The 72089-nt window shown below is 33.9% G+C and overlaps 4 protein-coding genes across 19 annotated transcripts; 1 reads left to right on the forward strand and 3 right to left on the reverse strand.

The window, feature by feature from the left end:
- Nucleotides 1-27723: 27723 nt before the first annotated feature.
- On the reverse strand, nt 27724-35025 carry LOC108223859 (uncharacterized). 16 transcript variants are annotated; one of them, XR_010292247.1, is made up of 12 exons: nt 34704-35015; nt 34359-34521; nt 33727-34131; nt 33482-33595; nt 33333-33406; nt 32756-32816; nt 32629-32673; nt 31601-31813; nt 30367-31488; nt 30205-30306; nt 28210-28396; nt 27724-28124 (listed from the first exon to the last, which is right to left on the reverse strand). XR_010292247.1 is itself a non-coding variant. In XM_064094274.1 (10 exons), exons 8-10 carry the CDS (start codon nt 31610-31612, stop codon nt 27991-27993), a joined length of 333 nt encoding a protein of 110 aa, XP_063950344.1. In that variant the 5' UTR covers nt 31613-31813; nt 32629-32673; nt 32756-32816; nt 33333-33406; nt 33482-33595; nt 33727-34131; nt 34359-34521; nt 34704-34996; the 3' UTR covers nt 27724-27990. The 16 variants fall into 16 exon arrangements, 1 of the variants encoding a protein (XP_063950344.1); XR_010292243.1 differs by having other exon boundaries at nt 28210-31488; nt 33727-33903; nt 34004-34131; nt 34704-35022; XR_010292240.1 differs by having other exon boundaries at nt 28210-30306; nt 34704-35022.
- A 664-nt stretch (nt 35026-35689) lies between these two features.
- LOC108219866 (tubby-like F-box protein 5) lies at nt 35690-39057 on the reverse strand. The gene is made up of 5 exons (XM_017393417.2): nt 38718-39057; nt 38007-38372; nt 37837-37924; nt 36614-36743; nt 35690-36527 (listed from the first exon to the last, which is right to left on the reverse strand). Exons 2-5 carry the CDS (start codon nt 38346-38348, stop codon nt 35903-35905), a joined length of 1185 nt encoding a protein of 394 aa, XP_017248906.1. The 5' UTR covers nt 38349-38372; nt 38718-39057; the 3' UTR covers nt 35690-35902.
- A 15877-nt stretch (nt 39058-54934) lies between these two features.
- Nucleotides 54935-59491, forward strand: LOC108220493 (putative glucose-6-phosphate 1-epimerase). Its single transcript, XM_017394277.2, has 10 exons — nt 54935-55216; nt 55340-55456; nt 56011-56121; nt 56582-56633; nt 57158-57295; nt 57979-58077; nt 58348-58445; nt 58701-58808; nt 58893-58974; nt 59258-59491. Exons 1-10 carry the CDS (start codon nt 55146-55148, stop codon nt 59321-59323), a joined length of 942 nt encoding a protein of 313 aa, XP_017249766.1. The 5' UTR covers nt 54935-55145; the 3' UTR covers nt 59324-59491.
- A 300-nt stretch (nt 59492-59791) lies between these two features.
- LOC108222675 (syntaxin-112) lies at nt 59792-60906 on the reverse strand. The gene has a single exon (XM_017396562.2). It carries the CDS (start codon nt 60825-60827, stop codon nt 59931-59933), a length of 897 nt encoding a protein of 298 aa, XP_017252051.1. The 5' UTR covers nt 60828-60906; the 3' UTR covers nt 59792-59930.
- Nucleotides 60907-72089: the final 11183 nt, after the last annotated feature.

The following is a 72089-nucleotide window of genomic DNA, read 5'->3' on the forward strand; positions in this document are numbered from 1 at the left end:
TGCAAAGCCTCGGTTAATTCGTTGGGTGCTTCTACTTCAAGAGTTTGATATCGAGATACAAGATAGAAAAGGTGTAGAAAATCAAGTGGCTGACCATTTATCGAGAATGGAGTACATTGATGAATCTTCCTCGATGATTCCTATCAAAGAGACATTTCCAGATGAGCAAATGTTTAAAGTACAACTCTCTGATTTTACACCATGGTATGCTGATTTTGCTAATTATCTAGCTACTGGATTGATGCCTCCAAATTTATCTAGCCAACAAAGGAAGAAATTCTTACATGACATGAAATCTTATTTTTGGGATGAGCCTTATTTGTTCAAACAGGGTGCTGATCAGATGATAAGAAGATGTGTTCCTGACTATGAGGTAGAAGATATTCTTTTCCACTGCCATTCATCTCCTTCTGGTGGACATTTTGGTGGACAACGCACAGCTGCAAAGGTATTGCAATCTGGTTTCTTTTGGCCTTCTTTATTCAAGGATGCGCATGCCTATGTTGTTAGATGTGATCGTTGTCAAAGGGTTGGAAATATATCAAGAAGGAATGAGATGCCTTTGACAAATATTCTTAAGGTAGAGTTGTTTGATGTGTGGGGAATTGATTTCATGGGCCCGTTTCCTCCTTCTTATAAAAATGAATACATCTTAGTGGCTGTTGATTATGTCTCTAAATGGGTGGAAGCTGCTGCCTACCCCACTAATGATGCAAAAGTTGTTGTCAAGTTCTTGGACAAACATATCTTCACTCGCTTTGGAACTCCACGAGCAATCATCAGTGATGAAGGTACGCACTTTGTGAATAAATTGTTAACCAATACATTGGCTAAGTATAATGTGAGACACAAAGTGGCTACAGCCTATCATCCTCAGACTAATGGACAAGCTGAGTTGTCCAATAGAGAAATCAAGGGTATTCTTCAAAAGGTTGTGAATCCGAACCGTAAGGACTGGTCTACAAGATTGGATGAGGCTCTTTGGGCATATCGTACTGCATACAAAACTCCGTTGGGTATGTCTCTGTACCGCTTAGTTTTTGGGAAAGCGTGTCATTTACCGGTTGAGCTTGAACATAAAGCTTATTGGGCTCTGAAAAATTTAAACTTTGACATGCAATTGGCCGGTGAAAAAAGAATGTTACAACTTGATGAGTTAGATGAACTCAGATTCTTCTCTTATGAGAATGCTAAGCTCTACAAGGAGAAGACAAAGAAATGGCATGATAAGGGCATTCAATCTCGAGTGTTTGAAGTGGGGCAACAAGTCTTATTATTTAACTCGAGGCTAAAATTATTTCCCGGCAAGTTAAAATCTAGGTGGTCTGGACCCTTCACAATCTTGAAAGTATATCCCTATGGAGCTGTGGAACTGCGCGATAATCAAGGGGGTGAATTTAAAGTAAATGGTCAAAGGTTAAAGCATTACTGGGGAGGTCAAGTTGCTCGTGACAAGACCTCTATTGATTTGGTGGAGTCTTGAAAAGAAGGTACGTCTAGCCAAAGATGTTAAAGAAAAGCGCTTCTTGGGAGGCAACCCAATGTGTTTGTAAGTTAATATATTATAATATATTTTTGCAATTTTTTTTTTTAGGAACTTAGATTATTTTTTATTTTCTGTTTTTTTTACTCCCGCGAGATGCCTTGATGAATTTTGTGAAGTGTTTCAGGTATTTTTGGAGCTGTAATAATTTATTTGAGACATTTCGCGTCTTATTTAAATTTAAAGTTCATGACTTTGAAAGTCTCAGGAGTATTAAAAAAAAAAAAAACAGTGATTGTACTTGCTGATTTGTATTCCTGAGGGGCGGCTAGACAGTAGAGTTGGAACGGGCGGCGTTAATTTTCTGCCGGCCGTACGGATGCTTCTGCGCAATGCTTATTTCATCAGTAGATTTCGCACGGTAGGCAGTCAGCCTGCTGGCCGTGCAATTCATTCTGCCCACGCTGCTCTAATTCTTCTCTTCAACTCGATTCTTCATCGCCTAGGCTTTGGGCTTTGGGCTGAAAGCCCATCCATATTCCAATAGCCAGCCCATTTGTGCCTTAATCCTATTTCTGTTATAATGTGCGTGTACATCAAGCCAATCTGTGTACATTTGTGCAGGCCCAGCCCGCTGGCCCCACTCCGGTTCAGCCCATGAGAACTCCATAACTCGCATATATGCTGAAAGGCTTTTCATTGCTTGAAATATATGGGTTACTGTTGCGGCCCAGACCATCTGATCTGCCAGATTTCTTGCATGGTTAAAAAGGAAAGAAATTGTGGTTGGAGCTAGGAATTGAACCTTGGACCTCTACAAACTTTGTGAGCCACCATACAGCCACTGTGCCAACTGCTGTTGCTGTTAGCTAAGTGAATCAAATTAATAAAGAGTTATGGAGCCTGAATCAATTCACAGATTACAATTCAGGGGAGTTTTCTTCTCAACTTTTTAATAATATTATTATTAATTATTAATATTATATTATATTATATATTATTATTATTTTTATATTCATTGAGGACAATGAACCACTTAAGTGTGGGGAGAGGTGTTCATCATATAAAAAAAAAAAAAAATTATTAGTATAGTTTATAAAAATTGTTTTGCCTTGTCTCATATTAGTTGCATTAATTGTTGAGCATATAGATGCATGTTTTTTTTAGTAGAACTTATTATTTTTTTTATTTTAATTTTTAGGTGCATTTTCATAATTCCATGAATGTTTGTTATACCATGTTGACATCCGATGATGATTTATTGTGCATAATGTCTTGGTTAGTAATCTTTATTATATGTGATGTTGTGCATGCTTAAAAGTTGTTTGTGCGGATATTTTAATTACACTATATAATGCTCTAGAGACAAGATCTTAGACCAGCTTATTTCTTGAGTTTTAGCTATGAGCCGAGCGTAGAATTTTGACTATTCCCTTTTGAGCTTAGAGTTTATAATTCTTAAGTGAGGGGGAACTTTGGGATATACATGCCTTTCTAGAAAAAAAAAATGACAAAAAAAATAGTAGCAATAAAGTTCACAAAAAAAAAATGGTGGTATAATTGACTAGGTTGAGCTCATTAATACTCGAGTAACTAAGTCTGAGGGGACTTTGTTCCTAGTAACCTAAAGCCTTTATGGTTTGGGATTGCTGACCCAACACTCGCTAAATGGGTATTAGTGCATAAATCTTTAGGGATCTCAACCATTGCACGGTCAAATAAGCCACCTAATTCGCATGTGTGAACAATTTGGTTGGTGAAGTCTTATGGTGGTCGTAACTCACTTACCCTGAGAAGCGTCCTGACCTTAGACCGAGCACATACACACCAAATAATAGGTAGTGAAAAAATATATAGGAGAGGCATGAAAGTTCCTTGGTGACCCTAAGCGAGAGTTGACGCTAATGTAACGGAGTGTTTAAGCATTATTCTGATTAACGACTCATGATTAAGACTCTGTTGAAGTTTGTTGGTCTCTATTTTGTTTCACTAAAGAGCATGTTGAACACACACGATGCACTCCGCACTTGCAATGAAAGAGTAGCATGACTAATATGTGAGATAGATGAAGACCTTGACTGTTGCATTTTCTGAGGATTATATGTTAACAAGGTTGATACTTGCATGATTGGAGTTGTGATATATTCATTTAGTTTGCATTCATGTATTTTGCATATTTGAGACTTGGCACACAAAAAAATGGATTTTGTGGGTATATTCACTATAAACCCTCACGAGACCTTACTCGTCCACTAGAGCTGTCTAGGGGTTTAAAGGGCTTGTTGCATATGCCAAATGCAACCGTGATCACCTACGGAAGTGGTACTAGTTAGTTTAGACATAGTTTTTTGTTTTTTCTTTGCCCGAGGACGTGCAAAATACTAAGTGTGGGGATGTGATAAGCGTGCATTTTATCCTAATATTGTCCCTGTATTTTAGTTATTTTGTATTTAATTGGATTTTTATTTAATAAATATTAATGTTTTATTGTAGGATGCAAGGAATTCTAATTAAATATGGATTGGAGTTTAAGTGGCAACAATTGGTGATTAATTCGAATAAAATTCGGATTTTGAAGCTAGCTGCGCAGCATTCACTGTTTGGGCCATATCTAGATTTCTAGATGTCCAAATCAGGCTATTTAAGAGCCCACGCGAAGCTTAGAACAAGGCCTTTAATTCAGAGGTGGACTTGCATTTTTATCCCAGTCTAATCAGCCCAGAATCAGAGTCAAAAAGTCAACTGCGAATTTCCACTTTTGGGAATTCTATTCTGATTCGGAAATCTCCTTGTATTTTCATTAATTCATTAAAAAATACTTTTAATAGAGATATTAGGGATTAATATTGAGACCTAATTAGAGAGAGACACGGTACGAAATAGAGAGTGGAGGCTCGAGCAAGAAGAGGAAGCAGAAGCGAGACGGAAGAGATTTCAGCCATTGAAGACATTCAGTGGATTTGTTTCTTCATCTCTTTGTTTAGAATCCTCTCCTTAACTCTTGTTATCATGAACATGTTCTCTTTATATTTGGTTGATTTTGAGATTTTGAGTATGAACTAATTGTATAAAGTTGGGATTTTTATGGAACCCTAGCATGAGGATTTTGGTGTTTTGTTAAGAATATTGTATGCAAATTTGTGGTTTACTCATTCAAGTGTTTTTCATGTTAATACTTGCTATTGCCTGATCAACTCTAGTGGGTTATCGAGTTAATCATAATACTGAGAGGGTTATGATTAATTGACACAAAACTTGAATGGTGCATGATTATATCTTTTGATTATAATTTAGTTACGGTATAGACATATATTGTGACCATGCATAGCTTTGTGAATTGATGCTTAATTGGATTCCGAATATTAAATTGGCATAGACATATGTTAGTTTATTTGTAGGAATTATACCATAGTGATTTCGAGAGAAGCCTATGACCATTGAATTCTAGCTAGTAAATTGTGATTTGCTGCAGTATTTCGCAACTCTTTTACCGATATTCTTGTGTTGGGGGGAAGTAATTATCCTGACTTATCTTCTCATATTTGAAACTTGTTAAGCTCTTTAGTATAATTTTAGTTGGTTAAATTTAGTTTTAGTATAAAAACCATCACCAATTTATTGTGTGTTCGATAACCGGATTGTTAGATATTATTTGTGATTGATACGTTTAAATAGTCCTTGAGGAACGATATCTGGTATTTATTACTATATTACTTGTTTGCGATTGTGTACACTTGCACATTAGTATTTTTACGCACCAACTGCACATGTTTTACTGCGCTCATGATTATTACTCTCTTTTCTCCATCCCACTAACATTCATCTACCAGTTAAAATCTGACAGGTGTCCAAGTGAACAAAGAGCCCAAGCGTGTCCAGCTAAACAAAATCTGAAGAGTTTATCATCAGATTTTAGTGCTCATTCTGCACTTATACACTTAATCTTTACACACACTCTCTCAACAAACTCTCACTCTCTTCTCTCTGAAATTCAAATTTTCTCACACACACTTCCTCAAACACCTTCTTTCTTAAACTCTGTTCTAATGGCCACTACAGCATTCATCTTTGCAGGTGTGGAATTTGTTACCAATAACCATGCCGCTATTCTAAACACTGCCGACGCTCCAAGGGATTATCATCCCATGCAGCAATTTCTGGCACAGAGTGCCATTGCTACCGCTCTCACCGCTCCTGCCAGACTCTCAGGAAGCCAGATCATCAATTTCTGGAGGACGGGCAAATATGACAATGGTGGTGAAGATGGATCACCATCGATTGTGTTTTCATATGGAGGGGAGGAATATTTTGTTACTCCAGCCACAGTCAGAACAGCATTCAACCTGCCAGAACTAGACACTGCTTACATCACTAATGGAGATGCAAATCTGAGAACAATGATGACTGATTTGGGCTACAGTGAATCACTTGACAAATTGGGACAACTGAAGCGCCCAGGGCTCAGAAGGGAATGGAGTTTCTTTTTCGACTGCATCACCAGGGCATTTCAAAAGAAGTCTACAAACTGGGATACCATTCCAATGGACATGCTGCAGATTGGGTATTCTCTGATCTACTCTACTAATTTTGATTTTGGTAGATTAGTTCTTAGAAATATTGGTGAAAGAATGCATGAGAATAGACAAGTCATATATTTCTCAAGATTCTGTCAATTATTGTTTAATACAACTGTTGGTGAGGTAGATTTTGGTGTTGATGATGAAATCAAGCCATTCAGGCTTCATAAAAGAGTGTTTAAGGACCTCATCTCCAAGGATGAGAAGTATCCAATTCAGAGACCTCTTCTGATTCCAGCTCAAGTTAGAGCTAGGATGGACATGCCCCCAGTACAACAACCACAACAACCTCAACCTCCAGTCTCTCCTACAATCCCCAAACAACCCAGAACTTCTGCATCCAAGTCCAAGAGGGCTGCAAAGTCTGATGCAGCCCCCTCCACTGCCAAAAGAACAAGAACCTCTGTTGCTACACATGTTCTGAAAGCAAACTCTGATGTGCCGACAAACGCTGATGAGCCAGTAAACTCTGAGGCTCATTTAAACTCTGAGGCTCAAGTAAACTCTGAGTCTCAAGCAAACTCTGATATTCCAGTAAACACTGAAGCTGCTTCTCCTCCAAAGCAGAAAAGAAGGAGGCTTGTTGCAGCATATGAATATGATGATTTGGAACCTACTCCTGCAACAACCTCTGAACCTGTTCAAACTAGTCCTCAACCAAAGCCAGCCAGATTCAAAAGAAGGGCTCACAAGCCTGCAAGGACAAAGGTACCCATCACAGAGATAACAGATTTCACTCTTGAGGAAGAGCAAGCACCATCTACCACACTACCAGAACCTTCTCAAGCTCTGATGGTACTTCCTCTTCAGGCTGTTCCAATCTCTGATGGTGCTACAGCATCTACTACATCCTCTGAAGTAGATGAAGAAATAAAGTGTTGTTAGGTCCAAAGTATCGTAGAAGGGGGGTTGAATACGATACTCACTACAATTTAAAATTCTTTCGAATCTTGCGGATAAATAAATTGCAGTCCTGTAATGGGTTTCGTGTTCCGGATATTTATTGGGTCGGTTTCTGAGGATATGAAAATATTAAACCAACACATAATATTTTCCAAGGTATGTCTGTATATTGATAAATACCTCGAAGGGTGCTATAAATCCAAACCCGAAGGTTGGCTACAATGGCTACTACTACTTACACTCACAAACCCTAGCTTCTAAATATATTATAATACAAAACTAAGCTAGAGTTTATTTGTGTGTAGTAGTGTGCAAGGCACAAAGCCATTCCACCATAAAGGTGGTGAAGAGTGTTACAAATGAGAACAAAATCCATGGGTATTTATAGGCTTTTCATAAACTAACCCTGGTTAACAAATAGTATTGGCGCCAGGATGAAGTTGCGCTAGAAGTTGGCAAAGTAAACTTGCGCCACCTTCATTTATGAACTTGCGCCTACTGTGTCCCTTGTAGCAGTCATGACTTAGAAATTTATCTAAGTCACAATAAACTTGCGCCAAGTACTTTGAAGTTGCGCCTGGAGACCACTGTTCTCTCTCCTTGAACTTGCGCTTGATTAGAGTGTGCCCTAGGGATGGAGTTGGCGCTTGTACATTGTTCTCAGCAAGAAGCGCCACTTAGGGTTTTACTATTCTGCCCATGCAAGTTGCGCTCCATATATCTGTACCCTGTGCTTCCCTGTTCTCTCTCCAAACTTGCGCCATATAGAAGTAGCAGACACCAGACTTAGTTTTTGTTTAAGCAAAAACAAACTTGCGCCTTCTTCTTGTTCCATAGGAGAATATGACTTAGAGATTTTCATGGGAAGGAGGAACTTGCGCCTCACAGTGTGTTCCTTGTGCTCACAGTGAAGAGCAGTACTGCCTTAGTCGATTTTCATAACATACATATACATGCAAAGCCATGCAAACCCTAGAGTGCCCTAGACACATGACATCTCCCAACATGCATGCATATAATATATAATATAATATATTATGTTGTGATTATATTAATAAATAAAAGTATATATAAATATATACACACATATATATTTTATTTATATGAACATATAATAATATATGTACATATATTTAAATATATTCTCATATATTTAAATATATATAATATATAATTATATGTAAATACAAATGTAAATATATATAAATATATATAGATAGATATATATTGTTATTTATAAATATCAATATAAACATAAATATATAAAGAAAAGTATATATAAATATATACATATATATAATATTTATATAAACATATAGTAACATATATATACACATATATTTAAATATATTCTCATATATTTAAATATATATAATATACATATAACTATGTGTAAATATAAATATAAATATATATATAAAGATATATATAACTCTCTCTAAATATACATATATTTATGCACATAATATAATATATATATATACACTTAATTATATAATTGCTTATGTAAAATATAAATACATATATTATATACATATATATATATTTATTTAAATATACATACATATAAATATACATATACATATGTTTAAAAAAAAACATATATACATATATATTATATATATTATATTTAATTAAATATACATATATACATATATATAAATATATTTGTACATATACAAATATATAAGTGCACACATATAAAAGATAGGTCACTTCCTGATATGGCTTTGTGTGGAAGCTTGACATATGGCATTTGAGCAGAGACTTTGGCATAGCTGATGGAGACTAGACATTTGACTTGGCTTGGCTTTGGAACAAATGACTTGTTATGACTAGATCAATTCTTCGATCGATAAATACTTTGCAAAGCTCCGTACGTGCTGACGCTTAGTGCACTGGTCTGGTTCACAAGCGACTAACACTGAAGTCAAACATTGTACCGTCTTTGTCGGCAAACATTGATCAGTCGGTTCCGGGTTAGTTTATGCTTCAGTTTGTTGATTATAATTAACCAACCAAGATATATAAAAATATCTTGCTTCAGGGGTTGCACTGAAATCTTTAGAGTACTTGGACAACATCTTCATTGCTTCCACAATCTTGAATACTTCAATCTTTATTCTTCACTGAGGCATGAACATATTAATGAACTTCTTCCAGTGAACTTATTCCTTCAAGACTGTAGATGGCTTCTTCAACCTTTGTCTTCGTATCTTCCGATTCCTGTGCAGGCGTAGTGTTATTTACTTGTCCTGTTCTATTGTTGAGTTATCATCCCTATGTAACAGATAGGGTTGTCTTTACATTTAGACTTACAATCTCCCCCTATTTGTTTGTTAATCATAACAAGCAAATCCTCTGGAGGATAACTCAACTAACACTAGAAAAAGTAAAGTCCTGGACTAGTAAATAATGCTACAAAGTTTCTGGATCATATAATACATTTCCAGATTTCATGAATAGAAATAACAGATGTGCATATCACCTTTATTTCTTTGGTTTTTGCTTACCTGCCAGATAATCCTCATAGTCTGTCTTGAAGAGAATTCAAAACATTCCATTATGCAAAGAATAATCAGCAGCTTCATTGAATTCTCCAGTGGTAATGAATAAGTTCTTGTCTACCACTTACTGAAGAATAGATGTATCACTTTATACTTCTCCTCCCGTTACCTTGATCAGGTTCCCCTTGGTGATAAGTAGCTATCTCCCCTTAGATGAAAGATCAATCCTCCTCCTTAGCTGAAGAAGAATCTCCCCCTCAGTAGTACACAGCTAAAGAGTAGTTTAATCCCCCTTAGTTGTAGACAATAGAAGAAAGCTAACTTACTTTTTCTTCCACCTTTCATATATTCCCCCCCTAAATATATTCTCCCCCTTAGTTGTGGAATCCTCCGAGGATATGTGGTATCAAATATGGTCAAGGAACGTGTCCAATACATCCTGTACCAAAAGATAATATCCTCGTAGAGAACTAAACAACGCTAAAGCTGGGGTCGAAGAAAGAGTTCAGAAGAAGGGTTTACTTTGATTGGGTTGGTCCCTATGCTGAAAGAATAGGTTCCAAACGGAAAAGTAATAAATAAAAACTGACATTCCAGTAACAACATCCACTTTGTATTTAGGTATAAATTTGGTAATTAGTGGGTGTCTCACTAAAATGTTCTGCAGGTGTATCACTCAACACTCAATTTTCTCTCGGTTTTTGGGTAAGGGTGTCACTCACGAGTTCTGTAAGTGTATCCCTCCACACAAATACTGAGCTTCCAAAATGCTGAGTACCTGCAAGAAAATCACCTTAGCCACCCTTAAAGGGGGTCACCGGTGGTGCAATGGGAGTTCGTAATTCCCAGTCCCTGTAGACTCATCAGATAAATCCGAATCATGGTCCACAAGTTGCCAACCACTAAGTGGCTTATCCAATTAAGGATCCAGAGTTGTTTGATCTGGGAGGTTAGACAAAGGCATAATTATGGCAAAGGCCTAAGTCCTCCTCAATGTCTGTGAAGACACTTGATTCAAGAGAATCATCAACCATAAGTTCACACCGTGAAATGGAATGAACCGTAGTTGCTTCCGTCAATTCTTTCAACAACTTGTGAGCTTTCAATACCAATTATTATTATATGTACCTCACAAGTGTTTCACTCTTCTCAAAATCCTATGTGTTTGCACTCACTCATGCTCACATATTTCTCATTCTGATGTCTCACTGGTTCTTCTCAGAATCTCACCAAGTGTTTAACTCTCAGTGTTTGGCTCACAGTGTTTCTCTCAGCACTCAAAGTATGGTCTTCTGTACCTGCATGAGAAAATCACCATAGCCCCTTCAAGAGAGGTCACTGGCGGTGCAATGGGGTTTCGTAAATCCCCGATCCTCAACTGACTCATCAATAAATTGACTCATAGTCATAGAGTTGCCGATCTCCTATAAATAGAAAATCCATTCCGATTGGATCCAGATCTGTTCTTATCTGGGGAGGGAGACGAGAATCCTGAAGATTTGGCAATTGAGATCCTCGTTTCCTCCTTACACCTGTAAAGGCATCAACCATCTTATTTACCGTAAAATGGTAAATGAAGAAGTTGCTTCTGGAACAAAACCTTTAACCTTACTGCGCACTCTCTTGTATTGTGTCCATAAGATTTTCTGTTTAGGTTCTTCATCAGAGTGATTACTGATGATGTGCTTGACTCAATACAAGATGCTCTGGCTGACGAGCGAATTTCAATGGACTCATCCTGTTGAGAGAATGATTCCAGAGACTGTTTAATTGCCTTTTCAGCTCTATATTCTTTTGGGAGAATACAGATGAGCAACAGTTACCTCAAGTTTGAAAACACCTTTTCTCCTTGAGAGGTAGAGCTGTGGGTACACTATCCCTCACATCCTTATTTGCTGCAACGAGTACAGTTTCTCCCTCATTGATTTTTTGTTTGAAAAGTTCCTTATTACTCCAGGGGGAAAGTTGGGATGTGTTCTGAATTTGGTTTTGTAGTCTGGGATAAAGATTGTTGGTTTTCAACCTTATGACTATCTAGGAAAGCCAAGAGGCTGATTAAGTTCCGAAGAACAGAAGGAGATATAAATGCATTTTAGAAAATCTATGATTTTGAATGAGAGCAATTGCATTTAATCTTTTGAGGAAAAATGAATCAGTTGTGATTGTAAAAATAATTTTCATAAAGAATGACAATCACAACCGATGAAAGAATCAAAGTTTTCCATTAAAAACTGGTTTGAGTACGAGAGTCTGAATCTATGCATAAAAGGTTTAAATGAACTTGTCTTTGAAAAAGACACAGACTCCTGTTTCTCACTACAATTTTAAAAAGAAAACAAGAAAATTTATGCGCTACAGTGTATAAAGCACTCACCACAATAATTAGTGAAAAGGCCTCATACTAGCACATCGTCAAAACAGACGCTACAAGTGACAAAGATCACCAAGTACACAAATACAAGATAATCAATGTATCGTCCTATGACGCTACATGTATAGATGCAAAATATTCTAAGAAATATTTATGAGATAGAGTAGTGGATACCAATTGTTGAAATCTATTGATAAGAAAATTTCTTTGAAGAAACTCACCACTCCAAAACATAAATATGAGACAGAATAAAGATTATGTTGTCTCCCTTGTACTCAGAATATTAAGCACCTAAAATATATTAGCACCAGTGGTTTTAAGAAATATGCAACAATATTTCACCAGTGCCAATACATCACAATCAATTCACAAATAAAACATCAATAAAGCATCAGAAATAGATACCAATTAAATATTTCAAAAATGAATTAATCATGCATCTATTATTCTATCAAAGTCAATCATGAAACAAATAAGCATATAATTGTCATGGATCACAATTTAACTAAGATAAAATAATAATTACCTACGCAATATCATATAATTATCATATCAGCATATAACAACTAAAATCATGACAATCATACAAAGATATTCGCAAGCCCGAGGGAAAGTTGAAGAAAAATTCACAAGTCCTATACATGTAAGCATTGAGTACAAGTAAACTCACACAACTCCTCGCAGAAAAATATTAACTATTAATATTAGTGATCTACATATAAGCATGCAATAATATCACTAACACTAAAAGTATCACAACTATAAGCAGTTAGACATGAAATAAAATACCAATTAATAAATCATCAAATATCTAACACAAATAGCTATGCTTCAAATATATACACTAATATAAATGGATTTAGCCTAGAGAGAATCTAAGTAACTCCACAAATACTAGTATATCATGACTAAATTCTAACTAGATTCAAACTAGATACCAATTACTGATACAAGTCACAAGTCTAGAAACGAATAAGTCATGCTTCAAATGTTATACCTATAAAAATGAATTCAACCTAGAAAATAATCCTAAGTATGTTCACAAATACAGATATATCACAACTTGATTATGACAAAGTTCTCTACTAGATACCAATTGTTAAATAGGTATAGATCAAGAAAGATAACATAATTAAGTCATGCTTCATGTCATCTCTAATCATTTAAATCATGAACAAATAAGTCACTTAATTGTCATGCAACACAATTTAAATAATTTGAAATAACAAACACTCATGCTAAAACATATAATCACCATCTAAGCATGCAAAACAATAAATATGGCAATCACATATAATAGCAAAAAGCACGAGGTACTGGATTTTAAATAAATTCACAAGTCCTATATATAGACAATTTAATACTCATGAATTCATTTAAGAAATACGATAGACATGCTCATGAAAGAAGTAATACCTTATAGAAAATATAGTATGTGATCTACTTGCAGTTTAAGTAAAGTGATAAGTTGAATACCTCTGAGACTTGACATTTCAGTTGATGTACCTTTCTTGTACTGATTAAGTCCAGTGGTTGTTGGCATAAGTCTTGGCAGGTCTAGAATCTTCCAAAATGCGCATATTCAAAAGATCCTTGACTTCCTTTTATTGCCATCATTCTTTAGGCTAACTAGTAGACCATGAAGAATTGCAACTTTCCAACAAACTTATCATATCACTAATCTTCATTCACTTAACAATTATCTTGCACAAGTGACATTAGTCCACATATAATATAATCATGGTATCACAGCACAGATAGTTGTATTGTGTGTGCCTTGTATCATGAGAGGTAATAATTTGGATACCAAATATGACTCTAGCAAACAGATATTAAAATAATATGCTAGTCAGAAGTCATACCATGTCCGTGACGATCATCAGGTCTTGGATAACAACTCATAGAGAGCTGGTGAAGAAAGAGCATACAAATTCTGTTGGATCTGCAACTGCAAAGTCCTTGAAATGTTGCATGAAGCTTCATCCTCTAGCTCACTATAATATCCTGAACCCGAGTCTCGTCAATGGTGCTTTAGTTCAATAATGAAGATCGTTGAGTCCCTAAGATGTAGAGTCCTGAACTTAAAGATTCTGTTTCCATCATCTTCATAACCTTCTTCTTTGTAATAACTCTAAGCAACCAAATTTGGCTTGTCCCTCGTAACAGAGCCAAAATTATCCAGTTGGAATCTGAATACCCGACAAGTACTAGGTACCAAATTGTCTTTAGGTCAGGGTATCAGAATCCGCACAATCTGCTTTTCAAATTGATTGAGATCATCTTGCTGTGCAATCACTCAATCTGGATCCCTTTAAGAGCTTCTGAATCTTCCTCAAGTTTCACTTCAGATTGAAACTCAAAGAAATAACATCCTTTCACAATAGCTCTCCCAGTCTTCACTTCACCGTTAGGAACATTTAAGAACTAGAACCCGGGAATGATATTGACTCCAAACCCTTTGTCTAAGCAGATACGTTTTTTATATGTCTTGTTCATCTTGTGTGGTGTTGAGTTTGACTAGTGGATCTACCAAATGCTCCCCCTAAGCTGTTGCTGGGATTTCTTTAATAATCCTTATCCTTGCAAAGAGATTCCGCTTGGATCTGAATCATCATTATACCAATAATATCACCTTTAACAGCTTGGAGCAAAGTGTTGTTCAACGTCCCATCCAGACTTACAATCACCTTCTGTTGATCAATCATAATCACCCTGTAGACTATAGACTCCATTGAGTAGCTGAGGAAAATATTCTTTGATTTTCAAATGCAAGACTTTCAAAGAGGCATTTTCCTCCAAACACATACCAAGAGTTAGTGTTTGCTTCTGATTGGCCACTGAAAGAATGGTGTCTTTCTGGATTTATCAATGATCAGGGTTCATCTTGATCAACCTTCATTTGTGACATCTTGTCCTTCGAACACATATGAACAACACAAAAGACTCTAGAGTAGTCAACGATCATCACAAAAAGATATCTGGCTTTGTTGTAGATATAACATTAACTGATCCGTAGAAATCCATATGTATCATCTGAAGCGGCTCAGAAATGTTGATCATATCTTTGCTTCTTTGTGATGCTCCTTCGACTTCCCTATTGACATACCTCATAATCTTCATTCATAATGAATTCCAGATGAGGTAGTCCTCTCACCAATTCTCTTCTTACGAATAGAAAGAGCTCCTTGTTTTGACATACAAGTGCGAGAGCTTCAGATGCTATAGCTAACACTTATCTGATGAAGCTTTACTACCGAGACAGCTCACTCCATCTTCAGTTAAAGTTATATATTAGCTACGAGCAAATTCACATCCTTCCTGATTTGAGATAAAACACTATTCCATTAACTGACATAATGTCCTTTGTTAGAGAACAGTCTGATACTAGGAATTTGTGTGCTTTGACTCTTTCAAGAAAGATATGTTTCCATGATGACATTCCAGGAAAACAGGCATGTCCCGTAAGAGAATCTTTGTTGTCATCTTTCAAAGATTATTGACGGAACTGCTCACACAATCACATTTGCTAACAGGGTACTTTTTGTGAATCATATGATTTCAGCTACTCAGCAAACAGAGTGCACCAAAAATCATATGGATCATATGTAACCTGCAATCACAAATGGAAAGAGTTCTATGGTCCCCAATCATAACTGGGTCCGGATGGATTAGAGATTTTTCTTTAACAATGGTAACAACAGAAGCAACCTTAACATGCTAATTCTTATCTAGACATTGCCCTAATGTGATTCTCAAACATGCTTTTCTAAAATCAATGCAAGTACAAAGACATGCATTCATGACATGAAAATAAGCAGACATGATGTTGAATACACATGGCAAACAATCAAAGATAAGACAAGAGCAAGACAGGCAGTCATGCAATTCAGAGGATTCAGTACTCTCTACTTAAACCAATTAACACAAGTGCAACAGGTATAAAGTAGAATTACATATATTCAATAATCTTCTAAGAGCATAATGATCTGATTCCAATCTGTTGTTATATGGCATTATACTATCTCTATTACCTAAGTCAGTTTTAGATCTAACATGAAGTTCTAAAATTTCTACTGACACAAGGTAGACATTCCATCATAGAACAAATAAATTCCTTAACAAACAATTCAGATTAGATAAGCAAATCTAATTGTACTAGGGAATCTGAAAGTAAGTGTTTTAACAAAGTTATACATGCTAGGATCATAACCCCTAAAACTAAGAGTTGTGTTCCAAAGGAAAGCTTCTAATCTCACTATTGCAAATAATCAAATCCTAAATATTCATACACATGCTAAGAATCTGCTAAAGACACATACACAAGATTATCATCAATCCTAGTTACCAGAATGTGCTCTAGCATACTAGTTCAACATTATCTATTGTGATGCTATCATGCTTGTGCTTGTGTGTTAAACAATTCTACTCGAAGATTTATAACATGCTTTGAATATAAAGAAATAAGTATTGCATAGTTAGAAAGAACTCGTACCTGAGATGTGCAAAGTGAATCATCTTCAGAGAATGCTTGGATAGCCAGATAACCATAATCATCCTTCTCATCAGCAACTGATCCAGCTCACACCTTTCCTAAAATAGCATAAGAACTTGTTGTGATGTTTCTTTCAAAACATCCACTTGAATTTCAGACAAGCCTTATCATCCTTGTTTGTCGAGGCTTCAATATATATAGCAACCATTCTTTGCTTAAAGATACCAAACAATATTGTGTGTACTGACCAACTCAGTTTTGAAAAACAACCTCCTTGAACTGAACCCTGAAGAGTCACCACTTGAAACCAATGGATTCCATCTGAATCTGACATGACTAAACCTCTCAGACAGTGTTATGCTAATCCTTGAAGTTCTGTCCTCACATTCTCCAAAAGTATTAACTTTCGTCGACTTGAGCTTCCTCAAATTCAGCAGTTACAAACTCTTCTGTTCAATCCTAAGATTCTGACATAAATGCATGAAACTGATTTGGTGCGGTAGTAACTTGATAATTATATCCTTAAACCTCCACAGTTCTCTGTCTTTGGTTCAGTTGATTCTGGATGGATTTAGCATTGATACAATTCATTGTGTAATTGTATTTCCCTGAATCACTGAGTTAGATTGAAATCCCTTGAAGATTCGTACGTAAAAACTTCTCTTTTCCTACTACCAGTGGTACCATTCAAAGTTCATGTTCCGAGCCCTGGGAAGATGCACTCAACACATAAAGCAAGTTCCCATCCTGATCTGGTGATCTGATAATCAATTAGGAGTAATTACTCAGATCAAGGCCTGAAGTACCTTCTTCAAAATCCACTGTCAGTAGTACCAAATTAGTCTTCAATAGAATCTTCTTTGAATCACAATCATCTTTGTTGAACATAGAAAAACTGCTTCTAATAATCCTTTGAGTAATCAATTGGATTGGGTCATCAATGTACTTCCATTACCGGTTCTGAGAATCTGGTATTTGAAAGACCGGTGTTTGTCTTGTAATCTGTCAGCTTGATCTGTCTCAACTAAATGTCAATCTGATTTGTCTTAGAGTAGAATAATTAAAAAGGTTACGGGACACTTGATTATTTAAACTAAGTTCAAATTATAAAGAAAATAAATTTAGAAATAAATTTTTAAAAGATGAAAAAAATAAAGTATAAAATAAACTTAGTTAAATCTATAAAGTAAATTTAATTATATTTAAAAAATAAATTCATAATAAACTGAAAAGTTTAGAATAAATTTATTTCAAATTCATTTAGTAAATATATTAAAATTTATTGTATAAATTTAATTTTTGAAAATATTCAAGTGTCTCGTCTCCAATTAAATCATAGCTTCCAGAACAAACTAAATTGAACCCTTGAACTTGAACTTATATCCATAATCACTTAAATCCTCTTAAATTTATATTCTGGATTTTAACTTAAATTTAAATCATAAACTATACAAATTTAAATAATAAATTTATAAAAATTTATGATAAGCTTGGTAAAGTCTAAGAGTAAACTTTACAAGTCTAAAATAAATTTAAACAAATTTAATAATTGAATTTAGTAAAGTTTATAAAGTAAATTTAATTAAGTTTATAAGATAAATTTAATTAATTCATAATAAACTCAATTAATAAGTTTAAAATAAATTAATTCAAATTTATAAAATAAACTTATTAAAATTTAAAGTATAAATTTATAAGTCCCGGTCCAAAGTTCAGTATCCGACGGATATTCCTTGCTTAGGCCTACGGACAAATTCAGCAAAACAAACCAGAAGAACATTTCCCCTAATCAAATATCAAAAGCTAGGTTCTTGATTTTCCGTATGATAAGGATCCTGATTTGTATATCAATCAGCCTGGCTCTGATGCCAATTGTTAGGTCCAAAGTATCGTAGAAGGGGGGTTGAATACGATACTCACTACAATTTAAAATTCTTTCGAATCTTGCGGATAAATAAATTGCAGTCCTGTAATGGGTTTCGTGTTCCGGATATTTATTGGGTCGGTTTCTGAGGATATGAAAATATTAAACCAACACATAATATTTTCCAAGGTATGTCTGTATATTGATAAATACCTCGAAGGGTGCTATAAATCCAAACCCGAAGGTTGGCTACAATGGCTACTACTACTTACACTCACAAACCCTAGCTTCTAAATATATTATAATACAAAACTAAGCTAGAGTTTATTTGTGTGTAGTAGTGTGCAAGGCACAAAGCCATTCCACCATAAAGGTGGTGAAGAGTGTTACAAATGAGAACAAAATCCATGGGTATTTATAGGCTTTTCATAAACTAACCCTGGTTAACAAATAGTATTGGCGCCAGGATGAAGTTGCGCTAGAAGTTGGCAAAGTAAACTTGCGCCACCTTCATTTATGAACTTGCGCCTACTGTGTCCCTTGTAGCAGTCATGACTTAGAAATTTATCTAAGTCACAATAAACTTGCGCCAAGTACTTTGAAGTTGCGCCTGGAGACCACTGTTCTCTCTCCTTGAACTTGCGCTTGATTAGAGTGTGCCCTAGGGATGGAGTTGGCGCTTGTACATTGTTCTCAGCAAGAAGCGCCACTTAGGGTTTTACTATTCTGCCCATGCAAGTTGCGCTCCATATATCTGTACCCTGTGCTTCCCTGTTCTCTCTCCAAACTTGCGCCATATAGAAGTAGCAGACACCAGACTTAGTTTTTGTTTAAGCAAAAACAAACTTGCGCCTTCTTCTTGTTCCATAGGAGAATATGACTTAGAGATTTTCATGGGAAGGAGGAACTTGCGCCTCACAGTGTGTTCCTTGTGCTCACAGTGAAGAGCAGTACTGCCTTAGTCGATTTTCATAACATACATATACATGCAAAGCCATGCAAACCCTAGAGTGCCCTAGACACATGACATCTCCCAACATGCATGCATATAATATATAATATAATATATTATGTTGTGATTATATTAATAAATAAAAGTATATATAAATATATACACACATATATATTTTATTTATATGAACATATAATAATATATGTACATATATTTAAATATATTCTCATATATTTAAATATATATAATATATAATTATATGTAAATACAAATGTAAATATATATAAATATATATAGATAGATATATATTGTTATTTATAAATATCAATATAAACATAAATATATAAAGAAAAGTATATATAAATATATACATATATATAATATTTATATAAACATATAGTAACATATATATACACATATATTTAAATATATTCTCATATATTTAAATATATATAATATACATATAACTATGTGTAAATATAAATATAAATATATATATAAAGATATATATAACTCTCTCTAAATATACATATATTTATGCACATAATATAATATATATATATACACTTAATTATATAATTGCTTATGTAAAATATAAATACATATATTATATACATATATATATATTTATTTAAATATACATACATATAAATATACATATACATATGTTTAAAAAAAAACATATATACATATATATTATATATATTATATTTAATTAAATATACATATATACATATATATAAATATATTTGTACATATACAAATATATAAGTGCACACATATAAAAGATAGGTCACTTCCTGATATGGCTTTGTGTGGAAGCTTGACATATGGCATTTGAGCAGAGACTTTGGCATAGCTGATGGAGACTAGACATTTGACTTGGCTTGGCTTTGGAACAAATGACTTGTTATGACTAGATCAATTCTTCGATCGATAAATACTTTGCAAAGCTCCGTACGTGCTGACGCTTAGTGCACTGGTCTGGTTCACAAGCGACTAACACTGAAGTCAAACATTGTACCGTCTTTGTCGGCAAACATTGATCAGTCGGTTCCGGGTTAGTTTATGCTTCAGTTTGTTGATTATAATTAACCAACCAAGATATATAAAAATATCTTGCTTCAGGGGTTGCACTGAAATCTTTAGAGTACTTGGACAACATCTTCATTGCTTCCACAATCTTGAATACTTCAATCTTTATTCTTCACTGAGGCATGAACATATTAATGAACTTCTTCCAGTGAACTTATTCTTTCAAGACTGTAGATGGCTTCTTCAACCTTTGTCTTCGTATCTTCCGATTCCTGTGCAGGCGTAGTGTTATTTACTTGTCCTGTTCTATTGTTGAGTTATCATCCCTATGTAACAGATAGGGTTGTCTTTACATTTAGACTTACAAGTGTGATGAACCAATTACATCTGAAGCTGGAGCAAAAATGTCTGATCCTCAAACTCCATTATCTGATCATGGCCCCTCCACTCCAATTCCTCATTCTCCAATGAAAATTCCTGAGGATGCCATTGTTCATGATACAGCTCCAGAAAACTACAAGTCTGATGTAGTTGATGAATCTGACAAAGTAGCTTTGGAAGCTCTGCAGTCTCTTGCTAAGGCTGGTGAAGAGCCTAGCAAATCACAGTCTAAATCTCAAGAACAATCTGCTCAAGATACTGTTGAGAAAGCTGCTGATCCTCCATCTGATAATGATGAAGATGATGAAAGTTCAGATGATGACAATGATGAAAATGATAATGAAGTTCCTCAGTCACATCTACAACAGAAGTGGGAGTCTACCAGCCAATATCATGACAGGCTGCAAACTCTGAATACAGACTCTGAGCCACTTCCCAGGGATCTTCAGGTTGATCCACCAAATGAAGTCTGGGATAAACTCTGGCTGAGCCACCAACATTCTCTGGAGCCAGCAAAAGCTGAAGATTTTCTATCTATGGCAGAGAATAAAATTTCAAACTCTGATGTTATGTCAAGCCTCAAAGGCACAATTCTCTATCTGAAGACATTTCATCCTGCTCATGCCCAGACATCTAAATCAATAGATGGTCTAAGAACAGGTGTGGCTAATATCAAGGAGACAAATGACATGGAGAAGAAAAGGACTCTGCTACCTCTGAAAGAAAATGTACAGAAGCTGGTGACTGCCAATGAATCTCTGGACAAGAGGATGACCATGATTGAATCAACTCAAGAAAGGATGTCCAAGCAGCTTGAAGCCATCCAATCTTCACTTTCTCTGATCACATCAATTCTGATTCCTGATGAGGATGATGTCAAAAAGGGGGAGAGAGTAGCTAAAGTCAAATGCAAGTCTACTACTCAAACTCTGAAGCGAAAGAAGAAGGATGATGATGATGATGTGGATGACTTCACAAAGCACAAGAGATTTCAAGCAGGAACTGGTGGAAGAGTTTCAAACTCTGACAGTTCAAAATCTAAGCAAATGTCTGTTCCAGTGCCAACACATAATGTTACATCTGGGTCAAAGCAAAGACCAGTGGCTGGATCAGATAGACCATTAACTGATGAAGAGCTTGCTAGATTGATTTTTGAACAAGAAAATCCAGAAGCCAAATTGGATTTGGAGTTGATTGCTGCAGAGGAAGCTGAGCTGAAGAAGGAACATGTTGAAGCTATAAACTCTGGAAATATTCAAAAGCCTGCAAAATCAACTACCAAGCCAAAAGAAAAGGGGATATTAATCAAGGAAACTACTGTTGCTGATCAGAGTTTACCAGTCAAAAAGGTATACTCTGAAGATGAATATACATCCAAGGGCAAAAGCAAAGTAGATGAGCACCTTGAAAAAGGCTGGGATAAGAAGAAATATACAACCTCTGACAAAGATCAAGTTGTAAAGGAAAAGAAATCAGAAGCTGCAATCTCTGACAAAGCTCATGTTGCAGAACCTCAAAAAGAAAGATTAACCTCTGACATAGCTCAAGTTAATAAGGATGCAAAGAAAGACACAACCTCTGACAAAGCTCAAGCTGTGTTCAAACCAACAACTACTCCATTAGCTGGATTTGCAAAGCCTAGTCTGATGACTGAGATAAGCTTTGAAAAGGGACCAATTCAACCAATCTCTCATCGTAAAGCAGGAAGAGATAAAGGAGGGCTGGGATCCAAATATGAAAAATTTGATCAGAGTATAGGATCAAGACCAGATGACCCCTCATCTCTATGTGCTCCCAAGACTGGAGCTTTACAAGAAAGAATGGACAAATTAGATTCAGTCCAGTTGGTGAAGAATGACAGAGGAGATAATATTCTTATCTACTTCATATCTGATGGAACAGTATTTAGAGTACTTGAAGCAGATCTCTATGCTAAACACTGGGAGGAATTGAGATATGTATCACACATATTTCAAGTGAAAAACAAGTCATGTCAACACATCTCCAACCTGCTTAAAGATCAAATCAGATGAAAAATGGGTATTACAGGAAACAAAAATGCTGGACCTTTTATTCCAAAATACTTCAACAGTCAAGGACAGCTGGTTGAGATGAAGAAAAATTCAGCCAAAATAGAGACAGTAGCTGGAGTCAGTGCTCTGAGTTTCAATGAAGAATCTGACAAAGGCCACATTATGCTGAATAAGGACATGAAGAAGAACAAGATCTATGATCTCAGAGCTGCAATTTATCAAACTGGAGTTTCAAATCCAGAACTAAGAGATGTAAAGAGACAGATGGTAGCAGCTCTTGAAGAAGCAGAAAAAGAACTCCTCAAGGGATACTTAAAGACTGCTCATGGTGTCTATGAAGTTAGGGAGTAAAGTTTCTGTAAGTTTTAAAAGTTTTCTGTTATATAGTTAAACTCTGTTGCATTTGACTTAAATGTTTTGACATCATCAATTATCTGTTAACTTGCACATAATGTATTTATGCACAAGTTGGGGGAGATTGTTAGATATAATTGATGATTACTAATGTTCTTAAAGTTTGTTTTAGAACAGGAATCATCAGAGTTTAATCTGGAAGCTGATCAGAGTTTAGTAAAGTCTGACAGAGTTTGATAAAGTCTGACAGAGTTTGATAAAGTCTGATCAGAGTTTACATAGTCAAGACTCGTCAGAGTTTACACGTGGAAAGAGCTCAGAAGCGGATATACTTCAAGGAAGGATAGAAGCGGAGGAGTGATTTACTGGCTATGGAAACTAAACAGAAAACTGGAGCAATCTTTGATTGATAGAATTCATAGCTGATTTATAGGATATCAATCAGAGATTGATTTTGTAACTGTGTCTATATAAACACAGATTAGGGTTACTCTAGATGAGTTGAGTTATCGAGTACATTGTTAAGAACCCTAGCAGCTCTTAGTGATACAATATAAATCACTGAGAGAGTTTTTGTAACCATCAAAGCTTTGTGAATATAACAGTTTACTACTTTCAATCTCTAATATTGTCATACTGTGTTACAGATTGTGATCACTATATCATATTATATAGTGAGTTAATAGGACCCAACATAGTATTCATACATGTATTAATTTTTTCTCCAAGCCCTTCCTTATCATATATTTAACATCTACCACGTACTGATCGCCAATAACAAAACTCGAGTATTTTGACTCTTACATATGTTGCCTTCTTAATTTATATTTCATATCATTCTGTTTGTTGATAAAAAAATGTATAAGTTAACTAGGTAAAAAAACAAAAAATCATACCTGCGTGCGTAGCACGGCCCGAAATGCTACTGAGCATATTTTTATTTAAATAAAAATTTGATAAATGAATATATTTTCATTTAAAAAATTTTGCATATTGTTTATTATAATTTTTTATTATTTTATTTAAGATACGAGGGATCGCCGTTAGGCGACGTCGAAAAATTTTAATTATATAATCATTACTATTATCATGTCTTTTATGAATATTTTAGAAATAATTACCTATATTTTTTTTATTATTTTAACTATACATATAATGATTTGGTATTAGATCTATTAACTTATAAGTTTTTATTCCAAACATGATATATTATTATTATATTAAATATTTGGTTATATTAATGATACTAATGAAAAATCTATTCCATTATAAAATCAATAAAGAAACTATTTCATTATAGATATTTATCACGTATATATTTTTATTATCAATTTTCAATATAGGCAATAATTGTAGCATATAATGGAATAGTAATGTGACTGAATTATGACTACATATGTATTTCTTTATTGATAAATTCTTTTGAGATTAATTATTTCTTAACCTATTTATCAATTTTTATTAAGGACGAGAGTAAACTCTATTATCAGCATATTCACCTTAATTTTATAATTAAGAAATGGATCTAAGCTTTATGATCTATATAACGAGGTTAAGTTCATAATTATTTGGTTAAATGACCTTTTAGCCCTTAAAGTTTGGGTGGAAGTTACGATGCGGCCTCGAAGTTTAAAAACGCTCCTTTCGACCCTCAAAGTATATTTGTCGTACCTTTTAGTCCTTATGGCGTATACCGGTATATAACGGGGCTGGACAAAGTTGACATTTCACACGTGAGGGTTAAAAGGGGGATTAAACATTAAGGGTTAAAAGAAACATCTAATGTATTTTAATGTATTCTTTAGGGGTTAAAAAGAACGAGATATATACTTTTAAGGGTTAAAAGGTACGTCCAAACTTTACTCCGAATATGAATTGTCAAGTTTATCCCCCGATTTATACCGGTTTTTTTAGAAAGGGCTAAAAGCTACGACAAAAATACTTTGAGGATCGAAAGATACGTTTTTAAATTTCGAGGCCGCATCGGAACTTCCACCCATACTTCGAGGGCTAAAAGGTCATTAAGCCTAATTATTTATGTTTCTAAATACAATGATTTATATAGTCCGCGTTTTTATAATTTCTGTTGCATGCTTTAATCTTTTCAATCGACATTTTGTATATATTATTTTTAACATCTACAACGTACTGATCGCCAACAACATAACTCGAGTATTTTGACTCTTACATACATTGCCTTTCATAACTTATATCTCATATTATACTGTTTGTTAATAAAAAATGTCGGTTAACTAGATTAAAAAAAAAATCATACCCGTGTGCGTAGCATGGGCCAAAATGCTATGAGTATATTTTTATTTAAATAAAAATTTGATAAATGAGCATATTTTCATTTAAATAACTTAACAATAAAACTTTTCACATACAATTTATTATTATTTTTTGTTATTTTATTTAAGATAAGATGTGTTGCCGAGAAATTTTAATTATATAGTCATTACTATTTTAATGTTTTTTATAAATATTTTAGAAAAAATTACCTAATATTTTTTATTATTTTAACTATACAAATAATTATTTAATAGTAGATCCAGAAACTTATAAATTTTTATTCCAAACAAGAATTATTATTATTATATTAAATATTTGGTTATATTAATGATACTAATGAAAAATCTATACTGTTATAAAATAAATACAGAATCTATTTTATTATAGATTTTTATCACGTAGATCTTCTTATTATCAATTTTATCTATATGCAATAATTGTAGCATATAATTTTAGTAATGTAACTAAATTATGACTACATATGTATTCCTTTAGTGATTTATTCCCTTAAGCTTAATTATTTATTAACCTATTTATTATTTTTTATTAAGGACGGGTGGAAATTCCATCATCACCATATTCACCTTAATATTATAATTAAAGAATGGATGGAAGTTTTATAATATGCATAATCAGGTTAAATTTATACTCCCTCCATCCCCGTGGTTGTTTACGTTCATTGTTTGCACGCATGTTGAGGCTCATATAAAGTATAGTTGTAGAACTTTTTCTAAAATTTTCCTTTTTTGAATATAAGTTTAAGTATCAAATTTTTATTCAGAGAAAAAAATTTAAAAAAATTATATTATGGAACTATACTTTAAATGAGTGTGGAAAAACGTGCCGAAAAGTAACGTAAAGAAATGAGGGGGACAGAGGGAGTAATTATTTATGATTCTAAATATAAAGATTTATAGTCTGCGTCGTTATAATTTCTGTTGCGTTGCGTGATTTTTTTTTTTTCAATCGACATTCGTATATATTATCGTTAACATCTACAACGTACTGATCGCCAATAACATAACGTACTGACCGCCAATAACATAACTCGAGTATTTTGACCCTAACATATGTTGTCTTTCTTAATTATATATCATATCATACTGTTTGTTAATAAAAAATGTATAGGTTAAATAGATAAAAAAACAAAAAATTATACCTGTGCTCGTAGCACGGGCTAAAATGCTAATAAACACATAAAATTTTTATAATCTAAAACTCATAATAAATAGTCTGACTACGCCAACTACCCGTCAGATTTGGGGTTAATCACGAGAAAAAGTATAGATTAAGTTAATAAAAAAGCAGAGAATCAATACCCGTGTGCGTAGCACGGGCAAAAAAAGCTAGTTTGATATATAAGATATGAGTTAAGTTGTATGAAGATTATTTTTCTAGATCGCGGGGATCATTTATGAATAGCAAGTAAAATATTGCATAAAATATTATAAAACGTATAGTTTTGCAAATCATATTATTAAAAATTATTATTTCATCTATAATCTTAAATATGATATAAGTTTTGCATGTAAAACATTACAAAATGTTTTATTCTATAAAATATGTTTAGTCTACTGAACATTTATCGATTTACAAAACATACATCATCTACTTATTAAACATAGACTAGGGAATTATGCCCGCGCTTCGCGAGCTCCCATTAAAATTATTTAAAAATAAATAAAATCAAGCATTGCGAATATGTTTTAAAAATATGTGAATTTATAATATTAGTATCAGCAATTTCATAGGAGAGGATGATCATAAAATAATCCCCTTACTATGAAGAATTCACATATATCTGTAGTGATCCGAAAAAAATAAATATATTCATTTATTCGGACTATAGACTTAAATTCTTCTTGCAAAATAAAATGACGGTCGCAAGAGCAATAAATAAAGTTGTGAGATATATTTTTTATAATCATAGTTATATCTAATTCAAAATATTTGCTTATTAAGAAACAAATTATTAGAATTATGTTTTTTTCTTAATATTACAATTTAATCTAATACGTTGACAAATTATACTTAGTGGATGTGATATATACATATTGACTACATACATAACTCACTAAAATATTATTAATTTGGAAACTAACTCTTTACATACATAAGTAGTATTGAACTCAAATTTTAAATTGTAAATTATAAGTTAGGCTCATGTAAATATCTATTTACAATTATCTATTTCAAAATTATGAACTCGTAAAAATGAAAACACATAGCGGCTAACGTTTAAAATTTATTAGACAGATTAATTTTATTGAGTATGTATCATTTCCTTCAAAAAAATAAAAAACAAAAATTTATTTTTTTCCAAATATGTTAGGTCATTTTAATATTAATTTCCCAAACTTAAAAACAATACATATCGGTCTTTAAAAATTTATTAGTTATCCATATTAACATATGAACTCTTATATAAAAAAATATATCTTACAACTGTCTACATCAAAACTATATCCGCTCCAAAAAATAAACACAACAAATCATATCACATAAAGATATATTGGAAATAATTATATCGAGTTCTTGTCAAATTAAGAACACATGAGAAATATGTAACATACTCAGCATCCTGTTGATCTTTGGCCATTTGGTGTTACATGTCATGGTATGACCTATTGCACTGACATATTGCAAGTGAATCCTTAAAGTATTGTAATATTGTTGCATATAACGTTGAGATCCAGTAAATGATGCAGGAAGAATTACAGCTTTGCCAACATCAGTTGGATCATTATCACCCTTCCGCAAGGCAACCATGGTAAAGATCAGCACGTATAGTATTTAGATGCCTAGATACCCAATCCAATCTATACTGCTCCATTGCGGTGAAAGCATCCACCCAAACGTGCAGCAAGGTGAAGGGTAAGACTGATCATAAAAAAATCATTATCTTATAAGAAATCTTTAACATCAACCATAAGTACTTACTTTAGATTTATTTTTTGTTATTTACCTTCCGAGGCACGAATCATAATCTTGTAGGAATAGTACTCTTTATGAGAGACTGTCTCCCTGTGTTTAGGCTCGCAAGCATCAACATCATCATGCTCAGCTCCCTTCTTTGGTTTCTTCGGACTCTGAAGAGGAATATGCAGATGGAATCCTTCATTCCCAAGGGGAAATAACAAAGGGTATTGCAACTGCATGAAATAAGGATCAGTTTCAAATATCCTTTGCATACCGTTTATTTTGGATTGAATAATTGTATCTCTTATGCCAGTAGTATCAGCATCATCATAAACAATAAAAGCAGCTACTTCCTACAATTGAGTAACATGATTTTTTCGACCACTCGACGACTAAGAAGATATGGTACGAATCTGTGTATCTTCAAATAGCAAGTAGACACTTGACAATCTCGGGATCGCAGTAATCACGACCTTCAATATCTGATACTTATTAGTTACCAATTTTATAATATAATCTATATGCATCTTACAGATGATCAACTTGGTGGGATTAGTCAAAGAAACTTGTATTTACGGAGCAAGCCAGTATTATTAGCAAAAAATACAAAGCTCTGAGAGTTCAGTCCGTCGTAGTTAACCATGTATAAAATAATGAAGAAAGCACCTGTCTGGCATATTATTTGCTTAAACTTACCTGACAAAGTGATTCAAAGCTTTTAAACAGGCGTGTGTGTGCCATGTTTGTTCCCTAAAAAATATTCGAGAGAACTGCATCAAACTAACTTACTGGATTTTATTACACAACCCCAATGCAGAAAGCAGGACACCAGGAACCTTATCCTCCCAAGATTGCAATAATGCCAGGTTGTTCAGTTCGATAGAAATCCACTAAATATTCAATTGACTAAATTGCACTCTCAACGAATTTAGAACATATTTTTCAATAATTAATTACTTCAAAATATGAGCAGGTGTTAACTCATCGATGGTCACCTACTCAGCAGGGATGCTGATACAGCAATAGCTTCTGATGTGAAACTCCTAGAATACGCCACGAACAATAATGAAAAAGCTATGTACTGAATAGAGATTGACTGACCTCTGAAAAGCTTAATAAGAACTGAAAGAATAATATCTCCTACTACGTAATGATTGATGATTATAATCAAGAAGGTGAGTAATTATGTGATTACCTTAGCTACATGTTTGTTTAAAATTATTTCCATTTGCTTTTTGCACTTCAGAAGACAGTGCTCAATGTGTACAGTTTCTGAGTTATCTGGTCAGAAGTGTTTTTGTGTGTGTGTGTGTGTGTGTGTTGTGGGGAGGGGGGGGATTTTAATTAAGAGGTGACAAACTGCAAGTTGCACAAATTTTAATCTGCTAGACTAATAGAAACTGTCTCTTTTGTTCTCACATTATAGAAAAATGTTTTACACCTATGATGCAGGTAAAAATAATAATACAAACTTCAGATCTAAGTTACCCGGACACGGGTATGGGTATCGGATACGGGTACAGATCCAAGAGTCAGATTCGTAGTTTTAGGATAATTAGGATCCGTGGACATGGATCCGGAATTAGACTCGGGTACGGGGACTTGGCACTTAAGCTCCACGCAAGTAAAACTTTATATAGACATTTATTGTACATTCATAAAAATAGTGTCTACTGCACACAAATCACATATGCTGAAAATTGAAGCATAAAATCAACAAGAACAACATAGAAACAAGTCATTTATGGATCTTGATCTCTATAAACAAGTTGAAATAACACCTAAGTTTTCATTTTGACCTGGGATGTTACAAGGTGAGGTGTCCGGTTGTAATAAGAAGGATCCGACACAGATCTCGTACCCACACCCATGTCATGTCCGGTGGACACGGGTATAGACACAAAAATGGAGAGTCCGGGTAACATAGCTTCAGATTAGTGCATACAGCATTTAGATAAAGCCATACTCTGCCCATGCTGAACATGGGTTAAATGTGCTAGTATATAATAGTAGGGCAAATAGATGAAAAAGGATAGCAAACCTGTAACAACAACTAAGTGATCACAGCCCAATGCTACCATTTTAATATGAACTCCATTCAAGCATTCAACTTTAGTCGGTGAAGAAATTATTTTGGAGGCCTCTGCAGATATATAAAAATTAATTTATATTGAACTGTTTAGATTTATTTTTTGTTATTTACCTTCTGAGGCAAGAATCATGATCTTGTAGGAATAGTACTCTTTATGAGAGATTGTCTCCCCGTGGTTAGGCTCGCAAGCATCAACATCATCATGTTCAGCTCCCTTCTTTGGTTTCTTCAGATTCTGAAGAGGATTATGCAGGTGAAATCCTTCATTCCCAAAGGGAAATAACAAAGGGTATTGCAACCTCATGAAATAAGGATCAATTTCATATATCCTTTCCAGACCATTTATTTTGGAGTGAAAAATCGTATCTCTAACTAAGTTACCCGGACACGGGTATGGGTATCGGACACGGGTACGGATCCAAGAGTCAGATTCGTAGTTTTAGGATAATTAGGATTCGTGGATGTGGATTCGGAATTAGACTCGGGTACGGGGACTTGGCACTTAAGCTCCACGCAAGTCAAACTTAATATAGCCTGATTTATGGTACATTCATAAAAATAGTGTCTATTGCACATAAATCACATATGCTGAAAATTGAAGCATAAAATTAATAGAACAACATAGAAACAAGTCATTCAAGGATCTTGATCTCTATAAACCAGTTGAAACAAGACCTAAGTTTTCATTTTGACATGGGATGTTACAAGGTGAGGTGTCCGGTTGTAATAAGAAGGATCCGACACAGATCCCATACGCACACCCATGTCATGTCCGGTGGACACGGGTATAGGCACAAAAATGGAGAGTCCGGGTAACATAGATCTCTAATGCCAATAGTATCAGCATCATCAGAAACAATAAAAGCAGCTACTTCATCCGATTGAGTAACATGGTTTTTTCGACCACTCGACGGCTGAGAAGATATCAAAACCAACTTAAACTCATCAAGTTCATTACTCTGGAAACAATCTCTTGCATACGAAATGATTCAACCAATTTATTATTTTGGTCCAACATAGCCAACAGAGATTGTACAATGTCAGGATCTATAACATCGGATGTACCACCCAATGCTTGGACTTAAAACCACCCGTCAACAAAGACGCTAGTGGTTCAGGTGGCTGAGGTTCTTTTGGAAGCTTAACATTTCTGTTCTTGCAAGGTGCTTGGCTTTTGGACGTCTTATTATTACACTCTTCATTCCACATTTGTGCACCACAAATTCCACACAACTTAAACATAATTAGATAATGTTATATCAGAGAAAATATATTAAAAGAGACTGGAAAATAGGAAAGAGATGATTTCAAACAGCTATAAACGTATTTAGAGGTTGAGCAATACCATTATCTGCATTATGAAAGTCTTCCATTATATTGCACATCTCTGAACGTAGATCATTTGCTTGACTGTTATTCCTTTTGTGAACTTGCGTGGGAGGGAGTTGGAATGTGATATTAGATTTTGCTGACATGTTGCAATTAGATGCGCCTGGTAGTGATTTTCAGCACAGCTGAGTCATGTTATTTACATCAATGGGAGTGAAAGGAGTGCGACCTGAGAGAGAAAAATGTTAGATTATAAGGAACTGGTATAATGTATTTCATGCTACCTTAAGTCATGATTGCAGCAGATTTATAATATTTCATGCTGCCCTTAAGTAACAAAGATAACTTGATACCAAAAATTCATATCCCTAAATGGATACTTGCACACCAGATACTAAATATGGTAAATCCCCAAATGGTATTATATTATTTAATAATGCAGTACAATACACATGTTTATTATTTAAATGGTCTGTTTCAGTGTCGTCCTAATATATGTGTATATGTAATTATATTTGCCTGCAGGATGAAAAGGTTTTTGTTTATCATATAAGATTAACATTGTTGAGCAGTGTAATGTGTGATATGAATTTAGGAATTATATTATTATATATCTAACTTGATATTTTGGATTATTTGTCATTTTTTGTAGTGGCTTATGCCAACTGAGGGAGATCTTTGGAACCTGAAGGTGTAGAGAAGACATGGCGAATTAAGCAGGAGTCCATTGCTCGCAAAGTAGATATATCTAGCTCAAGGAATCAATATGATATTTTCCTTCCAGGTTATTAGTTCAGTAACTTCTTTTCAATCTTGCTTCACATTGTGTTTTGTATATTATATAAATTTCTTGGGCGCCATTGTTTTTATTTATCTTGTGCTATATATAAGTTTTGAGGAACCTATTGGTACAAAATATTATATAACTATAAGAAACCATGCAACTTACTCTGTATTTAAGATGTTAATTTCATAACCAAAACTTTAAGTAAGTTCTGGCAAAAAAAAAAAAAAAAAAAACTTTAAGTAAGTTGTTGTCCATACCATACAACTTTTCGATTTTTGGTCCATGTTTCCGACTCTTCATAGCTATGAATCATGAACAACTAATCGTTAAAGTTCTTGATAATTTAATTTCATAAATTGTACTAACATGGAGCATGAGAGAAACCTGGATTTGTAATTCACTTCCTCAAAAAATCAAGTCATACGGGGGATCTTTTTTATGTATCCTGGTGGAAAAAGAACACATGATTCATATATTAGAAAGGGGAAAAAAGAGCTCTAAAAACTTACACATAGGATAGTGAATGTATTAGATTCTGCAAATCATCAGGCGAGAAACCAATTTCGTCAACTAAGACGTTTATCCCATGCTAAAGCTAATGCCCTTATAAACTTGATCTGATTTCTGCAAGAAGAATCTCTTCACATTGATGCATTAAACTGAAGCTAACCTAAATTTTGAATCCACAACACATTCATAAAAATAAAAATAAAAATATAATGTTGTATAAGTTGTTTATTCATAAAACACTTTATGACCTTTGAATTATACTAACCATAAATAAGAAATCATACATGGCAAATTATAACAAAATCAAAATAAATTGAATCCAAAAGAATTAAAAGACAAATTCTTTCCATTCAAATGCCTATAATATCAAAAAAAAATCAAAAAAGATGTTCAAAAAATATTCCTTCTGTATCACAATACAAATATTTCATTTGCACAAAACTGTTCTAACCTTTCTCAAATTTCTTGGTAATGAAATCAATAGAAATCGTGGGTGAGTGGATTGTAGTTTAGATTGATCTCCACCTACAAAATCAACCTAAGCAGATAAGATGACCTATTATCAAACACGTTCAATACCATGCACTCAATTAATCATACCTGCAGCGTCTGTACAAAAAATCCGTGAATTGATGCTTATACGTGCAGTTCAGATTCAGTAACCCAGGAGCCAAATGGATGTAAACCTGGTTCAAAACCCGTCTAGCAAAGGAACTGCGTTTGAAAACCCATGCTTTAGTTGGACGCCGCAGTTAAAGGCATGAAAAATGGAGCCGTAGAAATAAATGTGTCCATAATCTATTACAGGATAAAAATAAAGAAACTGAATAAAAACATAGAAGTACCCAATATCCTTCCGATGCTTCTAATCCCAGCAGAAGCAACACCAAACCAAATCTGTGGAAATAACTAACCCCACACTACAGCATAAATCCATGACACTAATCCACAACTGCACTAAAAAATACCACCAGCTATCCACACATGACATCCAAACCCTACAGCACATGCAATTAACAACCCTAGAAAGAACTCCACTGATATTACATCAAGCTGAATAGGAAGAAACAAAACTCCAATGCATGCACCAGACTCTATTAAAAACATAGAAAAAATCAACACCTGGCCAGAAAACAAAAGCATTGCGATTGATTTATTGATTTCCCTCGAAGGTGTAATTAGTTATCTCCAGCTTTAACCAAGGTGTTGAACGTAGAAAAAATCAACACAGGGAAGGGATTCTGACTTGTCTATCGATGGAAAACACGCATTAGAAATTTGAACAGACACTACTTTCATGTACTCATAAAAGTTCAAGTTTATAGATAATTAACATGAAAATTCTCTCAGAACTTTTATCAAACATTTAAAATGTAGAATCAAAACCACAACTTTTATCAAACCTCTAAAGTCACGAACAACAAATTTGAAAATTATTTGAGTTTTTAAATAGAGGGAAAGGATATTACAAACATACGTATATTAGGATCCAGATTTTCATTCGATCCAAACATAGGCCTTGATTGTTTATTGCTTGCAAACGCGTCCTCAACGGTGTATGCAGCCGAACCCATCCCAGTGTCGAGGCTAGCAGACTTATGCTGCGATACCCGATATACACATGATTGATTTGAAGGCGACTGCAACACAGTAGAAAACAATTAGCCCAGGAGAAAAGAGTGAAACACAGGAAGCATACATCAGTTGATTCATTTGCTGGCTTTGTTGATGTTGTACGGATTATGATCACTACATGTGTTGTCGAAAAACATATACACATAACACAGATTCAAAACACAAAATGGGGATCAAAAAACACGACCTGGAGACTGCTGTATACATCAGTGGTAGAAGATTCCGAGATGATCCATAAAGCTTGAAGATGGTTTTGCAAGATCTGCAATTATGCCCGCGCTATGCGAGCTCTCTTAAAAAATTTTGTAATCGGCAGAAGATCGTAGATATGAGCCATAAGGTTGAAGATTGTTTTGACAGACTCTTAATTCAAAATTTGAATGCACGATCAAAACATCGCAAAGATAGCAACTGAAATGGGTTACTGGGTTAGCGGGTTACTGGGTAAACGGGGTTACGGGGCAGGCAAAATAGTGGGTATTTTTTGGAGCATGCATTAAAAATAATATATGGAATGGAATGGAATATGGAATATGGAATATGGAATATGGAATATGGATGATATTCAACATAATGTATACATGATATTTGTAGAATATATTTTACAAACCAATGTAGTTTGTAGTATTTTGATTGCAAAACATATCTATTCTCCACGGTCTTCGATAAAATAGTGGTCTTTCATAGAACATTCCTTGATAAAATATACTCCCTCTGTCCTTTTCATTTCTTAAAAAAAAAATTTCACTGCTCGACACGCATTTTAATGCGTCTATAAAACATAGTTGTATAATTTTTTTCTAAAATTTTCCTTTTCTGAATAAAAAATTAAATATCAAATTTTTATTCGGAAAAATAATTTTTTTTTAAAAAATTATCAACAATCATTTATTAGCAGGGAGAAATTTGTATCTTTCCATTATAAATAACGAAAGATACTAACAATCACTGAACGATCATTTGTCAGGCAAGAAAACTTGTATTTTTCGTCACTAGTAAAGTTTAAAGAATATTACCAACAATCACTTGTAAACCGTAAACGTCATCTCCATTTTATTTCAATACATTGTTAAAATTTGTAGGTTAAAATTGTTTGCACTAGAACACAAACCTGTATATAGATTGAAGATATAGTTATATAATAATATAATATATAGATGATAGACAGATGGATGACATGAAAACAAGATGTGTTGCAGAAAATTATCCAATCCAGCTATAGAATAAAATTATGGAGAAGACCACTTTCTTAAGCGACTGTCCTCTCTAACTTGTAAGATCTGTAAAGACATTACAATGTACAACTTTGAGTACACATACTTAAGGTTTTGAGGAAGCAGCTACGAAAACGGTGCTCTAGGAAATCCATGTAAATAAGAATAACATTCATTCACATGCTGGTTTGGTGTCAAAGCTGCTCAAGCATATGGCAAAGGCTTGGAATGCAGATATCGGGTAGGAATAATCCATGGTGAATATGTCTTTTCCAATCTTCCCAAACTGTAGAATAACTCTCTCTTGCTCCGCCTCTGATACATTGTCTGAAGGATCAACAGCTGCAACAAGCTGAAAATTCTTTACTGAAGCTACAGTCACACGGCCTTTAAAATTAAGGCACCAGCATTGTAACTGTTCATGCCATCTAGGAGACTTATTTTTAAGAACCAGCGACTCAGAAGGAAATTTCAAGGAGCTACAATCTCTGGCAAGCTGTGCTTTTCTTTCAGACACTAAGAAAGAAGATGTTCTTGCAACAGAGTTTGGTAGTGACATTGGTGTTGGGGCTGTCCCTCCTTCCTGAATCGAGGAGAACGGAATTGTCTGCATATCACAATTCATTCTCCTGGGCCCTCTTGTGCGGAGGACATTAAGCTCATAGGAAATGGTTGCTGTGTGGTAGTTGCATGCTATAGAATGCAATCTCCGACCCGACTTACTTTTAGATAGAGCTGCTGCATCATCTGAAGATTGGTTGTCATATATCTTGAACTTTGTGCCCATAAAATTAGACCTGATAACAACAATTAGAAAAAAATATTAAAAACATAGAAGCATATTCAATTATGCAAAGATCCTTCTATTGTAATTGACACCTGCCTCAATCTGCCAATATATGTGTTACTGGATCGAGAAAAATTGTCTGCAACCAAAGATATTACAAATTCCGTGCTTGTCGGTTTCCTGATCTTTTTGGCTGCTAACAATAGCTTATCATTCCCATCCTCAGCTGTCATTCATGTACTCTGACTTGTTAGATTTTCTTCATAAATGTATTACATAAAGTGCGTGATTTGAATGTCGTGTAATAATCAATTCTGAATACATATGACAGTTGATGTCATCACACAAAGTCAATACTCAACGAAAAATAATATATTAAAATATTTTTCTTAATGCAAACATGTAAATCCTTTTTTACAGGAACAGAGAGAGATTCGATTTTACTGCTACAAGTATGTGTAAGATACTTAGATATATACTCAACGAAAAATAATATATTAAAATCTTTTTCTTAATGCAAACATGTAAATCCTTTTTTATAGGAACAGAGAGAGATTCGATTTTACTGCTACAAGTATGTGTCAGATACTTAGATGTATAGAATAAAAAAAATAGTTACTGGCTAATCACTGTTTCAGGCTTCTGGTCATTAGCTCTTGTAACTTAGATATATAGAATAAAAAAAATAGTTACTAGCTAATCACTGTTTCGGGCTTCTGGTCATTAGCCCTTGTACCGGGATGCTTGGCCAAACTGCTTCTTTTATCATCAACTACAGTATATATTACTTGATGTTTAAACACAATTGACAATTGTATATATAACATCTCATTATGTCAGCAGCCGCGCAATCGTCAGCTTAAAGTTTTGACTATGACAAATGAGTATACCTTCAGCTATGATCGAACATTAAACTGCTCAGAAAGAATACCATCTTTATGATAAGTTTCCTGGGAACTATAAATTGGTGTCCATCTGATTACAAAGAATTTTGTAAACATCAACTTCAAAGAGAAAGTATCTGCCGCCATCTACCACTAGAGTAATAGGCACCTAACTTTTATAATGCATAAAAGAACCCTAAAAATATGAACAGAACTGATACAGACAATCGAGACCTTCCAAACATAGTTTAAAACCCTGTACAACTTATTTAAAAATGATTGAATAAATGGCAAGGAAATATAGCCTTCCTTAGAGTACCACAAAGTTACTACTTCTCATGAGTAGGTGGTAAGTAGAGATTAATGCACAAGATCAGCTTAACCTAATAGATTGCAACCAACAAAAGTAGGTACATATTGAGAAACATGACTTACAAGGAGCTAGACTGCCGTACAAGCAAAAAGTGGAAGAGGCCCGGTCTCTTCTGATAAAGCACTGGATTGGGGCATCACGAGGACCAGGCTACATGAAAACAAAAGAAATTAATACGACAAGAGCAGGCTGGGGAATTAACAGGAATACAATAGCAGTGATAAATCAGTACCTGCTTCAGCGAAATGGGAAAGGTAAGCCTCCCACATTCCTCCGGAGTCCTGACAATCTCCTTAGTAACATCCCTCCATGACTTGCACACTGATGCACAAGCAACCACAGCATTTCTAGCAGGCCACGACTTCTCACTCTCTTCAACCCTTTGAATTATATCCAAAAGCAATTCCGGAGGCATATCTGCCCATTTACCCTGCTCAATCGGTTCAGACGGGGCTAAATCAGGTGCAATATGTGATCGTGCACGGTTACGCCAATGCTTCCCTTTCCCCCGATTCTTCCTCCTAATCGCATCTCTCAGCTCTCGCCATTCTCGCACAAGGAATTTGAGAGACATCTTATTCGATGTCAACGTACTTCCCTTCACCACATAATAAAGCACAAACATTATAACAAGCCAACCGAATCACGGATACTAAATAATTAACTTGGCATATAAAATTCCTTTCCACTTTTTCGAATCCGCATTTTCCTTTATCAAAGATTCTCATTTAACTAATAGGCAAACAAACATAACCACCAACTGCAAATCAAGATCCACATTCCACCACTAACAAATTCAAATCTCAAAAAGCCCTCATTTTTTTTCAATTATACCACAATGCCAATAACATAATCAACAATTCAATTAAATTCAACGCTAAACAAAAAAAAACAAATCTTTATAATCACAAACGACACGAAGAAAAGCGAAAACAACACAAACCTGCACAAGAAAAGCGTGAAGACGAGGACTAGACAGGCGATTAAATATATATAATGAGATCTCGAAATGAAAATCGATTATTAAATAAAAGATTTATATATAGACAGATCGGGGAAGTTGAATGATGAGAAGATTATAAAATGGCAAGCATGATGGAAGTGAAAAGAGCAACCGGAGGAGGTGGGAATGGCCGGAAAACCACCAGCACCGCCACCGACGACGGCAGGTGGGTGACCGGCGAGAATGTTCTCGAAAATATGACACGCACGCACAACAAGTGATGAAATCAACCCCGCGCTTTAACTTTTTGTGTTGATGGGTTTTCGAAATCCTAGCCGTCGGTCTAATATAGGACTACTATACTACCACTATATCATAATTTTTTCCCTTTTTCATTTTATTATTTTATCCATGTAAATGGCACTTTTTAGATAGGCAGGAGTAAAAGTTACTCCCTCCCCGTTTTGTTTTGTGCTTTTCTTCAAATCAAAAAGGATTACATCCGATAAGAAGTTGGGAACAACCTCTTCCCACTCCTATACTCCCTCCGCCCCAATCAATTCTATACAGTTTCCTTTTTGAGATGTCCCATCATTTCTATACATTCCTAAAATAGTAATTTTTTACAATATAAAACACTATTACCCCTACTACATTCTTCCACTATCTCCATTCGATAATAATAAAAACACTATTACACCCACTACTTTCTTCCACTATCTCAAATCTATTATTAAAAATAAATGGATCACACCACTTTACCCACTTTTCATCTAACTTTACTCATTTCTTACGCTTTTTCTTGGTCTCCGTGTCCAATCCCGATATATATTATTCATGGGGACGGAGGGAGTATAAGCTAACAAAGAACGAGACGCTTTTGAAAGTAAATGAGCGATTTCATTCGCAGACCTATGCACAAAACGCACATAAGAGTTTAAAATATTTCCATCTCTATTCTATATATTATTTGACTTGTTTTAAGTAATTCATGAGTTTAGATGATATCTAAAATTAAATTTTTCCTAGCAAAATCTAATATATCAAACTTTTGTTGAAAATAATTTTTTTTTAATGTATATTAATTTCATCTATCCGGTAGGTCCATTGAAAGTAAAGAGGTCTTGGTTAAATTAGACATATAAAAGATTAGGTAAAATTTGTTAAATCGGTAAGATATTATACTTTGACAGTATTGGCTAGTGGTCGTCTATAATTTAAAAATAATATTTTAATATTTAGATCGTTATAAATAAAATATATCGCTTTAATATGGTAATAGATGATGTGTAATCTTCCTACAGATTTCTTAAAAATGTAGAGGTTCGACAAATATAATTATATATACAGGTTGACTATAATTATAAAAAAGGAAAATGAGAGTATGGTAGTGAAATATTTTTAAGTGATTATTTATAACTTTTTATTTTTGATATGTCAACTAATTTTTTAATTAAAATTTTTTTATGGTTGAAATTAAAAGGTCCAAATTTTAATATTACAAATCATAATAACATGGACCACTGATATATATATATATATATATATATATATATATATATATATATATATATATATATATATATATATATATATATATATATATATATATATATATATATATATATATATATATATATGGTTTGGGTTCAGTGGAGACTGCAATTTTTTGGAGACTTGGAGACTTCCATCCAAACCCTTAATCAGATCTTAATCCAATGGTTCATATAATTCGGTTTATAAATTAAAAAAAAACTGCTTCAACTCTCCGTATAAAAACCCGTATCTATACACAAGCATAGTATCTGTATCGTATCCTTATAGATAAAAACGGCCGGCAGTTACAACAGCGGCGTCATTTTCAATAGACTTCGTCTTCCCGAAATGCTCGGCGGGCGTTACAAAGTCATCATCATCATCAGTTTGCTCTGTGCCAAGGCTCAAATTCCCAATACCCCGTGGTGACCTGGAAACTAAACTTGGCCGCTTAGAACTGCTCTTAACCCCAGCTATAACTGCCCCATTATGCATTTTGTTTTGTTGTTTTTCTCCTGTGTAGGTTTCAAGGTTTCTCCGTTTTTGAAATGGTGTTGCGCTATCACCGTCTAGTGTGATATAAACCGGTGGTCTCTTGGGCCAGTTGTACACCCAGGGACTCTCAATTAGTCTAGCACTCCTTCTTCGCTCTGCACAATAAGATAACAACGAAGATGGTATAAGTTGACATATACCAAAACTACACAGTACCTTTTGACAAAAAATTATATCAGATTTGGGCACCCAAATATTTATACAAGCAACAGCCAAACATATTCACCACTGCTCGTCTGACATTGTACTTTAACTACCAAGGCACAACAACATTTGACCAACATTACAGTTTAAAATAGTCATGTTCAACTTGGCATGAATAGCAAACTAAACAAACATAACCTACAAAGGCACAAACATAACACTGCATATTTTTACCACAAACATAACTACCACTCTCTTATTTCATACACATGTATACCAAGTGAGTTTACCTCTAATTTGTAGCATAATAGCTTCAACTACGAAACGTATCGATGTCCGGCAAATTATAAATTTACAATAAAAAGCGCTTCAAGTAGTAAGATAGGGCAAAGGTTCACCCACATTTTTCTAATAATTCACAGGAACACATTCAATTACACGATCCCCCAAATTCTTTTCCTGATTCGATTCCCCAGTCGCCCAAAAAAACAACAAGGCACCAGTAGACAATGCCTCATGAGATAATAACTCAAATAAGCACATTGTCTACTATTACGGATGAGTGTAACCCAACTTAGCCTAGAAATACATCACTCACAATGCTGTTTTATACTACAACACTGAAAATTCATCATACGCACACAAAATCATCAAAAGAACACAAGTATACACCAAAAGTGAGGGGGGTAAAATCAAAAAATGTAGCGATCTTAGGGGAACAAGATAGAGGTAACTGCACTTGAATCCCTATTAGTGCGGGATAGACTCTCACATACGGTATCGTATGTTTTTTACAGATCAATACGCTGGTTTTTAATTTAAATAAATAATCCAGCTGTCACCCATCTCTGCCGTGCATTTTATTTTAAATCTAATGGTTGTAGGAGGGGTCTCCAAGTACTCCAAAGAATAAGTACTCTAAGGACCCCAACTCATATATATATATATATATATATATATATATATATATATATATATATATATATAGAGAGAGAGAGAGAGAGAGAGTTAAGTTCTATGAAGTACATATAAACATTGGAGTATTGGAGTACAAATCATAATTTTTTAGTTTAATCATAAATAAAACTTTGATTATCCAAATTTATATATAATTTATCATTTATATGCAGTATTAAACATAATTGTCAATTAATTATTAATATATTTCAACTTTAACAAGTATTAAGATTGTTGTTCTGCTTATAAGTTATATTGCAGAACATAATATTCTACGATTTATAAAAGTAATTTGTTCTATCTTTTGATGACAATGTTTATGTTGTAGAACATAATCTGCAGGTTGTGGGATGTTTACAAATATTGTAGAACAAAATAATTAAGATTCAAATGATTAGATTATATTTTATGATTCTAATACTTCAAAATTTTTTGTACTCCATAGAACTTAACTCTATATATATATATATATATATATATATATATATATATATATATATATATATATATATATATATATATATATATATATATATATATTTCCTTATATAATAAATATAAATTTTGATCGATGATAGTTGTATAATTATACACATGGCCGATATTTCGGTGAAATAATTATTAGACAACCTTTTAGATTTTCTAGCAATTATTTGGAAACTTATTCTAATATTTTAATAATAAAAAATTATATATTTTTTCGTTGTGTATACCAATATCATCTAGTATATATCTTTTTAGGGTAGCAGTCCACATCAATTAATGACTATGCAGCGGTTAAGTAACACATAGGTTTTGGGCTATTGAATGAATATCCAGCGGCTAGGATCATATTAAAATTTTAAGATGTCCGGCGGACGGGGATTCTCATGTACAACGCTAAAAAAGCACTGTACATGAGAATACCCGTCCAGCGCTAAAAAAACGCTGAACATATTAAAATTTTAATATGATCCTGACCGCTGAATATGCATTTAACGATCCAAAATCTGTAGATTAATTAAACTGTCCCTCACATATAACTGCAAGTGACCCGAACCCACCTTTTTAATACTAAGGGCCGAAGTCGGGGGAACATGAGATTCAAATTACAGGGCTAAAGACTTGATTTTTGAATTCCAAATCGGTCCACGTGCACGTGAATTTCTCTTTCCATTATCTTACTGTTATTTATTGATATTTTAACTAACAACATCTTTACTTGAAATATTTTAATTAATAAATATTTTTATAAATATAATTATTAACAAAATTAGAGTCAGTAAAAATTCAACATCTAATTAAAAAATAATTATTGATATGTGTATATGGAAATATTTAAAAGTGATTTTATTTAAGAAAAAGGAAAACATACAGGATCAAAGTATCCTGTCTCTTCGAATTTCATGGATCTGCAGCCTGATTCTCAGATGAAATAACTACGGAATATCTAGGCTATACATACGTTTATCAGGTTAAATTGTAAGATTTCTTTTAAATAATTTATACAAAAGGAGGATCAATTCATCATAAAAAAAAAAATGTCACAAGTTCATTTTATTTCGTCTGTGTGTATCGGGCAGAGAGTTTTGCAGTCGTCCCATATGCATGCTATGCTGCATATCATCATTCATTTATTAATAATTATTAATTAATTATGAGATAAAAAGTAGCATGGGGATGGGATTACATTACTTACCAGTTACCAGCTTCATTCCCCACTCGAGATCCTGATCTTCTCAACATGCCCGTATCAACCTATCATCCTTCCTTGTGTATTGAATCTGGATTTATATAAACAGGACTAAGAAATCCTATCAGTTTACGAGGATATGATTGTTTATATACTGCCTAATTATACCATTTTATGAGTACGATTGGATAGTCAAGTCATGGGTTTATCATTTCAGGACACCCAGATTTGATTCTGATTTATCCGAGAAATATTAGAACAAATAGTGCAGTGGACGACACATTAATTTTTTTTAACCACAACGAACAAATGAACTTTAAAAGAAGCCCACATTTTATTTTTCAAATTTTGTGAAAAAATACAAGCAGAAAAATATTAAAAATAATAAAGATATGATATCAAATCTTGGAATTGGAAGATACATGAGAGTTATAATTGTATGCTTTTAATATTATATACATGAAATCTATATAAAAAATATATTTTTGTTTAAAATTCTGGGGGCGCGTGACTCTGGAGGGCACAACGTGCCTCCGCCACTGGATGGTGGGTTTATCCTCTGTTGTCCTCGGACACTCAATTCGACTCTGACTCATTTGAGAAGTATTAGAACCAATAGTTTTATAAACTAGCACGAATTGTCCTTCGTGCGAGGTATGGTATGTTCTCGTATGTGTCGATGTTGTTAGTTTTGTCATTGTTCGATAATATAAATGATAGAGAGTTTATTAATGTGTTAGGATTGGGTTCTTGTTGTTGCATTCTTCTACCAGTGGAGTATCACTTTGATATTCAACTGGTTGACGCATCATCATCATACTTCTCCGACAGTAGAGTATCTTGTGGTATTTAAAGCCCTTTAACCGAATATTCAAATTTTGATCAAATATTGTTGGAAATTGGTTATTTTGACATATATACATCCAAGAATTTAATTAAGTTTATGTGTGTGTGTGTTGTGTCATTTTTAGTGGAGTATCATACTGATACTCCTCTACTCGTGGAGTATCATCCTGATATTCAAAAGGTTGTGATGTATCACTATGAGAATCCTCTCACAGTCAAATATTTTGTGGGTATTATGACCCTTTATACTGAATGTTTGTATATTGCTTAAATGTTGTTCAAGCACGAGTATGCTTTGTATTTGGAGCCCCTTCTTACTGAATATTGATATTTTGGTCAAATATTGTTGGAATTGGTTATTTTGGTCGGGCATTCACTCAAGAATTTAATTAAGCTTTCATAAATACAGTAAAAACTCTATAAATTAATAATGTCGATACCGGAGAAAGTTAATAATTTAGAAAGTTATTAATTTATCGATAAATTAATAATTACTAATTTGAAGAGTTTTAACTGATTATATTGTACATACCAAACAAAACGACATAATGTATATAAATTAATATACTAAACAAAAAGACAAATTAGTCTATTCCTCTTAGAATTACATTACGGCGAACCTTGAGACTCAATGTAAATTAGTAACTAGTGTGTTCATATGTATTGAAAATCAATAATGACTTGTAAAGAACTGTACGGTAAATGTAATCAAGAAGAATAAATGTGTTCGACTTCAACATATTCTCAAGTGAGTTTGGCATATATAAATTACTTGAATATGTTAGTATTCAAATCATATCTCACAAGATGGCTTCTCATCAAAAAGGTGTTGCAAAATCTAAAAGTAAAACAAACAACTATTGAAACATATTTCAACAGGGTGTAATATTTTTTTTTCCAGTTTTATGTATTATATTTATGATTTTCTTGAGGCCGAAAATTATAAAGGGATCTTCCAAAAAATTATTATCTTATTATTTTATCGAATTTTTCAATTTTTTACATTGGCCCAAGACGGGACCGGACAAATTTATTATTTTAGAGAGTTTATTAATTTACCGAGTATTAATTTAAAGAGTTTCTACTGTATATATGTTGCTCCCCTTGCCACTTTCCGACAATGCAAATGACAGAGAGTTTATTGTTGTGTTAGGTTTGGGTCCCTGTTGTGATAGTATGGTGTAAACATGTCTTTTATTGATTGAGCACAGCACAAATCATTATCATGAGTTAAAAATAGTTATCCTTAAAACAATGCGGACCAAGTATTACTATGATATTCCTTTAGTAGTGGATTATCACATTGATATTCAACTAGTTGTGACGTATCATATTGATACTCTGATACTCCTCCAACATGAAAGTATTTTGTCAGTATTTAAGACGCTTCTTAATATATATTTATATTTTGGTCTTAATTATTCTGTTGTAAATGTTTAAATGCGGTAATTAATTACATAACAATTAATAATCAACATATTATTTACAAATCTAGTTATGAATAAATTAATATATTAGATATAATTACATATATTAATTATATGCAATAATAAAGCTGGTCAACACATTAATAATGAACCATGTAATATTTTAGATATAATCATGCGTATTAATTATAAACCTATTAATTATATACATTAATGAAATTGCAAAAGAGAAATATTGTATGATAGATGAAATGTTGATGTTGGGCTATTACATAGATTTGGGTCAAGTGTTATGAAGTACACAAAAATATTGGAGTATTGGAGTACCAGGCATAATTTTTTAGTTTAATCATAAATAATATCTTTAATTATCCAAATTTATAGATAATTTATCATTTATAAGTAGTCATAGAAATAATTATCAATTAATTATAAGATATCTTTCAATTTTAACAAGCATTAATATTATTGTTCTGCTTATGAGTTACATTGTAAAACATAGTATTTTGCGATTTGTAAAAGTAATTATTCTATATTTTAATTGTTTATGTTGTAGACAATAATCTGCACATTGTCGGATGTTTACAAGTATTTTAGAACAAAAAAATTGAAATACTATCTATCTCTCTCTCTCTCTCACACACACACACACACACACGGAGAGAGAGAGAGTCAGCCGCCCCATCTCATTCCAAACCTAACTGTCCTCATTACTTATCCACCTCTTCTACCCATCTCCATCTTTATCCCCTTTCTTCCCATCTCAATTCTTTCTCTCTCCCTCTCTTCATCCCGCCCTCTCTCCCTCTCTTACCAATCTAAATTCATAACCGTCCTTTCTCCATCCACACAACACCTCTTCTCTTATTTTTAATATTTTATCGATAAGCATCCTCTTTTGTTTGTTTCTTCTTCAATAAAATCGAGTTTTTTGAAAACCTTCTTGGGTTTTTTCGCTTCCTTATGTTTGAGTTATTCTTTGTGTGTTTGAGTGTCTCGCTTGTGTGTCTCGCTTTATGCGATGTGTTGGTTGGGCTAAAAATGAATTTTACGGTGTATTGGGTGATATGTAAATCTCGCATCAACAATACTTTCGACAGGTTTATAGCTGGTGTCCAACAAGTAGATAACCTAGGTACGTTCAAAACGGTAGTGAAAATCATATGTGTTCACCACTCACAAAAAATATTTGTTCATAACATGAGGCCTCTCAACTTAGTTTTTGCAATTGAGTCCTCTGTACATTGCATTATCCATGAAATTACTGTGAGAGTCAATTGTGAAGCTATAATTTTTAAAAGGAGATGCAGGTTAGATTGCTCGGGAACCATTATCTTCATTTTTAATTCAGAATATTTGTATTCATTTAGTTAACTGAGAAAGATCAATGTATAAAGTAGTGTGCGGTTGCAGATAGATCAATGTTGGATTCAAAATGGTTGCATATAGATACTTAGCTTCAATGTAACAGTGGACAACTGAGATTATAGGAGCATTGGGGTGGGATTCACGTATTCTTAACTCAGATATATTGTCTATGGCACTTGTCAACAAGACAAAACTGCCACCACCATTTCCATTCCAAAAAGGAAGGAAATGCCCCCCATACGAACCCCATACACTCTTCTCCTTTCACACTCTTTCCTTTCCTCTAGCCACCAACTCTAAAGTTCACTAAGCCTAAACACTTTTTTTTTCCAGCAAATGTGGCCAGAGAAGTTGACAAGAACTACTTTTTTGTAGTTACTTTAGGGATTACCCTTGTCTATCATGGGTAGTTGAAACCCAGATCGCTGGTTCACTGATCAACATCACATTTGTGAGGCTGCAGAGCGGACTTTCTTCAGCTTATTATTTTCTTTTAAAACCTTTTCTCCAAACTAGCATTCAACAAGCCATTTACATATTCTTGTGTTGGGGCACCACTGACAGACTGCCAGCCCATTTAAGAAACAAAATTATCAAACTAGCTATAAGTTAAAAGTTGAATTTATGATTTTATATTCTTATTGCTAAAACTTGAATTCGAAAGGTTGATCATGAAAAATGACTTTGCAAATTAGAATTCAATTGAATTTGTTGAGAGAATTCGGAGTTTCTAATGATTGTTGGACTGCAATTAGTTTCTAAGCTAAGAATTCAGGTAAAGAAAATAGTAGAAAATCGACAAAGAAAACAATAAAAAATCAACTGTTTTACAATTGATTTACTAACAAATTTCTTCTTACTTGTACAGTTCATCGAGCTTCATACAGGTTGGGGCTAAATAAAATCTGTCATGGAAAATGATCAAACACATGTTTGTGGAAATTTTAAAATCTAATAAAAGTGTAGATCGAAGTTAGGTTTGGACCCAAAAACTATAAAAGCCGAGGAAAAAAAATCCTTTTTATGGCATCTAGATATCACATACAAATTTTAATCAATAATATTAGTTTATGTTTTCAATTAAAAATATTGGATATAGTTTTGAAATAGGATTACAATGATAAAAATTCTATGCCAACAAGTTATAAAAATCCGCACAAATCTCTTAAGAGATGACTCGACCACTATTATACCTAGAAAGGTCGCACAATAATTTCAAATTCGACATCACATTTCATGAGTTTCGAATACGCACAAACTTCCGAGTCTGAGTATAACAGAGAAATGGTTATACAATGGAGGTCTAGCAGAAGGTAGAAGAAAACATTTGTTTTTGCTTGTGTTGTTACATGACTTAGGTGAATTATATGTACACTAAAGCTAGGTATGAAATTCTAAAGTATTAAATTTTTACATGAACAACAACTTATTGTCTTAATACTAATCACTTTACAACTAAACATTAACTTATGTAGAATTTACAATAGTCAGTTATACAATGAAGTAGCTAGTTAGCTGTTATCCCCCTCAAGATGGAGGCTCCATTTGCGACTCCCATATTGGAATGTATGTGTAAATATCATGAGAAAGATGCTTGGCGAGAATGTTTGCCCACTGATCGTTGGTGTTTACAAGTCTGACATGAAAGGTTCCACAGAGACGCATTCACGAACAAAATGATAGTCCAAACATATATGCTTCATGCGAGAATGAAAGACTGGATTTGAGCTTAAGTAATTAGCACCAATGTTGTTACAAAATATTCGTGGGGGTGACAAAATAGGTAGGCGCAGCTCGTAGAGTAGGTTCTTGATCCACAAAATTTCAACCGCAGCATTAGCAATAGCCTTGTATGTAGCCCAGGAGGAAGATCGCGATATAGATTTTTTTTTAGTGTATTTCCAAGAGATAGGATTTGAACCTAATATACAACATATCCTGGTGTAGACCGACTTGCATCCTTATCAACACCCCAATCTGAATCACTGAAGGCATTATAAGTAAGGATGGAATTTTTTTTCAAGAAGAGACCTTGATGGATGGTACCTTTTAGGTATCTCAGAACTCGATTAAGTGCAGTCCAATGTGTTTCAGTTAGAGAATGCATGTACTGAGATAACCGGTTCACCGCAAAACAAATGTCGAGACGTGTAATAGAAAGATACCGCAAGCCTCCAACAAGTTGATGATAATGAGTTGGATCGATTCAGATGTGTCATCTTTATAAGTAAGAGATGTAGTAGAACATATAGGTGTGACCGTATCCTTCGCACCACCTATTTTATGGACAAATAACAAATCATATACGTGCCTAACTTGTGACATAAAAATTCCCTTAGTGGTATGGATTACTTCTACCCCTAAAAAATTGTTAAGTTCGCCAAGATCTTTGAGGGAGAATTTTTAATCGAATTGCTGAATGAAATCTTGCAAGAAGATGTTTTTGTTACCTGTAAGTACAATGTCATCAACGCACATAATTAAGAAAGCAATAATTCCATCAGAGTTATAAATGAACAAGGAGGCATCAACAAGTGAGTTGTGAAAACCAAAGTGAAAACCAAAGTGAGGTGGCAATTCATTTATGTTGTTGAACCCACTTGCCACTACCCATGCTTTGTATTTTTGTACTAAACCATAAGCATTTCTTTTAATTTGAAAGATCCACTAAAAAAACATTCAGGTTAGTTTTAGGGACCAAGTCCCATGTGCCATTGCGAATCAGTGCGTCATACTCAGATGACATTTAAAGACACTAATTATGGTCTTTTAATGCTTAACTAACACATGTAGGTTCATGTGGTGTTGGAGTAGGATGGGTTGTGGTGTAGTTGATAAAAGAGCTATTGAAATATGTTAGGATTTATGGGTGATAGATAGCAGACAACTTAATATTTTCATGTACTTAGATTTATCTAAGTAGAACATACTATCACGACCAAAGTATGTCTTTGTAGTATCTTTTTATTACTGTCAATTGTAATGTTTGTACACTTGGAAAAAGTTCAATTCACATTGTTCATGCCCCAAGACGCGAAGATGAATGACAGCAAGAATATATAAAAGCCTGCTACTATCAAAATGGTTGACATCAGTACTACACAAGGCAGACAGTTGCAAGGTCATGACAACAAGTTTGTATTTGACAACAACATTGGCTGAAGCTCCGCAGACAGCAAGTTTCCACTCGCATGACAGCAGAACATTGGCGTTCCTACCTAAAGCGTGCTCAGGAAGCCACTGCCATCCTAATCATTGTTTGACAGCAAGTTCTGGTGTCCCTACGTCACTGTCGTCGGAGCTCTTGGATTAGATTTGATTCCACATCAAGTCAATCCTGTGGTAGATAAAGATGTTCAACCTTAGGAATGCTGTAGAAAAGATGTTTTGTAGCAGACCTACCAAGCCTATGGCTTGAAGCTCAAGAATACATTAAGTCGTGGAGAGCTACTTGGAAAGGAGACAAGTCACTATTCATTCACTTCTGTTATACTCAAAATAGTATGTTCTTAGATTGATTTTCATACAATGTAAGAACTGTTGATTAGCATTTTAGGAATGTCACATGGGCTGTAATCTGTAAAGTAGCCGCAAAAGCAAAAGTCTACTTTATAGATCTGCAGAACCCGTGGTGGCCAACTTAGGTAAAACTCTGATATAAGTATAGGAACCAAAACTTGAGCCTATGAGGGAATTGAGAAGATCAAGCAGAGAGAACACCAAGGGAGTGAAACACAAGTGTATTCCTTGAGATAACCGAAGCTCAAGAAACTTTTTCTTGAGGTTGTAGCAAAACAGCAAAATAAACAAACTATTTATTTTGTGAACTTAAACTACAAGTGTTCATAACTTAGTTTGTATCTTATTCATTTGATATACTTAAATGTTTAATTGTTTGTTGAATTAAGATTTAAATGTATTAGTATTGCATTCAAACCCCCCTTCTGCAATACATTCGAGGACCAACAAAATATTTTAAACTTGGCTTCTGAATTCGTGTAGATCTAGGAGGAAGAGGCGATGACTTAGAAAAAAGAATCTATATCAGGGGATGAATTGTCGGTAACTGATAAAGAGGTGTTGGACAATGATGAGCTAGATGTTGATGAGGCAAGTGGTAATGGGCTGTTAGTATTTGTTCAAATTGGTGAGATGCTGATCATGGTATTGGAGATGAAGATGTACAATGTGGTGAACTGGGTGTGTCGAAAGTTTGGCCGGGTAACAGAAAATTATATGAGATGATATTGTGAGGCTGGTCTGAAGTTATGGAATTATCTGCCAATGGATCTTCGACATTCTCTTATGCATTTGAAGAGGAACAAAATGATGAATCCTGCAAGCGAAAATAATTCTCAACAAATAGGACATGCTGTGAAAAATATAAATTTTAGTTTTCGTATCGAAACACTTATACACTTATATGCAGACTTAGCTGATGATTACCCAAGAAAGACACACGTGGTAGATTTTGAATGAACTTTTGATGGGGCATATGATCGTAACCAAGGATATACTGCTGTTAAAAATAATGAGATCAAAATTTAACATGGAGAGGTGCCTGGTGAAATAAAGTATTCCCATTTTGTACTAAATGACCATGACGACGCTTAGTGGGACCATTATGTTCCGAGGCGTGAGGTGGTGTTGTAAATTGTGATATTCCAAGCGACTTAAATATAGATAGAAGAGCTACATATTCCCCCATTGTCCGAATACACAGAAGTGATAGGCAGCTGAAACAACTTTTCCTTGAAATCTTAAATTAAACAAATACATCTCTTATATTTGATTTTTGTTTGAGAGGATAAAGCCAGATTTATTTTGTATGATGATCAACAAAAATAATGTAGTACTTATAATTATCAATGGAAGTCGTAGGGTCTCATATGTTAGTGGATATCAATTCAAGAGGTTTAGAGTTAGTCATGAAAGATGTGCCAAACAGAAGCTTACGACTTTTATTGCAAAAACAAGCATTACAAGGCAAAGTAAAGTTTGAAGGTCCATGATCTACTAATTTATATAAAGCTCGAATGGACCTAAGAACGGGAAATGCTGGATGATCAGGACAGCTATGCGATGAGGCAATAGCGGAGATTTCGATTGGAATTTATTTATGGAAAACTTGAGTTTAATGCATAGGAAATATCATATTCGTTCCTTCCTTACATTAGAACAACCCCTGTTTTGAGTTTCTTGACCTGAAATGTGTAATATAGAACTCAATAGACACTTGATTAGTTTAACACAACTTGGCCACTGAAACTAGGTTCTCATTCAAAGAAGGTACGCATAAAACATTGTTTAGTTTCAATGGATTTTTAACGAAGTGTAACGGAGATGTGCATGCATGTGTAATTTTCAAACCTAAACCATTTCCCCTTAGGATTTTATTTGTCCCGCAATAATCAGAAAAATATGTGTATGTGGAAGGATTATTTGTGATGTGATGGGAAACACCAGTATCAAACAACCACTGTTGAGATGCACGAGAATTGGAGACTGTAAATTGTTTGCTGTGGGAGATGGAGTGGATATATCATTATCTTTGAGAAACTTTGCAAGCTGTCTACATGTCTTGGTAGTATGACTTGGATGTTGACTGAACTGACAATATTGGATCAAGTATTTGCAGTGGGTGATTGATGACCACGATTTCCCCAATTATTTTGATAACGATTGACATGGTTACGACTCTGTTGATAAGAGTTGGTGAAACTTCGATTATCAGGCTGCTGAAAATGATTTGGACCTTTCTGATTTAAAGTTCCTTTATGAGTGAAGTTGGCAGTGACCACCATTGGTTTCTTTATGAATAAGTTTCTCATGAAGCTCTCCGAAAGTCATTGAAGATTCTCATATTTTGATAGCAGCACATATTTTTTTTGTAATCATATCTGAGACTAGTTGGGACATGGAGAGCAATATCATCGTCAGAAATAGGTTGTCCAACAAGTGCAACTTCATCAGTTTTAGACCTGATATCTTGAAGATATTCAGCGATTGTCCTGGAGTTACTTGGATTGTTGTGTAGGTGACTTTTTAGATAGATTATTCTTGGCTGTGACTTGTTTGCAAATAGTGTTACAAAACGATCCCACATCTCTTTTGATGTCTCATTGTTAGATATTAGAGGCTGAATTTTTTCGTGGCAGCTTTTGAGCATGTCACATAAAATGATCATGTCTTGGCGATTCCAGATTGAAAAGGCCGGATTAAATTTGCCATCTTGTTGTTGTTTGTTAGGGACAATGATTGTGCCATTTGGATAATTAGGAACCCCCCATGCAATTAGTCTTGACTAAAGTTGAGTGCGCCACACCAGAAAATTCATCTGGGTTAATTTTGTAGGAAGGAGAGTTAGTGCATTCACCTAATTCTGCAGTTGGAGGATCATATATAGTTTCTGTATTTGATGAGGGTTGAGATGTTGTCATTCTGGACTGGTGCTTGTTATGTTGTAGTAAATTATGTTTCAAAAAAATTAATAAGGATCGACTAGTGAGTTGTAAGGCTATGCGGTTCTAATACCATAATAGAGAAATATTTATATGATGAAAGTCTGTAGAAGCCAGAAAAAACATTTATTTTTGCTTACATGACTTGGATGAATTATTTGTACACTAAAATTAGGTAAGAAAGTCTAAGCTATTAAATTTTCACATACTCAACAACCTATTGTCTAACTAGTGACTACTAACCATTTTATAGCTAAACATTAACTTATATATAAGTTGTAATACTCAATGAAACAATAAAATAGCTAGTTAGCTTTTAGAGTATTGCATACCAGAAAGGAATGACAATACCAGGGGTGAGCATTCTGAAAAAACCGAAACTTTAAAAAAACTGTATCACAAATGCGAGTTTATAAATATCAGTAGCTTCACGATTTAACACATCAATTTCATACATTAAAAATAAATATCAATAAGGGTGTATACCACTTGAGTCAGTAATCTAATTACCAGTAATCTCAGTTGGTGACTCTGGTCTGCATCTGCCACATACACTCTCGAGCGACCAGCCTCAGCCCTTGAGGTATGATTTGAATCAACTGATTGAATTCGTGTAATCTTGACAGTGGACAGTGAAGGTGTGATTTGCCGTGGTTTGTGGGCGAGGATTCGTGGTACAACACTGGGTAGGAGAGACGCGCTAAGACGCTTCAATAAGGAGTTAGGGTTGCTGACTTACTGGACATAACCTAATAATGTATATTTAATATTTTTTTATATTTAATAAAAGTTCAGTTATTTCAGTTTGAACCGAAATATTATTTCGAAAGCGAACCGAACGAATATTATTTTCGATCAAATAGAAAAACCGAATTAACCGACATTTTGAAAAAAAAATTAAACCAAACCGAACAAAAATTGTACGATTCGGTTCGATTTTGCTCACTTGTGGACAATACAAGTATACACCAAGTCATCAGTGTGCCCCAAGTTTATCATAATTTGATAAAAGAATGGTTTAAAATTAGAAAAATACTCCCTATGTCACTCTCATTTCTTTACGGTTTTTTCACACTGTTCGACACGCATTTTAAGGCGCATATAAAACATATGTCTATAACTTATTTTTAAAATTTTTCTTTTTTGTATGAAAATTTAAACATCAAATTTTTATTCAACAGAAAAATATTCAAAATAATTTTTCGAACTACGTTTTATGAGAATGCGTGCCTAGTTCCCGTCCGTCAAAGTAAACAAACGAGGGGAGGAAGGGAGCATGAGAATGGAATTAAAAAAGCGAATATCCAAATATATCCACACACATGATGATGATACACAGCCAAGCATATAAAACTGTTACTCGCAAAACATATGCCACGCGACTGGGCTTGCATATAAATCTACAGCTGATCCACTACAATTCGGACAACACAAACTCACTCTCTTATTCTTTCAACAAAAGATGGCGACAATTTCAATGTCATGCATCTCTCTCCCTACTGCAAGACTTTCCACGAATCGCCAACTCAAAAGGCAAGTCCGAATTTTTATTTATTCCCCATTGATCGATTCTTTTTATTCTATTATTTAATTCCATTTTAAGTAATCAACTGAACTCAAAAGAGTTGAATTTAAGAATTTACAGTTTGGGCACAGATATAGTACGAGAATGTCAATTGCAAGTGGAAGTAATGAAACCAAGTGTTTGGGTGTGCAGCTTACTGAAGGCTTAGGCACTTTGCCTAAGGTTGTTTTGACTTCTTCTCATGGCAGGTACCATTTTTAGCCCACCAATTCTTGCAGTTTTTTTTTTTTTTTTTGAATATTTAGGCTTACGGGCTTTACAAATTAGTATCTGTTTTAATAATGGTAGTGCAGATTATCGGAAATGCATATATGTGTGAAGTATTCTGTTAAATTTCAGATATTTTAGACTAGATAAGGGTATGAGATGTGTAATCAACAGTCTGCACTGATTATGTTAGTATATAGTAAACTTGCAGATACAGACTCAAGTAGGACGTCGGATTTTGGATCTCTTGTTTGATCACTTTTTATAAATTTAATAATTGTGCATATGTCGTTTTAGAGGCGAAAGAAATGAACTTTGTATTGAACATCACTGAGGAAGCTTGTTGATGATACATATATCATATATGATACCCAAAGTCGTATCAGACAGAAACTAGCACAAATGTGGGAGGTTATTCTTTAAAGATAATAAAATTGGTTCATCTATGCACACATGTTAAATGAGAATTGTGGTAATAATTTGTGTAGGAGTAGGACCTCATATAGCGTCTTTTTATCGGAAATACTGTTTTCAGTGAGGCGGAGCTGTACTTATTCGGAGGTTGTGTTACATCTTGGAAAGTTGCTGGCAAAGATCTTCTATTCGTTCGGCCAGATGCTGTGTTCAATGGACAAAAACCAATCAGGTTAATTGCCTATTCTTTGACCAAACTCAATTTTCACAGAATCATACATACTTCAGTTTACATAAGAAGTCTTGTTAGCTAAAGTTCTTACATTGTGGGGATGCAATTTTGTGTCATGACGCCCTTAGTTTTGCAACCTTTTGGTATAGAATTAATGACATGACAATTAAAGTATGATATCGAACTGGATGAGAGTTTGTGTCTGTCAATACATGCATGAACAACTTTTTCAGTACATTTTTCTTTTTTTGGGGCATCAAATGAGATTTCCTGTGTAGCAGAGGGATTATTTCTAACTTCTGATTCTGGACTACTTGTATAATATTGCTAAGTTCAAAAGTGGTAATTTTCGAATCTGTCTTGCTTCCTGAAACCAATTTACATAGCACAAATTGTGAATTATCTATTCTGATTAAGAGTTGAGTCTCCCAAACTAACTGACTGTATACTCTTGGAACAGTGGAGGTTTGCCACATTGTTTCCCACAATTTGGACCTGGCGCAATACAGCAGGTAAGCAATCCATCATTAATTTCCTCGACCGTTGTATGAATTTGTCTTTACATATCTCTCCATTTGGTCTTATAGGGAAACTTGCTAATTTTTTCATTAAGCATCAATGACATAATAACTAATCTCCAGAACTAGCTTTATTCGTAAATTCCTTTTTTCAGAACTGGGTGCTGTTTTTTTGATCCCTTCCACCACTCCACAGGATCCTTCAACGATTTACTAACCTGGGTCTAAAACTCTAAACTGTCTTTTGAGAGCACAAAAGCATCAGTTTTCCGGAAAAATTTAGCAAATAATTGCGGGAACAGTGTAGTTCATTATGAGTTGTCCAAAGTCACCAAAAAATGTAGTCTTTTTAGTTTCAACTTTGCATTCCGGCAAATCATATTGACCTTTAAAACTGACATGTTGTCTAGATACCTGAAAAAGGATGATGACGTCTTTTATGAAACAACAGCACTTCTTTGAGGTTGCCGCAAATCTTTTGAAAGTTATGGAGATGCTTATATAGTTATATGTAACAGCATGGATTTGCAAGGAACGTCAACTGGTCGGTTCTTGATTCTGAAAATGTGGAAGGGAATCCTATGATAACTTTGGAGTTGAAGGATAACGAATACAGTCGTGCTATGTGGGATTTCAGTTTCCAGGCACTGTACAAGGTAAAATGTAATTCATTTTCCATACGCCTACAAATTGAATAGGTTTAGTATATCAATGATTTCATAACTATGGGTAGGGATATTGGGAATTTGGGATATGCGCGAATGTTGATTCAATATTACCCCGAGACTGCAATGAAAACCAATTAGGTGGTGTTGTTGGCATTAGCAGTTTGGTTTTGATATGTTAGTTTTTGGTACCAAATGGTGCGTTCCGGTTCCGAAACAAATAGAAATTAAAAATAAAATGTCATGTTTTTTTCATTCTTCAGATTTTATGTTTACACTTTTATATTAATGTCAAATTCTTAGTAACAAATAATGGACTATACAATTAATTACTGTAATACTTTATATATAGCGTTTGATTAATATTATGATAAATAAATAAGTAGGAGAAATAGGTATTGTACATTAATCAGCGTGCCTTGGTTTTATTTGATGAGTTATGACTAAATAACTACAATGGCAAATAATAATGTGCAGTTTCCATGGGTAAGAACCACAGATCCAACGGCAGACATTGTTCTTTATTTTAGAATTTCGTTCGTAATCATACCTAACTACATTTAAACAAGTCTAGCCTCTTAGTGCCCCGGTGCCACTCTGCTGTTGTATCTCTTGGACTCTCTTCATTCAAAATAAACTTGATTTTAATTTGAAATGTATTTTCTTGCTTGCAGATTATTCTCGATGAGAAGAGCCTTTCGACAGAGTTAGTTATTACAAATAATGACTCCAAAAAGTTTTCATTCACTACTGCTCTGCACACTTACTTCAGTGTACGTGTTACGTTCCATATCTACTGAATAAGTTACAAAATTTTAGCATGAATAATGCTATTTTTGGTGGATGTTTAATATTTGGAATACAGTGCATAATGGATATATGTATATATAGTTTTAGACAATCACAATGTGTAGCTGGCTAGCTGCTGACTAGATTGTTTCATGTGTTCGTGATGTGATCACCCAATACCTGCAACTTCTCCAATATTATGTGCGATTATTTTCTCAAAATCGAGAAAAGGATTACATTGTTCTCCTGTGCAGGCTTCTGTAGGAAGTGCCTCAGTGAAAGGTTTAAAAGGTTGCAAAACACTTAACAAAGACCCAGATCCTAAAAATCCAGTGGAGGGTAAAGAGGAAAGGTTTGTATTACATCTCATAAAGCTTTTATCCGCATATCTATGTCTCCTTACCGGAAATTGATGCCACACATTTAAATAAATGTTTTCTAAAATGAAAACTGACCCTTGGATATCAACACGAGTCATTTTATTCTGGTTGAGTTCTGCCACTCTGCTGATACATTGTTGCAAAGAGGAAGTTTCGCACCATCAGAATAAGCTCGCATTAGATACTTCTTTTTTTAAAGCATCTGCTCATTATATTTACATAAACAGGGACACAGTGACCTTTCCTGGATTTGTTGATTGCGTTTACCTTGACGCGCCTAGTGAACTACAACTGGACAACGGTTTAGGCAATACCATATCCATTAGCAATACAAAGTAAATCAACCGATGCTGTTTCTTAATCTTCCACATTAATATTTGCATTTCACTTGTATTTAACAAACATTCTTGTTTGTAAAGTTGGACAGACGCTGTGTTGTGGAATCCACATTTGACAATGGAGGCATGCTACAAAGACTTTGTTTGTGTTGAGAATGCCAAGGTATGAACAAACACCATTATGCAAAGTTGCATACTATGTCCTCAATACCAGATCAATTTCTGTACTGCATTCCTTTTCTGCTTCTGAAAAACTGAACTAAGTTGATTAAGATAAACCTATATCCTCGTAGTAAAGTAATATAGTAGAATTATCCGATATAATTCCAAATTCTGGGAAAAACGGTTTGCTAACATATATAAACTTTTTGCCAGTTAGAATCCTTATTTCTACTTCTAATTATTATGTTTTTGCGCTTTTTTCCATATCTTAATGGGTTACTTAGATTGGACAAGTCCAGCTAGAGCCTGAGCAATCGTGGACAGCTACTCAAAGTCTGAGTGTAATCTGAAGTCCAGATAATCTGTGAAGTCAGTTGAGATAATTTTGTGCTTTTGTATCCTCATTTCAAATTTTTTCCTTGAAGAGCTTTATATTCCATAGTTGTCTTCTTCGAAGGTAAAAATAAATTAATCATGTGGAATATTTGATCAAAGAGTTATATACATGTTATTTTGCATTTTTGGATTAGTACTTTATGGAATCATTTCCAGAGTTTGAAACTATTGTTAGATATGTGGCAGTTCTTCCAAGGTGGGTATAGCTATCTCTAGTATATGCTTAAAGTAAGATAATACTAGTCTCTAAAATTAAAATTAAGCATGAACATGAGGGGGCTCAAAGGGAAAGCATCTCCAGTGAGTTTCGTGCAGTCAGTTTTGCAGCATTAACCCATTGATGCAGTCGATATATAAAGGATGCACAAGTATTATGAATAAGGAGAGAGTTATTTTTGGACTTACAGACATTGAGAAGTAGGAATTATTCAACTTAAAGAGAACAATATTTTACTTCAGAAGTGATAATGAAATTAACGAGGGAAATGGGCAATAAAGGGAATCTGCAGACCATACGTTGAACTACTCTTACCCTAAAACCTGAAACTAGAACCATGATTCTCAGGCTGATAACATTGCGACGAAGCAAACCAGCACTACAACAAACCCTGCTGCACATAGCCAGTAAGCCCAGGTCCTGTCTTCCTTCTTCATCTGCTTTGCATATAAGAGGCTATTAGTTCCACCACTAACAAGGCTTCTAGCACTGCCAACATTATGCTCGATGTCATTAGTCCCTGCACCCTGAGCCTCGACTAAGACTGCCATATCAAGAAACACCTGATGAAGCTTATTCAAACTCCTCTGAATGTCCATTGCAGCTTCATGTCTCTCTTTGTTCTCCAAATGTAGTTCTGCTTTCCCTTCAAATATCTCAATTTTTCCACTTCCCGATGCCATCTTCTCGATCATCTCTTCCCTTGGGACATCTCCAGTCATATTGTAGTACCGCCTTTTCAAGTATTCTTTGTAATCCATCAGAATTCTCTCTCGCATCAACTGAAACTCAATCATCATCTCCTTCAACTTAACTCTTAATCCATTCGTAACTGAAATCCTTGTCCGATCTACTGTGCTGCCTTCTCTATATGCCACTGATATCCTGCGATTAGACACATTAGACTTGTCCAGAGATGAGAGCCTTGACCTAATAAATTTTGCTTTGCGAAGAACAGAGACCATATTAGAGTCCATACGATCCCTTATCCCTCTTAAAATCTTAGCACTGCGAGTAGATTTTGTCTCTTCATTTAGTTTTTGCAGATCATACTGGAGTTTAGAAATGCTCTCCAGTTCAGACTTAATAGCCTCAACTTCTTCGAAAAACTGAGACAAGTTGAGTTCATGGGTGGGATTGTGCAGGCCTTTTTCGATGTCTGCCTCCTCTTGGAGATCCATTCGGGCTTGCTTCTTCAAATTCACATAACTTAGAAATGACTTGGTCATTAGATCATTCATCCTGCAAAATACCAGAAGTGAAGAAGTTAGTAACACAATAATGCATGTTCATTCGTCCGTGTCCATAGCATGATCAAGAACCATCTATGTTTACAGCAGAAACATATACATTATGCATCTACCTAGTTGCCAAGTGATAATTATTTCTTCGGCTTCAAGTATCTTAATCGGGAAAAACTTCTGGGATGCAATGTAGTTGTGACAAGTGCAGAATTGAGGGGTAAGAAAGGAGGGTAGTTTTCGGCAGTTTGTGTAGGATGTAACCGCTAAATTCAATTTGTTTCACTACTGCTCAGTCTCCCACACTCACAGGCCCAGGCGGTTGCATAATTGCATTACCTCCATTTTAATTTATACTAGCTTATAACCCGTGCGGGCGGTTAACATATTTGTTATTTTATTGTATATATTTAAATTTATCTAATTTTATTGTAAAAATAAAATTATAATAGAATAATGTGATTTAATAAATGTTTTATTTAACAGTTGGATAAATTTTTCACAGTTAAGTCCGTCAAATAGCTAACTAAAAATTGGGTCGAACATATATATTTTAATGAAAATGTTAAATCTTTTACATGTTATAATTTAAGAAGACTATAAACTCAGATATAAACTAACCAATCAACCTTTTGATATTTCGTTATTAATAATTAATAATATGGTATAAAACATATTATAATTTAAAGAGACGCATGAAACCAACCTAAATTTAATGTTTTGCTTTAATAGATAATAAAAAATATACTATAACATGTTATAAATTCAAGAGCTCCGTAGGTCGAATACCAACCGATTCACCAAACTCAACTAACTAACTGACCAACCAAGTGAACTTTTTATTTTCGACTTTAATAGTGTAATAATATATAGTATATGATAGATTTGTAATATTTTTTTTAATGTGAGATCATTAGAATATTTAAAAATAATGTTATTAATGTATTTTAGTTGAATAATATCACATGTTATATATTGATAATTATATTTAATGATATTATATTTTTTTATACATGGCGTCCGTGTTAATTGCAAAATCTCGGTTTTTTTAGTTAGAAAATCTAAAAAAAATAATGCGTTTTGATTAAAAAGGCAATTACTATGTTGCTCGATATTATTTTAGAAGATTGAGTTTTTTTAGCTAAAAAATATATAAAAGATAATTTATTTTAGTTAAAAAGAATAATTGGTTATATATATAGATATGCTCGTACTTCAGCCCAAGTACTGACCACCCGACCAGTACAATAATACTCCTTCTATTTTTTATTTTTTTTTTGATAAAAAGGAATCAATTCATTAATTAAAAGCCATACGGCATCTACAAACACAATCAAAATTGGACAGACGCCGAAGAATATCGCTGTTGAATCCTTCCTTCTTGAAGAGGCAACCGAGCGATTTGAAGATGATTTGAATATACACACTTGTTTCCATCTGATTGGTTTTCACCTGAGTGTTCTGAACAATCGACCATAGATGCGATCCCATAATAACCTTCAAATCTGAATCAAACCCATGAAAATCATGCCGATCTATAACCTCGGTCATGAAGAACATCAAAACACACCAAAACAAAACAAACCAACTCTCACAAGAAGGAGAGACAAACAAAACCCAAATAAATTGGGAACTTATTGAATAGGAAATAAGATTTCAAAATAAGAACACAGAAAACAAGGAATTGGGGCTTTCCACCGATGAAAACCGATGGAAGCCCCTTCAAAAATCTTTAATGGAGGCTAGGGAGGCTAGGGTTTTGAGAGAGAGAGTTGTATCAACGATTGTTAATCGGTGAATATCAACCAATATTTATGATTGATGTTATGAGACCCACTATGATTACTCCTTCTATTTTTTATTATTTGACGTTTAGACTTTTGGCACACATCTTTACGTATAAATATGTCGTCCATTTCCTCATTATTGTAAAAGATTAATTTTTAGTTTGAAAATTTATAAAAATATAATATATTTTAGTTAAAAAAATAATTACCATGTTTCTCAATGTTATTTTAGAAGATTGAGTTTTTTAGTCAGAAATATAAAAAGGTAATATATTTCAATTAAAAGGATTAATTGGTTATATAGATAGACCCGTACTTTGGCCCAAATTAAAAAGAATAACTGGTTATATACATAGGCCCGGAATAATTGGTTACATAGATAGGTCCAGAATAATTGGTTATATAGTTAGGCCCGTATTTTGGCCCAAGTACTGACTTACCAAACTTTTAATGTTTCGGTTTTAAAAGGATTATTATTAATTGGTTATAAAGATAGGCCCATATTTTGGCCCAAATTAAAAAGAATAATTGGTTATATAAATAAGTCCAGAATAATTAGTTATATAGATAGGCCCATATTTTGGCCCAAGTACCGACCGACCAAATTTTTAATGTTTTGGCTTTAATAGTACTAGCTTATACCCCATGCAAAGCACGAGAGCTTTTTAATTATTTATAAATTTTTAAAATATATTTTAAATGGTGTGAAAAATTAAATTTATAAATAATAAATTAAAATTATATGTATCATGCCAAAGTATTAAATTCTTTCTATCAAATTTTAAATTTTTTTAAGTAGAATATGTGACGCCAACTACTATTAGATTATATTTATAAATATATTTTATATTAGAATTATTATTGTGATTAAAATATTTTTCTAAAAATTTTTATGGTTCGAGATTAAAATTGAAAAACATAATTTGTTTTGAATTAAGAAGATGAATCATAAACATGCAATAAGATAGTAGAATTTGTTTTGGATTAAGAAAACGTTTTAGTATTCGTTCCTCACATAAATCGGGCATATTAATTTTAAAATATATTAAATAAAAATAATTTTGTGACGGTGCGATTTATACGATTCTACAATTAAAATTGGTAGGAAACATTTATTTTGGATTAAAAAAAAAAACCAAAAAGTCACAAAAGATAGAATTTGTTTTGGATTTAGAAAAAGAATTATAAACATGCAAGTAGATATCAGTTTCCTTATAGAACATAATTTAATTTTGTCTTAATCTAACGGTGCTTATTTGTTCAATATACGATCCAACGGATGATAAGCTTTTGGACCATAGGACCATGCGACCAAATTATCTCCCTTATGCTTATTATATATAAGTATATAATAGTATAAATTATTCATTTTTCAAGAGAAAGAAAATATTTTAAATTAGTTTGTATTCTCAAGTTCAATTTTATACCACACATTCCTGATTCATATTTCGAACAATAACAGTAATTCAAGTATTATATTTGATTAATACAAATATACAATAAATATGACTATAAATAATTTTTTAATAAAAATCAAAAATTTTAATATGCATATTTTTTCTGAAAGTAGACATATAATTAAAATCAGAGAAATACATTATACATATAAGTCAATTGACAATTCCGCTCCCAATAATACTGTCAACAAATTATCAAAACAAACATAAGTTATTCGAACTACACTAGGGAATTATGTCCGCGCTTCGCAAGCTCCCTTTAAAAATGTGTAATAATTATCCAAAATGCTTAATAATTAATAATGTGAAGAATTACGACTTTTTATAAAAACAATGCAAATGCATGTGTAGTTATAATAGTATTAACAACCATTACATCTTAAACATTACCACGATTACTCTTCTAAACATGTTTGCTAAATACTTATACATAATGTACAAAGTTGAATCCATACATATTTATCTCACAACTGCAAAATTGTTTTCTAATAAAATTGTCTATACATAATGATCTCCAACATGCCAGTCTCTTGTTTGAGCCGCAAAGTGTTTCATCGTTATGCTCGTTTGGACTGGCGAGCACCTTTAAGCAGTTGAAAATCATATACAGATCATAGTTGTTGCTTTTGAGAAGCCCGTCAACTAAGGTAGTGTAAGTAAAAACATTAGGACAAATTCCACTTTTGCATATTTTAATATAAACAGCCAATGCAGAATTGATGGTATTTTACTTGACAAAATCATAATTATGCTATTGTACACCATGCTGTTGTGAACAAAGCCATATTCCAACAACTCAGTTCAGGCCTAAGTTGATGTTGGAGATGTCGCTTCTGCACATGTTCTTCTCTTTGAGACCCATGCAACAACGGGAAGATACATCTGCTCCAAGATCTCGCTTCATCGTGGCGAGGTGGTAGAAACTTTGGCAACATATTTCCCTGAATATAAGTAAGTTAAACATATACATACCATAATCAATTAAATACCATGGTTGTAATGCAGAAGTTCTGATGAAATTAAGCCAAGATCCAGGCCATTAACATTTTCAAACCAAAAGCTCATGGACATGAGGCTTGATTTATTACCCGTGAGACAATGCCTATATGAAACTATGAAGAGTTTGCAGGAGAAGGGTGACCTCATGATTTTCGTAACCAAAATTTTATCAGATGTAGCTGAGCCATCTAATTACAACATTCACCTAAATCTTTTTCAAGGAAGCTTTAATAAGGAAAAATTTGTCAAATGCTTGCAATTGATTAAATGAGGATGATTATTTTCAAACTGCATAATTTTCATCAATGTGATAAAATTTTGATCTGTGATATCAAACAACAATACCCTGATCAGTTGAGTACAGTTGTGCTTGAAGCTCAAGTTGTTTATAATAACCTCCTAAGTACAAAGGTTATGCAGTGCAAGATTTAGCAATGCTGATCATGTTTCATGTGCAGATTTCACCCTAGTAATGTCAATCCTTCATAATAGACATATGATTCTCTACCCTGTCTATTCTACACACTGGTTAGCAGTAACATCTAAATTTGTAAGGCATCCCTGCCATAACTTACAGATTATGCTGGGTGGAAACCGACCCTAATAAATACTCCAGCTAAAATGAACGACCTTGGCCAGGGCTCATAAACATTTGCAACAAAGAAACCGTTTGACATTTGGGAGGAAAAATGGAAGAGGAGCTAGCTCTAACCGAGTCTAACATGACAAAAAGATTATAATTGGATTGTAAAATGGCATGCAATTAACAACAACAAAGCAGCAGCTGGAAAGATATAATATTACCTGGAACAAAAGAAATGCACTATAACCAATAATAGGAACAAAAGGATACAGAAAAATATATAATTTGCAGTATCATATAGTGAAACAAAACTGAATCAGAAGGCGGGAAAATAACATTTACAAAAATTCTTAAAATTTACACTATTTTGTTTACACTGCAGGTACGATTGTTTTGCACTGGGATTGAGCTCATGGAAGTGCCTACATCTATAATCAAATAATATAAATAACATATTCATGACATATCTAATTTGTTGTTTTAGTAAGCATAACATGTGGTATTGATTGCTGTCAGCAGAGGTGATATAGCACAACCTGATAATTTGACACCTCGTAACCTCCTTTGTGAAGGAGTCAGCATAACCCTTGATTAATAGTTGTACTCTCAAATCCTAGACAGGGCTAAAATTAGTCAAGTACGATTAAAAGTAGCTTTTGCCACTGAGGTTAGAAGATATATACTCGATAGCAGCAGTGGCTGCCAATACCGATAGACGTGACAATTAGAAGTTCTTGCTAAAAAATATAAGCGGGAATAAAGTTTATTAGTCTTTAACCACTGATATCAGCTACTAATATAAGGAAAAATAAGCTGTATTAGCTACTACCACAGTGAATTGTACCATTCCTTTCATCCTAATAGTTATTTCCTTAATAAGTTCCTCCTAATTGTTTAACAGTGAATCCTATAATATAATCTGCAGATATATTAGGGGACGGAATCATAGCAATAGGTATAACCTTTATAAATTCAGCTGGATCAAGCAATGAGCAAGCCGTGGCGTTGAGAAACACTTCCCACCTTTCTGCGTTTTATCAGTGTAGATTTGAGCGGTTCCAAGACACTTTTTGTTGGATACGACACTCAATTTTTCAAAAGTTATGAAAGCGTTGATTTTATATTCGGTGATGCTGCAGTAATTTTCCAAAATTGTGACATATATGTTCGTGATCCTCCTCTAATTTCAAATATGTTTAGTTACATTATAAACAGAAACCTATAAATTTATTATTATATTGTATTCCAACACCATACATACAATATAAAAAGATTCAAAACCAATTTAGCAAAAAAAGGCCCCTAAAGCTATGAGGTAAGACCCTAAAGCAAAAAAAAGTAGCTATGAGGTAAGACCCTAAAGCTAAAAAAGTATTAGGAGATGAATAATAACAATGTGGATTATTTATCACATGAATCTTCACCTGAAGCACACTTATGCAAGCTCTAACAGGCTTTTTTTACAACATGTGGACCATGCCAAGTGTGTGTCAGCACACAAAAATCAGTAAGAATTTTGTTGTCACCAAGGTCAAACTTAACATACCATGTCTTGGATGCATCTGAGAGTGAACACATTAGTACTCTCACAAAATAATGATAGACCAACACTAATAATCCGGTGAAAAATTAAATATTACGGTAACACAAAATTAACAAAAATATATGATATAATTGCACGAAAGAGTATAATCCTTTACTTAGTGTAATAAGTTTCCAAGTGAAATTTACTTACTTAGGGTCCAAGTGCCTGCATAATTCAAAACAACTTATATCATTCTATGCAGTGTAATTATTAAAAGATACAAAATATATCTTGTGTTACTAACATCACCTTCTTAAAGGAGTGATAAAATAATAACTAAAACTCTACCAAAGTTATAATGAATCAGGCAGCTTAGTAGACAATTGCAGTGGTGCAAATTATTGAACTCTAAAATATTAGCATTTAACTTGTCATTGATCTTTTTGACAGGTTCAAGAAAACATTTAGATATGATTATAGCCTAAATATCCACAGGCTTCATGGCCCTGAACATTAAACATATCATATAAATTTAGAGAGCAGTTGATGGGATTCGCAAAGCATACTTTCTGTCATCTTTGCTTCTGCGTAGGATTCAACAATGAAAGCATGACTTTTTCTCAATTTAGGTTTGATCAAGGAAGACTGGTTCTGTTTGCACCTGCCAATTAACATAATATAAAAGGATTTAATTGAGGTACGTTTTGAAGTCCGAAATACATACTGCCAAAATGTATTTAGTGTCTAGTGTGTATTGATCATATGCCTTTTCTGCCAAATCATCACAAACAAATATAATGCAAGAAACTTTAAGAAAGACAAGTAAATCAACATACCTTTAATTTGGTAAGAATTTCATCAAACATGTAAACTACAAAACAAAAATTAAATTATATATTAGTATAACATCATAAAAATTCGACATTATCATGACTTATGAGAGAAGGAGACGATGACTCAAGAGGATTTCTCTCCATACCTGTCATGTCCACGTACCATCATAAATTGAAAAAGGGATCCCGTTAATATAGCTTAACTGCTTCACATCCCATAAATATATACGGGATTAGGGTTTGTAGGGGACTATTATACGTGGAGAAGAATCACCATCTATCTTGACATCCTAACCTATACACAAAACAGGTAGCGTATATATTGGTACAGATTAACTTACTTGTCGACGGGGGAGGATTGCGCGGTGGAGACGGGAGAGGGTCGCATGATAAAAACATAACTACAGTGCTCCCACCTCAAGCTTAACATGATTTGGATCATCAATGTATTCTCTATCCTCCCAATCTGCAAGCTAAAGAAGATGAATTAATACTCACATTAGGTTCTTAAAGATACGAATGACCACAATTAGAGAATGATAACAATCGGAAGTTGAAATTAGTTTCAAACCCAAGATAGCTTAACATAATTTAAAAATCTTTTACAAAACTAAACTCAGATTAAATATCTCTGTTTAATGGAGCTTGTAAGATCTAACCTTTTTGGCATTAACAGCTCTGATCTTGCGTGGAGGAAGGATATCCCAATTAGTGTACATCCTTCCAAAGTCTCTATCTCTGCCATCAATGAGTACTATATGACGCATCTTTTCTAAGAATAAATGTGTAAAAATGGGTTAGCTTGTCTGTCTCGCACTCCAACTCCTTCTTAATGATATAATTTTGTCCCTGATAGGATAGTATAACATGAAACTGCTTATTCTGTGTGCCACATATATCCGATCCAAACATCAAACTGCAGAAATAATAAGTGAGAGTGATCATTTTTAAAACAGTAAAGGGAGTTAAAGTAGAAAATTTTAACATTATTCTGCAGAGATGGTTCTACAGCTGATAGGGACAACTCAACATTTTAATGATTTATCTAAAGCTCGTTACAAACTGAGGAAAAATAAAATTTTGTGCGAGAAATAAATAATTCTAGCTGACAAATAGCTGTGCCATTGATAAAATTTGAAATTGAAATTTTAACAATGGCATGATCAACAACTGATCAAACGCAGCTTTGGATGTAATGAATTAAAGGCAACATAAAACAAACTTTGTCGATTGACATGTGCCTCGTGTATGAAATAGCTCAACCTTACCTTATGGATGTTGTTTTTAATCACACCACACTACTGAAGGAAATGAGAATGGTCCCATATTATCATTCAGAGGTGTTGACAACAGTGTATATTATATGCTTGCACCTAAGGTAAGGCTATTAGTAATATTATGTATACATATACAACTTTTTATATAAAAAAAGTAATTTTTTATTTATTTTAAAACTCAACCAAAACTTCTGCTTAGTTATCAAATTTACTAATGTACACTAATGCTAAAGAAATTAACTAATCATAAAGGATAATCCAAATCAGCTAGCAAAAGAGTAATTTAGCATTACAAATTCTACTCTTCATCTTAAGTACCGCAAACATCATTTGAAGTCAGTAGTAATGATTGCAATGTCTTTCACCTTACCTTTTATGTCATCGGTGTGACTAAGTTGCATTGCATTGGACTACACTTCGAATGCAATGAGAGAAATGTATCGAGTGGATACTGAGATGTCGAATGTGCAAGCCTTTTGTTTCTCACTCTCCTATGTTTTTATCTACTTTTTCCTTCATTGCATTAGATTAAGGGCATAATTCCTATGTTTTTTGCTATTGGCCTATCAGGTATACAGAAAGGTATATAGTTCCTTGTATAGATCATGCAGAGAGTAAAAAACTATGTGTCGGACAACTTCGAAATTAACAGTGGAAGAAAAGATTAGGTGCCCGTAATCAAGAATATCAAACATACACCCACAAAATAAAAATGAAGAAACTTGTTACCATCATGGCCTGTCCTGCTGCAGCAATCACTATGTCTGCTTCACGTATGTAACTCTCTGGATCTGGAGTATGCGACGGAGATTTGTTTAAAACCAAGCCGTCTGTATTTGCACGTGTAATGTTTGAGAGCTCACCAGCGATGAGGTTTCAAGCTTGACTAAATCTTTAAATTCAAAATAGTGGGGATGTCCTTGATTTATGCCGCTTATTAACAGTGCATTTCATGGTCGTGGGTCTGTCCGTTATATTTTCGCTTGTACTCAATCATCTCTGCACTACGACTTGCATTTGCATTAGAATCTACAAAAAACATGACAAATTAAAATCATTGAAAGTTTAAACAAATCTACTTAAGTAGTATAATATCTCAGGCACATCAACTCACCAAGTATCTGACCCTGCAGACTGCAATACATGCGCTTCAGCCTGTACAACCAACCTGGCACACTGCTGCGGCAATAGCTAAATATTGTGAAAATTGTCAAGGCATGCAGGTAATAAAAAAAGCTTTCGGGAAGCAACACCAATATAACAGCCTTAGTTTAAAAATGTAAGATAACTTACTTTATTCTAGACACTTGGATGAAAACACTGAAAGAAAAAAAAATCTCTACCACCTGACCAATTAGATTACCAAAGACCTGAAAAGTATAGACACATTCTATAAGTAATCTTAAACACATTTAGGAGCAAAATTGGGAATCTGTCTTGCAGTTATAGTACATTATAACTATAATCAAGTATGATACACAAAATTTAATTTACTTGTCTTGAGAACTACACGCTCTCCCTTTTCCTGAAATGAACTATATCGGGATCCAGTTGTGCTCTTTCAATGTCAGTGAATCCGCTGCTCATTCTGAAAAAAATAGAATAAACGAAGATAATTGAAGAGAGATTACAGAGGAAAAAAACATGTAACTTGGACTAAATTTAGAGTTGTAGAACAAATTTGATCTACCTATTCAAAAAAAAATCAAAAATATGCACCAGACCACTAATGACTAAATTGCAACATTAAAACAACAGAAAAACTCATGCTTAGTATATTGGCTTATATTATTTACTCTGGTATGAGAACACATACCAGATTTTGAGGTAGAAAGCCAATAAGTCTAAACTTAGGACAACACCAAAAGCCAATAAGTTTGACCAACTTAAAATATGTCTCTAAAACAGACAGAACCTCTCAACACTGAATAAGTACTCTTTCTTTGTAACTATAGAAGTACATGACATTAAAGAATCATAAAAGCTGTCCTCCCAAGTGCTTAGTGTTGTAAAGATACATACCTTGGTTTTGCAAAATCCAGTCATGCGGAGGAATCCCTTATAATTGTTCATTGGCATGATGCCAGGGACTATGTGAATAGTTATCCCAATTTGTCGACAATCATTCACAAATTTGAGAAAAATATCAGTATCATAGAAAAGGTGCGTGACAATAACATCAACCTCACAACGACTGATCTTGGATAATCTAGAGATTGAGATTGAAGAGTTTTTAAGAAACTGTGTATAAGGGATGCATACAACAATCAGCAAATACGTAAACCCGGTGATGCGGCATCATTGCCGTGAGTTTCCATGACTGGCTGAAGAAGAAGATGTCTATGTCGACGGTAGTAGATCACAGAGATGATACAGACGCTTGAAAATAGTTTTGACGGATTCTGGAATTCAAAATTTGAATTAAGAGGCGGAAGTTTAGGTAACAGAAGCGCTGAAGCGGAGCGTGTGGGGTGGGGGAAGCGGGGAGGGGGGGGGGGGTCGGGTAAAAATTCTGGGTATTCTGAAATGGGTCAAAAAATATGGGTAAAATGATGGGCTTCGCTAGTAAGTATTAAGAATATATTGAAATATTGAATATTGATTGATGATTATGTCATTAAAAATCCTACATATATAGAAAATATATTCTCATAACTTTTCAAATTTTAATTATATTTAGTTTTATTTAAAATAGGCACGTGTCTATCCCTGGATGATTTGGTAATTTTTTCAACTAATTAATTTATTTCACAAATTAGGACTATGTACAATGAGAATTTGTATTTAGCACCTATTAATAA

The sequence above is a fragment of the Daucus carota genome, chromosome 5 (assembly GCF_001625215.2).
Source record: "Daucus carota subsp. sativus chromosome 5, DH1 v3.0, whole genome shotgun sequence".
Taxonomy (NCBI): Eukaryota; Viridiplantae; Streptophyta; class Magnoliopsida; order Apiales; family Apiaceae; genus Daucus; species Daucus carota.

What these genes read in the sequence shown, in the direction of transcription:
- LOC108219866 (XM_017393417.2), bottom strand. Translation starts at nt 38,348, where the DNA reads ATGTCTCTCAAATTCCTTGTGCGAGAATGGCGAGAGCTGAGAGATGCG. An exon ending in TTCCCATTTCGCTGAAGCAG is followed by an intron (nt 37,925 to 38,006) that starts GTACTGATTTAT and finishes GTTTTCATGTAG; the next exon opens with CCTGGTCCTCGTGATGCCCC. An exon ending in ACATATATTGGCAGATTGAG is followed by an intron (nt 36,528 to 36,613) that starts GCAGGTGTCAAT and finishes TGTTGTTATCAG; the next exon opens with GTCTAATTTTATGGGCACAA.
- LOC108222675 (XM_017396562.2), bottom strand. Translation starts at nt 60,827, where the DNA reads ATGAATGATCTAATGACCAAGTCATTTCTAAGTTATGTGAATTTGAAG.
- LOC108223859 (XM_064094274.1), bottom strand. An exon ending in TATGATTCGTGCCTCGGAAG is followed by an intron (nt 28,125 to 28,209) that starts GTAAATAACAAA and finishes TTTTATGATCAG; the next exon opens with TCTTACCCTTCACCTTGCTG.
- LOC108220493 (XM_017394277.2), top strand. Translation starts at nt 55,146, where the DNA reads ATGGCGACAATTTCAATGTCATGCATCTCTCTCCCTACTGCAAGACTT. An exon ending in ACGAATCGCCAACTCAAAAG is followed by an intron (nt 55,217 to 55,339) that starts GCAAGTCCGAAT and finishes GTTTGGGCACAG; the next exon opens with ATATAGTACGAGAATGTCAA. An exon ending in CTCTGCACACTTACTTCAGT is followed by an intron (nt 58,078 to 58,347) that starts GTACGTGTTACG and finishes TCTCCTGTGCAG; the next exon opens with GCTTCTGTAGGAAGTGCCTC.